The sequence below is a fragment of the Moschus berezovskii genome, chromosome 11, assembly GCF_049115385.1.
Source record: "Moschus berezovskii isolate FMDL1 chromosome 11, NW_MosBer_1.0, whole genome shotgun sequence".
In the NCBI taxonomy this organism is placed as follows: Eukaryota; Metazoa; Chordata; class Mammalia; order Artiodactyla; family Moschidae; genus Moschus; species Moschus berezovskii.
Window position 1 is genome coordinate 59,445,598 of NC_142470.1, and position 71,443 is coordinate 59,517,040.

At 45.2% G+C, this 71,443-nt stretch overlaps 2 protein-coding genes and 1 pseudogene across 3 annotated transcripts in view; all 3 read right to left on the minus strand.

Moving 5' to 3' along the window:
* Positions 1–17,165: 17,165 nt before the first annotated feature.
* On the minus strand, positions 17,166–36,769 carry CD8B (CD8 subunit beta). The gene is made up of 6 exons (XM_055399960.2): positions 36,495–36,769; positions 32,647–33,006; positions 27,018–27,107; positions 23,321–23,410; positions 21,309–21,345; positions 17,166–17,887 (listed from the first exon to the last, which is right to left on the minus strand). Exons 1-6 carry the CDS (start codon positions 36,697–36,699, stop codon positions 17,875–17,877), a joined length of 795 nt encoding a protein of 264 aa, XP_055255935.2. The 5' UTR covers positions 36,700–36,769; the 3' UTR covers positions 17,166–17,874.
* An 8,975-nt stretch (positions 36,770–45,744) lies between these two features.
* On the minus strand, positions 45,745–47,585 carry LOC129540036 (lysine-rich coiled-coil protein 1-like). The gene has a single exon (XM_055401202.2). It carries the CDS (start codon positions 47,583–47,585, stop codon positions 46,842–46,844), a length of 744 nt encoding a protein of 247 aa, XP_055257177.2. The 3' UTR covers positions 45,745–46,841.
* Positions 47,586–61,962: 14,377 nt separating this feature from the next.
* Positions 61,963–71,443, minus strand: part of LOC129539720 (TATA-box-binding protein pseudogene) — a 10,234-nt pseudogene continuing 753 nt past the window's right edge. The window contains exons 1-2 of the transcript XR_016038581.1: positions 70,304–71,443; positions 61,963–69,351 (exon numbers count right to left, since the gene is read on the minus strand). The exon at positions 70,304–71,443 is cut by the window's right edge and continues 753 nt beyond it. The product of XR_016038581.1 is annotated as a TATA-box-binding protein pseudogene (transcript). The remainder of the gene's footprint in view (positions 69,352–70,303) is intronic.

Sequence of the window (71,443 nt, forward strand, 5' to 3'; positions counted from 1 at the left end):
ATAAAAGAGATGGGTATACAGGTGGGACCCTGGGTGGCAGCAACTCCACCTGACTCCCTTTGCTCGCGCGTGGGTGGCAATGGCCTGCCTTGGGCATCTCCCCTTCCCCACCGAAGCACTCCTTGGGTCATTCCTTTTAACTCCCCTTGGAAAAAAGTCCAGGGTACAGGGACCTTTGCACATTTTAATCCTACCTCATCTGAAGTGCAGTCACAGGGTCCCTAACTGTCACAGCAAACCCCAGGCATGCAAAGACAGAGGCTTGTGGCTGGCTTGCGGTCGCTGTGATCAGCCATGATCACGCTGCAGTCAGAACGTGGTGAGTGCTCTGTCCTAGTGGATGATGCCCTGAGGCTCTGGGGGAGACCCTGACCTGGGAGCCTGGGCTGAGCCCACTCAGCCTCCTAATTACTGGCTGATGCCTATGGGCCAGACCCCTCTGGGAAGAAACCAGCGGAAAATATACAGGAGAAGAAAAGTACCATGATCGTTCTTGGTGCTACCTCTAAGCCTGAGTACTCAGTAGACCATAACTGAGGCGTGGGAGCTTTCCAGAAAGGACCACCTCCGTTGGGGTCAGCTCACCTCCTGCCCATCCACTGTCACCCTCTACTGCCCTTACTGTGTCAGGCCGAGTGACTCAGCATGTGTCTGTCAGCTACCCGCAAAGTCGCACCGAGAACAGCCACGACCCTTTCCTCAGGGGGAGGAGGCTGCTCGGTTATGAACAGGAGCACGTACCTGCATGGGTGGACGTTGCTGGCTGGAGCTCTTGGAGGAAACATCCAAGACAGCTCGCCCAAACTCTGATAACTCTGTAGACCCAGCAGGCTGAGGCACTCATGTTTTTAGGTAGTTTTTTAGGAAGTCTCATTTATCTTATACTGATGTGCCCTTGAAGCCCCGGGAGGAAATGTGGTCTTGTGGGGAGCGGCGGTGCTGGTAGCCTGTGTTGTCTTCTGAGCTCTGCCACTAGCTGTCGAAGAGTCCATCTGGGCCACAGCAGTGAAGAGGCGGTTACACCCGCCCCCTGCTTAGCCAGCTACACCATCCTGGTGGTGTGGCAGGGTGATGGAGATATCTCCTCCCAATCAACAAAACAAACAGCGACTCTAAAATGGTGATTTTCCAGTACACCAGCCCCGAGCATCCTGTATCATGCATCGAACGTGGATTGGCGATTCGTTTCACATATGATAATATACATGTTTCAATGCCATTCTCCCAAATCATCCCACCCTTGCCTTCTCCCACAGAGTCCAAAAGACTGTTCTATACATCCGTGTCTCTTTTGCCATCTTGTATACAGGGTTATCGTTATCATCTTTCTAAATTCCATAAATATGCGTTAGTATACTGTATTGGTGTTTTTCTTTCTGACTTACTTCACTCTGTATAATAGGCTCCAGTTTCATCCACCTCTTTAGAACTGATTCAAAACCAGAGGGATGGGATGGGGAGGGAGGTGGGAGGGGGGTTCAAGATGGGGAACACATGTACACCTGGGGCAGATTCATGTCAATGTGTGGCAAAACCAATACAATAATGTAAAGTAATTAGCCTCCAATTAAAATAAATGAATTAAAAAAAATAAAATTAACAGTACAACAGAAAATAATGGTGATTTTCTCGCAAACAATGGAATATTCAGAGAATCTGACATGTGTGGGCTTGTCAGTGAAGAGAAAACAAGGGCCATGGATCAAGTCATAGTGATACCATTGAAAGTGCTGGGCCAGGGGAACACCAACAGATGTGCTGGGAAAGCAAATGACCCAGGGGATGGCTGTTCACCTGGGTGCATCGCTTAAGCCCTACCACATAGAAAGAACCCCCACTCACCTTCTCAGCCTTCTCTGTATGGGTAGCTTACTGTGTCATTGCTGGGTGTGAAGTGTGGCAATTAAAAATACCCACTTCCTAAAATGGAGAGCAAGTTCACGATTATTCTTTGATATAATACAGCATCACTTGCATTGCTGTTGGCTTCCTTGTGTGGGCTAGAAAGCGATGGAGTGACAGGTAGCACACTGGGAATCAGCCATGGAGATGGTCACATGTGGATATAGCTGTGAATTTTGAGGGGTTCTTTAAGCATTCAGGGACTTCCTTTGAGAAAAAAGGAATTCCACCAGTTGCAGAAAGGGGGACCCCTTCCAGGGCCCAAAAGGAGGCTCTTGTCTAACACTTGGAAATGAATTGTCCAAGGAGACACATTTGCCAAGTCTCAGGCAAAGCAAGAGACTTCATTGGGAAGGGGCACCCCCGGGGGGAGAGCAACAGGGTAAGGGAACCAGGAGAACTGCTCTGCCACATGGCTCACAGTCTCGGGTTTTATGGTGATGGGATTGGTTTCCTGGTTGTCTCTGGCCAATCATTCTGACTCAGGGTCCTTCCTGGGGACGCTCATATCACTCAGCCAAGATGGATTCCAGTGAGAAGGATTCTGGGAGGTGGTAGGACATGTGGCATCTCCTTTTTACCTTTCTCAAATTCTTCCTGTTCGTGGTGGCTTGTTAATTCTGTGTTCCTTATCAGGATCTCCTGTCATAAAATAACTCACAAAAATGGTTACTATGGTGCCTGGCCAGGATGGGCAGTTTCAGTCAGTGTGTTTACCCAGCAGAATTAGTTAAATGTGAGTTGGGTTGCCCAGAGAATGTGAGATCTGCATCACAGAAGATATTTAAATGGGAGGTGGACGAACTCTTGGCAAGATTGTTGTAAAGGGTGTTCAAGTATTGGGTTTCTGAAAAGATCCGTTTGGGTTTTTCTGTAACACCTTATGGCCAACCCAATATTATTTTGGAAGCTGAATTCTATGGGCTTTCAGTTCCTTTCCCAACATAGAGAGCTATATCTGAAGGATCAGACTACCAGTTGCAAAGATTTTTGAATTTTAGTTGCAGTTTTCTGCTGCTTTAGCCACAAGCAAAGTAGGGAAGGAGCCCACAGCATACCTTCTATGTAGGGATCATGCATGAACTCTGGGACTTTGTGTGGTGAGAAGATTGGGTAAGTTTATGCAGGACCCAAGTTTAACCACTCTTGTACTAGTTTCTATAGGTTGGGGTCGGGGACAGGACATCATACCAGGTGTCACTGGGTGGTGGTATTTGGGTAAAGTCCTTTCTCTGCCATTTACTTTCCAGCCTGGGGACTGGATGGAGCTTGGGCTTAGCGTCCTGCTTATAAAATAGCAAGAATACGTCTGTGCGTAAGGGGTTAGTTGAGACAGTGCAGGTAAAACAGTATAGTACCAAGCACATGTATGTGTGTGTGTGTGTTTGCACACAGTTGTGTCAGACTCTTTGTGACCCCATGGACTGTAGTCCGCCAGGGTCCTCTGTCCATGGGATTTCCCAGGCAAGAATACGGAAATGGGTTGCCGTTTCCTCCTCCAGGGGATCTTCCCAACCCAGGGATTGAACCCACGTCTCCTGTGTCTTCTGCACTGGCAGTCACATTCTGAGCCACCTGGGAAGCCCCACCAAGCACATAAGTGCTTAGTAAGTGGAGATAGTGACTGGCTGCTGCTGCTGCTGCTGCTAAGTCACTTCAGTCGTGTCCGACTCTGTGTGACCAAATAGATGGAAGCCCACCAGGCTTCCCCGTCCCTGGATTCTCCAAGCAAGAACACTGGAGTGGGTTGCCATTTCCTTCTCCAATGTGTGAAAGTGAAAAGTGAAAGTGAAGTCGCTCAGTCGTGTCTGACCCTTAGAGACCCCACAGACTGCAGCCTACCAGGCTGCTCCATCCACGGGATTTTCTAGACAAGAGTACTGGAGTGACTTGCCATTGCCAGTTGAGGTCAAATCAAATATTAATAAACAATGCGTGAAGACATGGGTCATCTGGTAACTTTAAACTCTAAGTGAGATTGGAGGCAGGCAACCCTCCTCTGAAAACAAGTAGAAATGTATATACGAGTGTGGTCAGACCCACAGACAACTTTTAAAAATAGGTCCATAAAGTCCATAACCTTATTGATATGTTGGAAATTTTAAATTTCTTTTGATGATTTTTTTTCCTCTCAAAGGAGATTTTTGCAGCTGTGGGGGATGCTGTTTTTGAGCTCAGTTTAAAGGGTAAGATACCTTTCTGACAGCCGTGGACTCAGAGACATGAAATCTTCAGGGCGGCTGGAGATGGTGAGTCTGTGATGTTTGCAGCCAACATGTAAGTGTGAAATCTGTATGTTTTGAAAGAGTATATTTTAAATAGGTATAGCCTGAAAAAACATTATTTTCTTATTTTTCAAAGTCATGTATCTTTTAAGAGAAAATTTAGGATATAGCAAAGCAAAGAGAAGAGGAAAATTAAAATATTCATACAATTCTATGCCCAGAGATACAACCGGCAACCTCTGCTACGGCACTTTCAAGGTTCTATGTCTTAAAAATGGGACCATGCTCTGGTTGCTCTGATAATTCTTCACAGCTTTTTAAAAACTTTTTTTAAGCTGTAATTTTTGTCATTATACATTCTCCTCATATATTTTTAAAAAAATAAAATTGCTTACTGTTTTGTCTGGCTATAAATGTAATACACAGATGGGAGCAATTCACATGCATAAACAAGAAGGTAAAAACCACCTGTAATCTGCCCCCTCCCCCAACCTATAAGAATCCGACTGAGCGTTTTGGCACATAGTTTTTCTGACTCTCTTTTTAACGTGTCTTTTTTATACACAGATAATTCCCCTCTCCTCCAAGATTGGGTTCCTATAACATTTGATGTTCCATGAGCTTCTTTTTAAATTTGAAAATACATTGGGTACAGACATAGAAAACAAATTTTTGGTTACCAAGGGGAAAAGGGAAGAGAGGGATAGATGTGAAATTTGAGATTAATAGATACAGACTACTATATATAAAATAGATAAACAACAGGACCTACTGCAGAGCACAGGGAACTATATTCAGTATCTTGTAATAACCTATAATGGCAAAGAATCTGAAAAATAATATGTGTATACATATAACTGAATCACTTTGCTGTACATGTAAAACATTGTAAATCAACTATACTTCAATAAAAAATAAGCAAATATACTGTGAATATCTTTCCAGTTATTAAGCATTCTTGCACAGCATCATTTTAGGGGCTCTCTTTACGGTGTATGGATGTATTCTTTTATTCCACTGGTGGATATTTAGGTTTTTAGCATGTTTACAATATGCTCACAATAGCATGATGTGTATCTTTGCTGTTACTAATCCCTATGTATAGCCATAATCACCTTTTTGTGATATAACTCATAGAAGTGGAATTGTTGGGTCAAAAAACATAAACAGCTTATGTCTCCTGATACATGTTAACAAATTGCCCTTCACAGTGGTGGCACCAGTCTGCATTCTGAGCCGTGGAATACAACTGGGCTCATTTATCGGCATTCTCGTCTATCCAGAATATTATTTTCTGGTATGATCAGGTGAAATGCATTTTAAAAATGAATTCCTATTTTTTGTTTACTTATTTAAACAACTTCAGTCTATATTAGAAACAAGTTTGTCTTTAATTTTTGAAACATTCACGTATTGAAACCACCTGAAATTTCTTTTGGTGCAAGATGTAAAAGGCTAAAACTTCCTTTTTCCCTAATAGTTACCAATTGTCTCAACACAATTATAGAATATTATAGAATCCATTCTCTCCCTGTGTATGTGAAGGCCACTCGTAGCATGTAATCCATGTACTCTACTGGGGTCTGTTCTTTGAATAGTGTTTTAATAATTGGGATTAGTAATTGTAAATTGACCAGTATGTGTCTAGTAGCCATCACTTCCTTCAAGAGGGAGAGACTCTCACTTCTGAGAAAGAAAACTTTCTGATTCTAAAAAGATGATTGAGTCACATTCTTCTATCTCTGCAAATTTTTCCCTCTGTTGGAACATAAGGATGGGAAAAACAGACCACCACGGTGAGGAAGCAGGAATTCAGAACATGACCAACCAGTAACAAAGCTTCTGTGAAAGCTTAAGCTCCCCCAGTCCCCAGGGGTGGAGGGTCATCACAGAAAAAAAAACAACTAAAGATCAGCCTCAGGGATTCTGACACTTTGAGAAGTCAGCTAGATTTGGGGACCCTGATGAGAAATTAAAAACTAAGAGTTTTTTTAAAGTTTTTAAAGAGTTTTTAAGGGTTTTAAGGAGATCATGAAGGACAGGGAAACCTGGTGTGCTGCAGCCCTTGGGGTTGTAGAGGGTCGGACATCACTTAGTGACTGAACAACAAGAGTTCGGGGAGATGAGGGAAGTTTTATTCTCCAGCTTTTAGAAAAAATAAATAACTTTTTTAAAAGGATCAAAGAACCACCTCTCAGTAAGTCAACAACTTCATTGGACCAATATGCTCGAAATGCATCTTTTTGAATGCAGAAACTCTTGTTCAGCTTCTGCAGTAACAAATTCTAGTTCTGTGGAAAAAAGTACAGATGAGTGGAAATTGCGCTCTATCATCTCACCGTGCTTCTGAGCGACCTGAGTGTTCACACCATGAACCCACAGACGGAGCATCACAGCCCATGGGGGGAGGCGAACTGTAATTATAGATAAATTTAGAAGAGAAAATAAGTTTCCTGGAGTGACTGGAAAACTAAAGCTGGAAAGTAAGAGGTGATATCATTTGAGGATGAAGGACACAGAGACATCAAGTTTTACCCACACAGATAAGCCGGCTTAGAGACGCTGAAGGCCAGTTGGGCCTCTGTGATGTTGCCATGGCTCTGTCCCATTGCTGGTTCATCCTTTCTTATGGCTCTCTCCCTGCATATAGCTTTGTAAACTGCCCCAAATCCTTTCGGAAATTGAGCAGTGCCCGAATAAATAAAAATATTGATTTTTAGGTGCTTTCTGATGTATTGTGACATTGAATTTTAACAGTCAAGGTAATTAAAATAAAAGGAGGGTTGCTGCTACTGCTACTGCTAAGTCACTTCAGTCGGGTCTGACTCTGTGTGACCCCATAGACGGCAGCCCACCAGGCTCCCCCGTCCCTGGGATTCTCCAGGCAAGAACACTGGAGTGGGTTGCCATTTCCTTCTCCAATGTGTGAAAGTGAAAAGTGAAAGTGAAGTCACTCGGTCATGTCTGACTTGTAGCGACCCCATGGACTGCAGCCTACCAGGCTCCTCTGTCCATGGGATTTTCTAGGCAAGAGTACTGGAGTGGCTTGCCATTGCCTTCTCCGAAAAGGAGGGTTATTTTGTTTTAATCTTTCATTGTTGAAATGAAACTAGTTCCTCAGTGCTTTTTAGCACTTGCGCCTCATGTTGGTGGTCAGGCAGGTGTCCTTCTACAGTGGTATTTATTGATAGCTCCTCATGCAATCATAATGTTCAGCTATACGTCTGTAGAGGGTTTTCTACAGGTGATTATTTGCTTTATAGAAATAGGATCCTTTGGGGTTTTTTGGCCATGAGGCATCTGGGATGCTAGTTCCCTGACCAGGGATGGAACCCGTGCCCCCTGCATTGGAAGAGCAGAGTCCTAACCACAAGACCACCAGGGAAGTCCCAGCATCATATTTTAAATACACTCTGTTAAAAATAAATAAATAAATACACTCTGTTTTTGTTTTCTGAGGATCCCTGGTGGTCTTGCCAGATCATTCTTGTAAGTCATTCTTTTGATGACTATATGCTATTTTAGGGTGTGGATAGATCACGATTTATTTAGTGATTCCCCACTCATAAGCTTGGGGTTGTCTCCACTTTTTATTTTGCCCAAATAAAGGCCAGTAATCATCTTTATATATTTATTCTAAGCTAATGTGCTTTTACTTTATAGGAGTGCTGAGTTAGAGTATGTAATTTATATTAGACGTTACTAGATTGTTGTTGTTTTTGTTCAGTCACTAAACTGTGTCCTACTCTTTGCAGGCCCATGGACTGCAGCATGCCAGGCTTCTCTGTCCTTCACTATCTCCCAGAATTTGCTCAAATTCATATCCATTGTGTTGGTGATGCCATCCAACCAACTCATCCTCTGTTGCCCCCTTCTCCTCCTGCCCTCAGTCTTTCCCAGCATCAAGGTCTTTTCCAATAAGTTGGCTGTTTGCATCAGGTGGCCAAAGTACTGGAGCTTCAGCTTCAGCATCAGGCCTTCCAATGAGTATTCAGGGTTGATTTCCTTTGGGAAAGACTGGTTTGATCTCCTTGCAGTCCAAGGGACTCTCAAGTCTTCTCCAGCACCACAATTTAAAAGCATAAATTCTTTCACACTCAGCCTTCTTTATGATCCAACTCTCATGTCTGTACGTAACTACTAGGTGTTACTAGATACCGCTAAACTGTTTCCTTGAACTTTCCAGTGTCTCATGATACTATGGGCAACGCCTGTGAGGTTGTCTACATCCTCTCCAGCAGTGAGTGGCATCCTGCATTTACATTTTCACCCAGTGACTGTTTGCATGTAAATGACGGATTCCCATTTTCTGGAAAATGTAGTATTCTTAACCATGACAGAGTCACAACTCATTCTCTGAAGATGAAATTTTGCTGTAGAGGTGATGGCAGGAGATGGAGAACAGTTTGAATTAACCCTCCTCTCATAAACACACAGATACACGCAAAGGTCTTAGTTTAGTTTGGTTGGGTAGTAGAGGCAGGATAGGGAGGCACTGGGGAGATTTTGTGTTAACATCAGCAGAGTCTGACCAGGTTCAAGTATGAGGACAGCTGTCTATTGAAAGACCTTGTCTGTCAATAATCAGGAATATGTTCCGTGGTAAATACACTGACCCACTTTACTTGCCGCATACACACAGGAGCACATTCATCGGAAATTACATAGACAAAACCCCAATGGCATCATTCTCCTTTCCATGGGTTAGCTCCTTATGCGCTGGCTGACCTAATAGAGTCCTGGTACAGGAAGATGTGAACACCCGCTGGAGGAAAGACCAGCTCTTGTTTGAGCCCCAGTATGCTTTTCTTTTTGCTTTCTTCAACCCTCCACACCACTGAGTGGGCCACCAGAGATGGGGTTCTGAGTTTCTGAGTTTGAGTGGGGTCCAGAGAAGGTATTCCACAAAGGCCTGCTTCTCCTATGGGAGTCATTTTTCTTCCTATCCCCTAATCTCCCTGGGCCCCCCAGGCTTGGCTGAGGCCTGGAGTGTGGTGAGGGGGCAGGGACAGGAATCACAGCATCCCTTGTGCCCGGCCTGGCCCTCCCCTGACAGCAGATCTAGCCAAGCTGCCAGCTTTCTGCCCACAGGATGCTGAGGGGCTGCTGGGGGAGGGGATGTGCTGGGGAAGGGGGGCCTCTGCCACCTGCCACATTTCAAATCTTCCCCTTTTCACTTTGCCCCCACCCAACCGCAGAGACCTCCACAAATCTACTGTGAGCAGCTGCAAACCCTTCTGTCAGTGGAACACAACTCTTTTATTTTATTTTTTATGTTTATTTATTTACATATTTCGCTGACCCAGGTCTTTAGTTGCAGCACACAGAATCTTTTTTTAAATTAATTTATTATAATTAGAGGCTAATTACTTTACAATATTGTGATGGTTTCTGCCATACATTGATATGAATCAGCCATGGGTGTACATGTGTCCTCCCCATTCCAAACCCCCTTCCTACCTCCCTCCCCATTCCATCCCTCTGGCTTGTCCCAGTGCACCAACTTTGAGTGCCGTTTCATGCATCGAACTTGTGGTAATATACATGTTTCAATGCTATTTTCTCAAATCATCTCACCCTCACATTCTCCCACAGAGTCCAAAAGTCTGTTCTTTATACTTGTGTCTTTTTCTGTCTCACATATAGGGTCATCATTACCATCTTTCTAAACTCCATATATATGCTTTAATATACTGTATTGGTGTTTTTCTTTCTGATTTACTTCACTCTGTATAATAGGCTCCAGTTTCATTCACCTTATTAGAACTGACTCAAATGCTTTCTTTTTAATAGCTGAGTAATATTCCATTGTGTATATGTACTACAGCTTTCTTATCCATTTGTCTACCAATGGACTTCTAGGTTGCTTCCATGTCCTAGCTATTGTAAACAGTGTTGTGATGAACATTGGGGTACACATGTCTCTTTCAATTCTGGTTTCCCCGGTGTGTATGCCCAGCAGTTGGATTGCTGGGTCGTATGGCAGTTCTATTTCCAGCTTCTTAAGGAATCTCCACACTATTCTCCATAGTGGCTGTACCAGTTTGCATTCCCACCAACAGTGTAAGAGGGTTCCCTTTTCTCCTCACCCTCTCCAGATTTATTGTTTGTAGACTTTTTGATAGCAGCCATTCTGACCAGCATGAGTTGGTACCTCATTTTGATTTGCATTTCTCTGACAATGAGTGATGTTGAACATCTTTTCATGTGTTTATTAGCCATCTGTATGTCTTCTTTGGAGAAATGTCTGTTTAGTTCTTGGGCCCATTTTTTGATTGGGTTTTTTATTTTTCTGGTATTGAGCTTCATGAGCTGCTTGTATATTTTTGAGATTAATTCTTTGTCAGTTGCTTTGTTTGCTACTATTTTCTCCCATTCTGAGGCTGTCTTTTCACCTTGCTTATAGTTTCCTTCATTGTGCAAAAGCTTTTAAGTTCAATTAGGTCCCATTATTTATTTTTGCTTTTATTTCCATTACTCTGGGAGGTGGGTCATGGAGGATCTTGCTGTGATTTATGTCAGAGAGTGTTCTGCCTATGTTTTCCTCTAGGAGTTTTATAGTTTCTGGTCTTACATTTAGATCTTTAATCCATTTTGAGTTTATTTTTGTGTATGGTGCTAGAAAGTGTTCTAGCTTCATTCTCTTACAGGTGGTTGACCAGTTTTCCCAGCACCACTTTTTAAAGATTGTCTTTTCTCCATTGTATATTCTTGCCTCCTTTGTCAAAGATAAGGTGTCCATAGGTGCGTGGATTAATCTCTGGGCTTTCTATTTTGTTCCATTGATCTATATTTCTGTCTTTGTGCCAGTACCACACTGTCTTGATGACTGTAGCTTTGTAGTATAGCCTGAAGTCAGGCAGGTTGATTCCTCCAGTTCCATTCTTCTTTCTTAAGATTGCTTTGGTTATTCAAGGATTTTTGTGTTTCCATACAAATCATGAAACTATTTGTCCTAGTTCTCTGAAAAATATCATTGGTAGCTTGATAGGGATTGCATTGAATCTATAGATTGCTTTGGGTAGTATACTCATTTTCACTATATTGATTTTTCTGATCCATAAACATGGAATATTTCTACTGTTTGGGCACACAGAATCTTTAGTTGCAGCATGTGGGATCTAGTTTCCTGACCAGAAATAGAACCCAAGCCCCCTGCATTGGGAATGTGGAGCCTTAGCCACTGGACCACCAGAGAAGTCCTGGAATGAAGCTTTTTGTGAGGATGTGATTCATGCCATAGCCTTGTGTTCCCATCAGCTAGGTGTTTACTGGTGACTTGTTTACTGTCTGTCTAGGGCCAGCTGAGCATCTGTGCAGGTGGCAGATGCAGAAGGATCCCACAGTCCTCAGTCCCCTCACTCCAGGAAATGAAGGATTGGCTCCAGCCTAGAACCTCTTTTGTAGCAGACATGAGTCTGGAGGGCTGCTCGGAGTCCCCCTGGCCACGCTTCATCCCAGTGCAGGGCAGGTCAGCACACAGAGGTGCTGGAGTTAATATATTTGAAGCCGCAGCAAGCAGCCTAAGGAAGAGCATCATGAATTGCACAGAGACGACTGGGTGATTTCTTCACATAAATGAAGGGCAGGAAGGGAGATGGTCTGCAATCAATAATATATGAACCTTGAGATGGTCATGTGCAGTGAAGTAAGTCAGAAAGAGTAAAACAAGTATCATTTATTAACACATATGTATGGAATCTAGAAAAATGTTACAGATGGACCTATTTGCAAGGCAGAGATAGAGATACAGATGCAGAGAACAAATGTAAGGCTACCACAGGGGAAAGGGGTGAGATGAATTGGGAGATTGGAATTGACATGTATACACTATTGATGGGCTCAGTAGTAAAGAATACACCTGCCAAGCAGGAGATGCGGGTTGAATCCCTGGGTTGGAAAGATCCCCTGTAGAAGGAAATGGCAACCCACTCCTGTATTCTTGCCTGGGAAATCCCATGGACAGAGAAGTCTGGTGTTCTATAGTCCATGGGGTCGCAAATGAGTTGGACACGACTGAGCATCTAAACCACCACCACCACATTATTGATACTATGTACAAAATAGATAACCAAGCAGAATCTACTGTATAGCACAAGGAACTTTACTCAGTGCTCTGCAGTGACCTAAATGGGGGAGGAAATCAAAAAAAGAGGGGATACATGTGTATGTTTAGCTGATTCACTTCGCTGTGCAGCAGAAACTAACATGACACTGTAAAGCAAATATACTCCAATGAAAATCAATAAAAAATAATCATATATGAATTGAGATGTAGGTAGTTTCCATTCAAATTTAGAAACTGAAGCTAAACTCTAAGATGGGGTGGTGGTTTAGTTGCTAAGTAATGTACAACTCTGTGACTCCCTGGACTATAGCCTGCCAGGCTCCTCTGTCTATGGGATTCTCCAAGCAAGACTACTGGAATGAATTGCCATGCCCTCCTCCAGAGGCTCTACCCAACCCAGGAACTGAACCGGGGTCTCCTGCATTGCAGGTGGATTCTTTACCAAATGAGCCACCAGGGAAGTCCTAAGATGAGGACCTGTATGTAAAAAGCAGTCAGTTAATGGAAAAAAACAGGACTCCAGAGAGCCAATGAGACCTCGCAGGGAACTCAATGCCCTTTTCAGCACTTCTGCTTTTGGTTTGGTAAGAATCACACGTGTCACACTTATTTCTGGGAATCCCAAACTCATCAGTGTTGGGGCCTATGGTTTCCTTCTGTTGGGGTTGATGCACGGAGCTTTGAAGCAGGAGGACTCCAGGAACCAATGACTCACAGCCACCAAGGAGTGTTGGTGACGCATCTGAGGAGGTTTCCCAAGAAGTAACAGAGGAAATCTCTTTCATCCTCCACACCTGGAAAGGCCCCTGAACACAGGGCTCTTTCTCTCTTTCCCTTTGACTGGGGTGGTAGATTCAGATCAGCTCTTTAGCCCACACTGGGGGGCCGGGGATCACGTTCTGAAAACAAGTTGCTTACTTCCTACAGGTAGAGAGCAGCCGGCAGGGGTGGGGGTGGGGCTGAGTCAGGATGTAAGGGAAGGGGATGTGAGAGCCTCCTTCCTCCTTTGAATTTGGCCATCACTGGGGGAGGGGGCACACCCTTGCTTCCCACTGAGAGGAAGGGAGGGGAGGAAACCAGCATTGCCCCAGACCCTCCTATCTGTGGTCATTCAATGCCAACAGCAAGATCAAGAAGGAGATACCACTGGAGCCCCCATTTCAAAGGAAAGAACAGGTTCACAGAGGTCAAATAGCTTGCTCAAGGTTATAGAGCTGGTAGAGTAAGACCCTGTTATCCAGCCACCGCAGCGCGTACCACTGATTTCCATTGTAGAGATTTTTAAAAAAATCATGATTTAGGAACAAATCCCTCATTGATGGCTATTTAAACTGATTCCAGTTTTTTAATATTATAATCACCAGAGCCTCTTTTAACAGAAGCTGTTTCTTTTTTTCAAGCTTTTTCTTTCTTCCCAATTATAAAAGTAATAGGTGATTGTTGTTAAAAAAAAAAAAATTCACAGACCATAGAAATGTACGATGCAGAAATGGAAATTCCCCAGTGTAATTGCCATTAACCGTTTGGAGTCTATCTTTCCAGACCTTTTTCTATGCATATAGGAACAAATATGTCCAGAGGTCTTGATATATTATTAGAGAAAAAAATCAAGCAAAATGATTCTATGTTCTTTGTTTTACGTTATACACTATATTTTATATAAGATTCCAAGTTTTGGTTTAGAAAGTACATGCAGAAGGACTTCCCTGTGGTCCAGTGGCCCAGTGCAGGGGGCCATCCCTTGTCAGAGAACTAGATCCTACATGTCCCAACGATGAGTTCACATGCTGCAACTAATACTTAGCACAACCAAGTAAGTAAAAAGAAACAAATTTAGAAAAAAGATAAGACAGAATTTTTAATAAATAAAAAGTACATGGAATTTTTAATAAACTTTTTTAAAAAAAGTACGTTTTGGAAGAATAAGAAACTTTAAAATACCAATTTTACACATTTCTGCAATGTTCTGTACTTGGATTTTTAAAATCTCTCTTCATAGAAGTATAATGTACATTAGCTATATATGAAAGTTGAGGGCTTCCCAGGTGGCTCAGTGGCAAAGAATCCGCTTGCCAATGCAGGAGACACAGGTTCAATCCCTGAGTCAGGAAAATCCCCTGGGGAAGGAAATGGCAACCCATGCCAGTATCCTTGCCTGGGAAATTCCATGGATAGAGGAGCCTGGTGGGCTATAGTCCTTGGGATTGCAAAAGAGTCAGACACGACCTAGTGACTAAGCCACAATATGAAAGTTGACATCTCATGACTATACAGCTCTATGACTTTTCACAAACTGAATACCCCCTGGGATCAACTCCCACATCGAAAAACAAAACATGTGCACCCCAAACTTCTGCTCCCTTCTCATGATCATCCTTGCACCAAGGGTACCCATATCCTGACTTCTAACTTATATACATGTGCTGTTTTTTAAAATCTGTGCTTGAATTTTAACAGTGACCACATATTACATTTAAAAAGAGAATAATCTGGAACTTTCTAGGCAGTCTGGTGGTCAAGACTCTGTGCATCCATTGCAGGGGACTCAGGTTCGAGTCCTGATTGGGGAATTAAGATCCCACATGCCTCACAGTGAGGCCAAAATAAATAAATAAATAATAAAAAGAGAATAATCCATACAGATGTTAAAATAGATGCAGATGTAGCGGTCATCATTTGATGGCAGCGAATAGGCATCAGTTCTTTTCTTCACAGCTACATGGAGTCCCTTGCACAGCATTTGATCTAACTGCCTCTTTTTAAGGGAAATTTGGATTGATTCCAAGTTTTGGCTCACAGGCAACACTCCAAGGAACAACCTGATGCATATTTCCGTGCCATATCACTTTGGGGTGTGTTTCATTAAGATACACGCCGGGATGTGTTTCTTTAAGATACACACCAACAGGTGAAACTGCTAGTCAAAAGATAGCTAAATCAAGAAACATTTTTGGATATTTTGCTGTAACAGCCCTATAGAAAGCAATAAATGCCCTGTTACTTCTTCAAAACAAGAGTCAGGTGCTGAGTGCAAACCTCCTCACCGCAGTCCCCCTCACTGGCAGCCAAGTCTGCACACCTGGCTCCCAAGGCAGATGGAGCCCAGGCGGCACCGAAAACAGAGGGGTGCCCCTCCCCCACCCAGACCCCCAAACCTCACTCCATGAGAGCGTGCAAACAACTAAACGCTGCCACAAAGACAGCGGCTGGGAGATGCAGTTAAATTAGCAGAGCTCATAGAGGGATGAGGCCGTTGAGGCCTGCTCTTAACTTCCTCTGCGGACGGGGTGTGACCTTCAGGGAGAGCAGAGTGCACATCTGGGCCTTAGTCTCTTATTAAATAGGGCATCTCGGAGCTAAGTGAACCCTGGAAGACTCCAGTCCAGGCTTCCCTGATGGCTCAGATGGTAAAGAGTCCGCCTGCAATGCGGGAGACCCAGGTTCAATCCCTGGGTCGGGAAGATCCCCTGGAGGAGGAGATGGCAACCCACTCCAGAATTCTTGCCTGGAGAATTCCATAGACAGAGGAGCCTGGTGGGCTAGTCTGTGGGGTTGCAAAGAGTTGGAAATGACTGAGCGACTAACACTACACTACTAAATAGGGCATCTTGGAGCAAAGTGAACCCTGGAGGACTCTGGTCTAGATTAACCTGGCCCTTTCTGCTGAACCGTCAGCCTCAGAAGACAACCCGTTCTGTTGACGTCACAGCTGGTGGGCAGAAAATGTTTGCTTCTCTTCCGCACTTCCTTCATCTAAGCCCTTCTGACTCCCATCCACCACAACTAGACCTGCCCTGCCCTCCGACTCCACAGGGAGCCTTTCAGATGCCAGATGTTTCACACCAGCCCAAGTTACAGTCACATTCTGTGGCTGCCAGAGGCCTCTGCATGGAGCCTGGTTTGTCATTGCCCTTCTTAAATGACACCTCCCAGCCCAGGGCAGGCCAGGAAATGCAAGTGGGACTCTCTCCTCCTTTGACCTGGGTCGTGTGCTTCTGTTAACGTTGCCAAAGGTTGATTCTTCTTTGGCCTGATAGCTCTTAAGTTGCTCAAGTGTGGGCTGGGAAACTAAGATAAGATCCAGGAGCTCTTATGACTTCTCCATTCCGGCTCAGCATCTTCTCCTTGCATCTTTCTTCTCTGACTACTGAAGCTGAGAGACAGTAAAATATTAATGAACATGTGGCAGAGACCCTGAGGTCTCTCACCTTTCTCTCTCTCTCTTTTTATTTTTTGATGTGGGTCATTTTTAAAGTCTATTTGGTTTGTTACAATGCTGCTTCTGTTCTATGCTTTGGTTGTTTGGCCAGGAGGCATGCAGGATCCAAGCTCCCCAAACTGGGGAGACTGAACCCCTGTTTCCCACGTTGGAAGGTGTAGTCCCAACCGCTGAACCACCAGGGAAGTCCTTCTTACCTCTTTTTTGTACAAGTTCGCCTGCCTCATGGCCAGGCATCCCCAGGGTTCCATGCTCAGTAGAAACGAACAGGTGTTAGTGAAAGCAGTTTGGGGGTTGGGCTGGAGCGGGGGTTGGCCCTGGAGGCACCTGCTTCTTGGCTCTAGGTGCCCTGGGTGCTTCCATCCCCTCCAGGCTTTCTTTACGGCTACAAAGAGGACTACGGCATGTTTGGGGGCAAATGAGGGTGGTGCTAATGGTAAAGAACCCTCTTGCCAATGCAGGAGACATAAGAGATGTGGGTTCAATTCCGGCTTGGGAAGATCCCCCGGAGGAGGAAATGGCAACTCACTCCAGTATTCTTGTCTAAAGAATCCCATGGACAGAGGGGCATGGCAGGCTACGGTCCACAGGGTTGCAGAGTAGGACACAACTGCAGCAACTTAGCACACACACACGAGGAGCTTCATGAAGAATGAAGCCATAGTCATTTTAACCTCGTTAATTTCTTAACTGAGCACAACATCTTTGCCGCATAGACGAGCTTTTGTGCATTTACTTCACAGGAGACATCTGCATTTTTTACTCAAGATTTTATTGTTACAACCAAGATATTATCATAAAAGGAACAGCGAGCAAGAGAAGAAATATATAAACCATGGGAGGGCAGAAGTGAAAGCCGAAGAACTTCCTAGCGGGAGATCAAGGGGCCTCTGGTCTCCCAGACCGCAAATTCCCAGCCCCAAAGGAGGTCCTCAGAAACTGAAGTGACCCTGAGAGCCAGATCAGCCCCTTGGAAGTCTCATTTCCAACCTGGGTCTGCTCTCAGGGGCCACCCTGTGGAAAGGCTTAGCCCTGGGGAAGACCAAGGGGACCCATCCCATCACCATCCCATGAGAGATTCAGATCTCAGTGTCATTGCCCTCCCTGGGCAAAGAAATGTCAACACAAAGTTCCCAGCCCAACCCAGGCTGAGTTACAGGAGCCAGAAGTGGTGCACTGGGTGCCATTTTGTTCTCAGTCCTCCAGTGTGCCTTGCAAGTAGCAGGAAGTGTTGTGGAGTTCTGAAGCCTTCTCTTTAAGATAGCCAGTGACCATGTAACAAGTTGATCCCAAGCATGAGGCCCATAGAAAGAACTTGCAGTAGTTAAAAACAGGCAGATTCTGCGGTTTCAGTGACATTTCCACGGCTGAGTGTCTCCATTCTCTCTCATTTCTCTGGCTCTCGCTCATTACTGACCAATGTATTTTTGTAGCGGGACACCAGAAAACGTATTCTCTGATCACTTGTAAAACCTGAAAACAACAGGCAACTTGTGAAACCACTTATTTTCAGGCAAATAGCCACTCCAGTACTCTTGCCTAGAAAATCCCATGGATGGAGGAGCCTAGTAGGCTGCAGTCCGTGGGGTCGCTAAGGGTCGGACACGACTGAGCGACTTCACTTTCACTTTTCACTTTCACACATTGGAGAAGGAAATGGCAACCCACTCCAGTGTTCTTGCCTGGAGAATCCCAGGGATGGGGGAGCCTGGTGGGCTTCCGTCTATGGGGTCACACAGAGTCGGACACGACTGAAGTGACTTAGCAGCAGCAGCTATTGAATTTCCTCTAACAGAGATAAATAGCTCCTCAGGATGCAGGGCTCCAGTCCCAGTAAGTAGCCTAGGGCCAAGAGTTTTCTGTTAGAATGTTTTTAAGGCCCATCTTCATCATTAAGGAAAAATTAAAAATGCCTGGAGAAGGAAATGGCAACCCATTCCAGTATTCTTGCCTGGGAAATCCCACGGACAGAGGAGCCTGGCAGGCTACAGTCCATAGGGTAGCAAAGAGTTGGATGTGACTTACCAACTAACGCTAACACTTTTACGCTCAGGATGGGTTTTCTAGCTCCAGGTCACCTTTTGAGGAACTGCCTCATTTTGTACTGCTTTGTGTAAACATAAAGACTATTGTTTAAGACACATACACAAAATTAAAATGCTTATAAAATGCAGCCCTAAGAACTCTAGCTTTGAATAGTGTTACCTCTTGCGGTGCCTTCTAAGATAAGCGATTCACCCATGTGCATTAAGGGACCAGAGGAAGATGACCTGCTGACGGATGATTTTCTAAAGCCAGTTAGCAGGTGGGGAATGTCTGCCCCAAACTGCAACCTGAATTTGCAACAGCTGCTCTTTGAGGCCCAGGGACTATTTCATCCACACCTGGATCGTGAGAGTAAACCCAGAGGTGGTTTCCAAACCTCTTTTAGCCTCAGGAACCCTTTTGTTCAACGACATCTTACAGGTAAGTGTAACTATGGGCAACGGATGAGAGGAGAGCTATTTGGAATGAAGAGCGTGAAGGGGCTCGGGTCCCACCTAGGGCCACCCCCAGCCCCTTGCTCGCCTGACCTGATCCTCAGAACCCCTGCGTTTGCCACAGCATGAGGTCTGGCAACAGACTCCCCCTACACTGGCATCAAATCACCAGGGGAACAAGTTAAAACAAAGTAGTGGGAGCGAGGCAGAGTCATCACAGGCAGTACCCTGATGGGGAGACATTTTCCATAAAAGGTCACCCCAAGGAAGATATGAACGAAACACACCGGAGGTCTAGGGTGAGACAAAAACTCTTAAGTTACTGTCTCCTAAATGTGGGGGAGTTTCTAAATCCAGCACATGAAGTAAAAACTGCAGACCATCAAAATGATCACCGAAGGACTTCCCTGGTAGTCCAGTGGTTAAGAATCTGCCTGCTAACACAGGGGACACGGGTTCGATCCCTGGTCCTGGAAGATTCCAGCTGCGAGGCAACTGAGCCTGTGCGCCACAATTACTGAGCTCACACTCTAGAGCCCAGAAGCCCCAACTACTGAAGCCCACATGCCCAGAGCTTGTGCTCTGAAGCTAGAGAAGCCACCACAATGAGAAGCCTGCACACCGCAACCAGAGAAAATCTGCTCACAGCAATAAAGACACAGTACAGCAGCCCCCAAAAAAAAATCATCAAAAAAATATGAAATGTAGCAGGCATGTTTAAGCAACTGTATAATACAACAAGTATAAATATACACAAATACAATGTGTATGATAATCTAGAACATATAGTATAGTGAGCATATTTGAAAATTTATAATTTCAGAATATTTAAAAATACATTGCGGTCTTCCCTGGTGGCTCAGTGGTTAAGAATTTGCCTGCCAATGCAGGAGACACAGGTTCAATCCCTGATCCAGGAAGATCCCTCTTGCCTCAGGGCAACTAAGCCCAGAACACCACAACTACTCAGCCTATACTCTGGAGCCCAGGAGCTGCAACTGCTGAAGGCCGAGAACCCTAGAGCCTGTGCTCCACAAGAGAAGCTTCCGCAATGAGAAGCCCTTGCACCACAACTAGAGAGTAGCCCCTGCTCACTTAACCTGGAAAAAAGCCTGTGTCATAAAGAAGACCCAGCATCGCCAAAAATAAGCAAATAAATAAAAATAAACATTTAAAAAATACTTAGCATGTTGCATACTTGAAACTATTATAATATTGTATGCCATTTATAATCAACAAGAAAACATTTTGTGTCTTGGTTGCTGGGCTCATAAAATTGTCTTTTATAAGTAGCAAGAGCTGGTGCTTGGACTCCAAGAATACAGGAGCTGGGCACTTGGAAGGTGTTTCCCCAGAAAGTCCTTCCAATAGCCACGTGGTTGTTACTGCTGTCCCATTTTATAGATGAGGGATCAGAGGCTCAGAGAGGTGAAGTGACTTGCCTGCGGTCATAAGGATGGTGAGTAGCAGACAGAATTCAAACCAAGATCTGCTTGAATGGAGCCAGAGCTCTTGATCCTCAATCTAGGGGCAGAAACTTTCTTTTTTTTTTCAAGCACCTCTACATAGAGGGGAATGTAATTAATGAGATAGGTAGATGTGAAACTATCTCTGTTTTGAGGCAGAAAAATCGGTCCAAGAGCACTGCCCCTGGCCAAACAGTGGTCCAGAAGCCCTTCAGTATGGAAGCAGCAAGCAGCCTTGGCTTCTGCTGGAGCTTACACAGTTCAGTGGGCCTAAAGTGCAAGTTTGTTGCCCCTGTGTCTGTGTGACTCAGCCAGTGGGTTTTCTGACTCCTGGGACCCAGGTGGGGTCAAGTCCAACACACAACACTAGCCAGGAAGGAATTCCACTGCCCGTGGGGTCAACTGACTTGTCTTCAAGTTCCATTCTGCTCTCTACTGCCCCAAATGCTTTGAGCAGGTCTTGATCTGTAAAAATAACCCTCTTATGTCATGCAGGACCAAGTTTAATGAAATAACAGGTGGCAAAAGTTTGGGATATCCTACTGGTTCTAACCGAGCAGGAGTTGATTGTTTATTCAATAACCTATAGTGGAAAAGAATCTGAAAAATAAAATATATATAACTGCATCACTTCGCTGTACAACCGAAACTAAAGCAACAATGTAAATCAACCATACTGCAATTAGGAAAAAAAAAAGAGTTCACTGTTATCCTCAGAAAAGCTAAGAGCCAAGTCTTACCATACTTGACATAAACAACTAGCTGTATGCTGTTTGCTTAGTTTCTCTCTTTGTCTGAACTCTATCACCACATCTATTTATACAGTGTGTGAGTTTTTGAAGGTGGTGTCTGGCTGGGGCTCCTCAGATGCCTGTGAGCAGCCGCCAGGGATGAGGGCCACACCCAGGGCTGCAGGCTGGGCACTTTTTCAAGACCTCAACCACTTACTGTTTTAAGAGACGAAGCCGGGCTCTCCTCTGCAGGCCTGGAAGGAGAAAACAAAAGTGCTGGTTGATATGGGTTGTGAACTGCAGATACCAAGCCCCAGAGAGCAGAGTGATGAGAGGGACAGCCAACATCTAGAATCACTTCTTTTGGTTCCAGGCTCTGCTCCAAAAATTTCATGGGTTTTAACTCCTTTAATGCTATGAGCTGAATTTTATTATCTCATTTTTCATACGGGGAAACTGATCTAGAGAACGAGTGTGTAACTGAGTAACTTGCTTAAAATCCTGTAGCTAGTGAGTGAGTGTTTTCGTGCCCTTGAATGCACCACCTTGCTCTTCACGGCAGGTCACAAAGGAGAGGCTGTACAGACAGCTGGTCTTAAACCAGAGCTTGTGGACTCTGGGGGCGTGCACGAGTTCCCCTTGGGATGTAAGAAGGAAACATGAGCATGTGTATTTTCATGTTTATCTCATCCTTTTTATTTCTGAAGAACAGTTAATAATATACACAGTATTGAATTGGCCAAAAAGTTCATTTGGGATTTCTGTAAGATGGTACAGAGAAATCTGAACCAACATTTTGGCTAATGCAACATATTAAATAAACCCAGCTAACATAAATGTTAATAATGTATTAAATAAATATTTATAAGTATATATTAAATATATACATATATAATATATTAAAAATACAGTTAGTTGCAGTTAGTATTTATAATTAAAAGATTTTTTTTCACTGATGAGTTCATTGAGCAAAATGTTTGCAGACCCCTGAGCTCTAATGGTTCTAGAATGAAATAAATGGATCTTTTTTTGGGTGGCAATTATATGCAAAAGTGTGCACACCATGCATTTCCCTGTAGAGGGGGTCCATAATTGTGGTCATATGTTCAAAGGGGTCTGTGACTTATAAAAGAGCCACTGACCTAGTCCATGTTCCAGTGGGCCAAAACCTCTCATTTTATAGAAGCCCAGAGAGGGTGAGTGACTTGCTCAAGCCCAGAGTGGCACCGGTGAGCAGAAGAGTCAGGAGTAGAGTCTGGGGCTCTGGGCTCTTGGCCAGCTGTGCTGGCCTTCCCTGAAACTACCCTGAAAGTGAAAGTGTTAGTTTCTCAGTCACGTCTGACTCTTTGTGACCCCATGGACTGAAGCCCACCAGGTCCTTTGTCCATGGAATTCTCCAGACAAGAATACTGGAGTGGGTTGCCATTCCCTTCTCCAGGGGATCTTCCCAACCCAGGGATCAAACTTGGATCTCCTGCATTTCAGGCAGATTCTTTACCATCTGAGGCACCAGCTCCCCTGGGAGACCGTAGAAGGAGGTGATCCTATCCCTGAAGTGGCTGAGAACAGCAACCATCTCTGAGTTTCCCAACAGCCTCAAGGGGAGGATTTCTAGTTTTGGGGAGCAAAATGCAACCCCCAGTGTAATTTCCGTGCACTGTTTCCACCCCAACTGCTCCTGGGTGTCCTTGCTTACAGAGTACACGCCCTGGGGCAGGACTTTACAAAAACAACCCGGGGAGGTAGGTAATAAGGTTACCCTGGGTAGGGCCGCTGAGCCTCAGGGGGGCCAGGGCATCTGCCCAAGTCGCTAGATCAAGAGTTGAATTCAAATACAGGTTTGTCTGACTCCAGAAATGGGGTGGTCTCTGACTCCTGCAGCTTGGCCTCAGGCCAAGAATCACTTCTCAGAATTATCACGGGTTTGGAGTTGGAGGAGCAAACTTCCCACCAGGCTGCCACCTGCCTTGTTCCCCTAGAGAAGAAAGGACCCTCGGGGACACATCCAGCAGCAAAAGGAGTCACCATGCAGACCCAGGCTTGCCAGGTGGCTCAGTGACAAAGAATCTACCTGGAGAAGGAAATGGCAACCTACTCCGTACTCTTGCCTGGGAAATCCCATAGACAGAGGAGCCTGGCAGGCTACAGTCCTTGGGGTTGCAAGAGTAGAACACGACTAAGCGATTGAGCAAACACATGCACGTGGCAGCCCAAGAGGGCACAACTTACAATGCAGGTGGATGGCCACACCGAAGGACACCAGAAGAATCAGGACACTGGCCACCAGGAGGCCGATGATGAGTGGGGCACAGGACAGACCTGGAAAATACACACATATTGAATGAACATTTGAGATGTGCAGATAAACACAAAGAAGGAAAAATCCACAGGAAGCCCCACCCACCCCACTCAGAAAATACCACTTTTTTGCACGCTTCCTTCTAGTCTTTTCTTGGCTCTTTAAACATATTAAAATCATTTCATATATAAAACTTCAGGAAAATGAAAGTGAAGTCACTCAGTCGTGTCCGACTCTTTTCGACCCCATGGACTGTAGCCCACTAGGCTCCTCCATCCATGGAAATTTCCAGGCAAGAATAGTGGAGTGGGTTGCCATTTTCTTCTCCAGGGGATCTTCCCGACTCAGGGATCGAACCTGGGTCTCCCACGTTGCAGGCAGATGCTTTACCGTCTGAGCCACCAGGGAAGCCCAATCTTCAGGTCCCACATCCAAATTTAAACAGTTAATAAACTCAGTAGCTACTTTCACGCAAAATGAGATAGAAAATTTGCATGCCTGGTAATAGGGTTTTTATTATTTATTTTAAAAAATTTTAATTTTAGAAGAAACAGCTGAACATATTTTCACTGTAGCTCCACAGAAGTAACTACTATTGTTAATTTGCATATGCTACTGCTGCTGCTGCTAGGTCGCTTCAGTCGTGTCTGACTCTGTGCAACCCCATAGACGGCAGCCCACCAGGCTCCACTGTCCTTGGGATTCTCCAGGCAAGAACACTGGAGTGGGCTGCCATTTCCTTCTCCAGTGCATGGAAGTGAAAAGTGAAAGTGAAGGCGCTCAGTCGTGTCCAACCTTCACAACCCCATGGACTGCAGCCTACCAAGCTTCTCTATCCATGGGATTTTCCAGGCAAGAGTACTGGAGTGGGTTGCCATTGCCTTCTCCAATTTGCATATACACATATGTAATTTACATAGACACATCACAAATAGTTTTTTTTTTTTTTTAGTTTATTTTTAATTGGAGATAATTGTTTTACAGTGTTGTGCAGGCTTCTGCCATACATCAACATGAGTCAGTCATAGGTATACACAGGTCTCCTCCCTCCGGAACCTCCCTCCCACCCCTCTAGGTTATGACAGATCACCGGGCTGAGCTCCTTGTGCTATACAGCAATTTCCCATTACCTCACACTGGTCAGAATGGCCATCACCAAAAAGTCTACAATAAATGCTGGAGAGGGTGTGGAGAAAAGGGAACCCTCTTGCGCTGTTGGTGGGAATGTAAATTGATACAACCACTATGGAGAACAGTATGGAGATTCCTTAAAAAACTAAAAATAAAATCACTATGACACAGCAATCCCACTGCTGGACATATACCCTGAGAAAAGCATAATTGCAAAAGACACATGGACCCTAATGTTCATTGCAGCACATATAGTTTTAAAAATATAGAGGCTTATACAGTACAAATTGTTCTGCAACCAGGCTTTTTTTTTAAACATGCCAGCATATTCTTTTTTCTAACAGCATGTCATCTGAAGTATGGCTGGAGTATTTAGCCATTAATGTACGTTTTGTTTGTTTTTTGCATTTTACAAGTAAGGCTACAGAGAACATCCAGATATGTTTCTCCCTGTGCAGGAGCCTGCCCAAGGCAGACACTGAAAACAAGAACAACTAACCATAGACTATATCCATTTTCCATAATAACAGATACTGTAAAATGCCTTCCAAAAAGGCTTCACTGATTTCTATTCCTAATCACAAGTCATGTACCCTGCCTACCCCTGACATTATCAGAGATTTTAATTTTTGCAGAGCAGTGGGAGAAAAATAATATTTCATTTCAATTTTCTACTTGCCAATTTCAGCCTATTTTCATGTATTAACCATGCATGATTTTTCTTCTATGGGTTGCCTATTTGTCCTTCTGCCCATTTTGTAAATTATGTAAACAGCAGAGTTTATATCAAATATAAACTGATACCCCAAATCCTTCTCTGATACTCTTCCTTTCCCTATGACTGGTCCTTGTAAGTAGCTAAGCAGGCGGACTCAGAACCCATGGGTGAAAAAGGCAAGGCTGCAGACTGATGCCCAAGGTTGAAAAAGAAAGCGTTTTGGATGTCAGAGAAGGGGTAGAATGTTGACTGAAGATCCGTTATGTGTCAAGTACAGTACTAACTGCAAACCTACATCTTGTGAGGAAAGAAGGTATAACTATAATTTTTATCTCTCATTTTACAGTTCAGAAAAAACAAGATTCAAAGAAGTTCAATTACCTGCCCAAGGCCACCTGGATAGTAAAAAGCAGGGTCTGGATACAGACTCAAGTCGCCTGAATTCTACAGTCCCTGCCAGTCTCATTGTACAGCTTTAGGGCAGGAGAGGTGGTGGGGAGGGGTGGGGTGGGGAAGAGAGGAAGGAAATAGCATGGGCTGCTCTTGGGGAGGGAACCGCCATCGCCAACGCTGGATGGTGCTACGTGGAGAGGAAAGTTCGGTGAGAGGCCCTGGGAGGTCCTTTTCCCTTCTGAGATGTGAAGCTTCTATCTGCCTCCCTCTCATCTCCATGGGTTTCCTAACCTGGACGAACCTCAGAAATATGATGCGAAGTGAAAGAAACCAGGCATGAAAGACCATCTACCATATGATTCCATTTGTACGAAATGTTCAGGAGAGATGAATCTATAGTGACAGAATGTAGATTAGCAGTTGCCAGGGGCTGGGAGGGGGGACAGATTAGCTATAAATAGGCACAAGGGATCTGAGAGTTTGGTGATAGTTGCATTACTCGGTACATTTATTAAAAATCACTGAGTCGTGCACTTAAAATGGGTGAATTTTATGACATGCAGATTATACCGGGATAAAGTTTTAAGTAATGGAGGTGGGCATAAGCTGCAGGGATGTGGAAGGTAGAAAGACCCTTTTCTTCTGGGCAGAGAGGGGTCGGGGAGGCCTCCTGAGCTATGACCTGAACTAGAGACCTAGACACAGCTAAAGGTCCTCGGTGAAGTGTGATCACCTCCCCAAAATGTGACTCCAGGGAAAGCTACTGCTAATTCTTACCACAATTAGAGAGTAGCCTCTGCTCACCACAATTAGAGAAAAGCCTGTGCAGCTATGAAAATCCAGCACAGCCAAAAAACAAATAAAAACTTAACAACAACAGAAACAAAGAATAACGCTGCTGGGAACATTCGTGTGCAAGTGTTGGGCCGATAGATCCTTCATTGGGGCGCTGGTAGCTTAGTGGTAAAAAAAGTCCGCATGCCAACGCAGGAGATGCAAGTTCGATCCCTGGTTGGGGAAGATCCCCTGGAGAAGGAAACGGCAACCCATTCCAGTATTCTTGACTGGGAAAACCCATGGACAGAGGAGCCTGCTGGGCCCCAGTTCATGGGGTCGCAAAGAGTCAGACACGACTTAGTGACTGAGCACTGCGTCCTTCATTAAGTTTCGTCCTGTGACGATTTACAAGTGTGTCCCCCACTAGAATATGAGTGACTGGAAAACAGCACTGCTGTCGCACTCAGCTCTCCTTTAGACTCCAGCTCAGGGCTAGAGGAATAGGCTAGAGTCCACACTTGGGAAGAGTTTGTGGAAGGAAGGGAGGGAGAGAGGGAGGAAGAGGGTTGGCTGTGCTTCTGAGAATCCAGAGGAATGGGAGAACTCACCTTTCCGAGTCACTGGGTTTGGGAATCGGCACACTTTCTTTTTAGGGCTGGTCTTCCTGGTTGGCTGGGGAGAGGTAGGAAGTACATCAACTGCAAAAGCAAGCAAGACACATGTCTTAGCCAGGTAAAGAGCAGGTGGACTCAGAGACAAAACTTACAACTGCATGTCTGATACTCAGGTATTAAAGTCCTTCTCAGTGTTCCCTAGGCTGTCAAGGGCTTGAAGGTAACGGATCAATGGGAGTTTTGATCTAGTAACTCTCAGATGGATCTGAGGGCTCAGAGATGGAGGTCAACTTGGGGTCCTGGAGACAGGGGCTCTGGAGCCATCCAGATATGAAAAGCACCCCAACACCCCTGATCAACCACTGCATGGACTTCAAGGAGATCAAACCATTCTCCTAAAGGAAACCAACCCTGAATATTCATTGGAAGGACTGATGCTGAAGCTGAAGCTCCAACACTTTGGCCACCTGATTTGAAGGGCTGACTCACTGGAAAAGACCCTATGGCTGGGTCAAAGGAGAAGGAGGCAGTGAGAATGTGACGATTAGAGAGCATCATCATCCCAATGGACATGAATTTGAACAAACTCCAGGAGATAGAGGAGGACAGAGGAGCCTGGTGTGCTGTAGCCATGGGGTTGCAAAGAGTCAGACACGATTTAGCAACTGAACAACAGTAATGACTAGGGGCAAGTCCTATCGCTTCTCTGTGAGGGGACCCCCATATCTCCTTTCTAAGGTGGTGTGAGAATGAAACGGGACAGTGAGCCCAGCAAAGTAGTTAGTATGGATGGCTTCACCTTGCTGAAGATCTTGAGCTACATCTGGAGTCCCCTAGCCCTTGGCACGGCCAACCCCAGAGCCCTCCTCCCTATGCGAGTGGAAGAAGCTGGAAGAAAGGAGGTGGTGCCTTTTTCTGTGTGGACAATACCAAGCAGGTTGGGAGGTTGTGTAGGCTGAGATTTTCTTTCTCAACCTCAATGGTTAAGAATCTGTGCTTCCACAGCAGGGGGCACAGGTTCAATCCCTGGTCGGAGAACTGAGATCCCACATGCCTTGGCACTCAACCGAAAAAAAAAAAAAAAAAGCAAACATATGTTATTAGAGGGACCTTTAGACTAGTCTCAACCTTTAATTTCAAAGGTGAACACTAGTGATGTAAGGGGCTGACCCCTTCGAGGCCCCACAAAGGAAATGGCCCAGCTGGGGTCCGCAAGTTCCTCTCCTGACTCCAGGTGGGTAATGCCTCTCTTTCATTCTAATCCACTGTCATATGGCTGAAGTGGTGGGACAGAGCAGGGGGACAAGCCCACAGGGCAAAGGGAAACACCCGAGGCTCAGGCTCGACAATCCAACCCCCTGCCTCTGACAGCTGGGGAAAGACATTTCACTGATTTTCTGCAAAATGGTAGGAGAGGGAACTGTGTGACACGTGAACTTGGACTCTAGAGTCAAGGGCACTGGGAGGGGCAGCCAGTGTTTGATCCTCTGGGTCTGGCATCTTCCATATAAAATGTTGACCCTTTGGCCCCTCACCACCCTGAGACATGGGCGGTAGAGAAATTGTGCCCCCTGCTCTGCATGATCTGGGGGGTTTCAAGAAGACCCAGTGAACCAGAATTAACCCTTACCAAGCTCCTACCTCGTGCTAGTGGTTGTGCCAAGCACGTCAGCTTAAGCTTACTGAACCAACAACTCTGGGGGTGGGCACTAGTTTCTCCATCTTAACCCCAGAAAGCCTTGGCTCAGAGGGTTGAAATAAGTTCAAGTTGCTTATTTGAACTTGCTCAAGTTCAAGAGGCAATAAACAGCGGGGCCGGCATCTGAGCCAAAGAATGCCTTTACTAGGTTCTCACGCCACACAGTGCCTAAGGGGCGAATGTATTTTGACAAAAAGTTAAGCACGGAGACTTCCCTGGTGGTCCAGTGGTAAAGAATCCGCCCTGCAATGCAGGAGTGGTGGGTGTGATCCCTGGTCAGGAAACTAAGATCCCACATGCCATGAGCAGTTGAGCCCATGTGCTGCAAATACTGAACCCGGGCTATCTGGAGCCTGCCCCACAACCAGGGAGTCTGAGCACCGCATCAAAAGAGCCTGTGTGATGGAGCGAAGATTCCACATGCGGCAAATAAGACCTGATGCAGCCAAATGAATGATAAGTTTTTAAAATTTAAAATAAAAGTTAAAGAAATTTTTAAAAGTTAAGCACCTCAGGTCATCAAGGTATTGAAGGAAACGGTTGTAAAGGGGAAGAATGGCCTTAGTCTCATGTTCTGAAAGCCTGGGAGGAGCCCGGCCCTCAGCTTAGGTGTCTCAGCCTGGCCTTCCTTTAGCCCTTTGAGTCCTCACTGCTCCAGAAGTGTTCATCTCCCTCCTTCCTACAGGCTCTCATTGGGGCAGTGGTGAGCCTGCAGGGGGCAGATCTACAGACCCCAGTGGCCTGGGGCCGTTGGGAGGTTTGTGGGGGAACTTGTTCTATTCTTTTGTTTTAAAATTTTTGGCCACACCACGTGGCATGTGGGCTCTCAGTTCCCTGATCAGGGAGCATGGAGTCCTAACCACTGGACCACCTTGGATTTTAATGTCTTCTTGCCCAGAGTCAGGAGTCCTTTATTCTTGATTACCCACCCTCACCTTCCCAGGTGGCGCTAGTGGTAAAGAACTCACCTGCCAACACAGGAGACTTAAGATACGTGGGTTCGATCCCTGGGTCAGGAAGATTCCCAGGAGAAGGGCATGGCAACCTACTCCAGTATTCTTGCCTGAAGAATCCTCATGGAGAGGAGCCTGGTGGACTACAGTCCACAGGTCGCAAAGAGTCGAGCACGAATGAAGTGACTTAGCACGCACGCACCCAGTTCAAATCTCCCCGCTTCTCTCCTCTTTGAAAGGGGCAGGACTTTTGAGCCCATGGTGTCTTGAGGTGCCTGAAAAAAGCCTGGCTTCCCCCCAATACTTCCTCTACCATCCAAGTGCATGGTAAGTTGATTTAGTCATGTCCAACTCCATGTGACCCTAAGGACTGTAGCCCGCCAGGCTCCTCTGTCCATGGGGATTCTCCAGGCAAGAATACTGGAATGGATTGCTCTGCCCTCCTCCAAGGGATCTTCCCGACCCAGGGATCAAATCCACATCCCTTATGTCTCCAGCATTGGCAGGCAGGTTCTTTACCACTAGCATCCAAGAGTCCTCTTTAAACTGTCCTGATCTTCCAGCCAGAGGGTGAGCTCTTGCTCTGGAGTCCCCACCCCCGGGGAGATGATATGGTTGGGAGCACGTGCTTTGGGGAGAGATTGCCATTCCTGGGGAGCCAGGCAGAGTCAGGGGGTTGGGAAAATCAAAGCCAGGAGTGGGTAGGTAGTGGAGGAGGTGTGGGGAACTTCTGAAAGCCAGTTTTGCTTATTTCACCATCCACCTTTCTTAGCCCCTGAAATCTTTTGAGTGGAAAGTGTGAGGCTTATAGAGACAAAAACAATAAACCAAACTCAAACCCCAAACTCAGAAGAGCCTAATGTTCAATACAAGAATCAGTTAACACCCATCCCTCCAGGCATGCCTCAGCTTCTGGTGCGAGAGTTATCCCCATCCTCCCCACCTCCTGATTTAAGACCCAGAGCGGGAAGGGACAGTTGGGGAGTTTGGGATGGACATGTACACACTGCTGTATTTAAAACGGATAACCAAAAAGGACCTACTGCGCAGCACAGACAACTCTGCTCAATGTTATGTGGCAGCCTGGATGGGAGGGGAATTTGGGAGAGAATGTATACATGTCTATGTATGGCTGAATCCCTTTGCTCTTCACCTGAAACTATCACAACACTGTTCATTGGCTATACCCAATACAAAATAGAAAGTTAAAAAATAAAAGAAGATCGGAGGCTGGTGACATGTGAAGAGGGCATCACTCTGGCTTGTGTCTCCTTAATTATGCTGCTATGTCTGCACCTCCCATGCCGAGTGGTACAACTTGTGGGGACCCCCTGTCCCTCTCAGTGCTCCAGCCTAAGAAGAGCTCAGGTGAGAGGGAAGCAAGACAGTGGGAGGCCCACTGGGGGTTGGCCTTGACCATGAGTTAATGGGGAGGGGGCTGAAGCCAGATGTTGTCCTTTGAGAATTCCTTTACACCTTTGATAGTTTAATCCTCACTGTCCAACACGGCAGCCACCTGCCGCGTGTGCTACAGAACATGTTAATGCGGCCAGTCTGCCTCAGATGTGCTGTTCATGTAAAATACACATCGAGCACTTAGTATGAAAAGAAAATGTAGACTATATCAGTAATAAATTGCATACTGATTTCATGCTGAAATAATAATATTGTCCATAAACTGGGTTAAACAAAATGTATTATTTAAATTAATTTCACTTGTGTCTTTTGACTTTTTTTGAATGTGGCTACTTTCTAGAATTTTTTTTTCTTTTTCGGCCAAGGTTTGTGGGATCCTAGTTCCCTGACCCAGGATTGAATCAGGGTCCTAGGCAGTGAAAGCGGTGAGTCCTAATCACTGGACCATCAGGGAACTCCCTAGGAATTTTTAAATTACATCTGTAGCTCGAAATATATTTCTACTGCACTTGCTGACTTAACTTCTGAGGAACTGCAGTGTCTAAGGGCCAGAGGGAATCAGGGAGGTCCTTAGCAGTCCCATGATACAGATGGGAAAACTGAGGCCTGGGGGGAGGGGAATGACCTGCCCATGGGCACACGGTAAATTTGCAGCTGGGTCTGGGGTCTAGCCTCCTTACTCCCTGCAACTCTGAGCATGGGTTCAAGCCACGGGCCCCCATGCACAATGTGAATGCTCTTGTTGGGTATGTCCAGGCAGCATATTCTTTCCCTGTAGAAAGGATATTCTTTCCCTGTGGGCGCACTGGGAGGGGACTTCTACACTTGGTCTTGGCCAAAAGGCCGAGAAGCGATTGGGAAGGGACTTCTAGCAGGTGTTGGGACTCGGACCAATCTAGCCTCAGCCTCAGATGGGCCTAGAATGCTGCCCTGTTACGGGAAGAAGCAGCAATGCCCCAAAGCATCTCATTGCCAATGGGAATCAAACATCACCTGCCTCCCAGTGTGGCCGACAGCATGAAATGAAATAACTACATACAACCTTTGCACCAGCTTGGCTCTGGCTTACTGTTACTATTAACAGTAGTGTTTTAGAGAACCAGGCTTACGGTTGCCAGAGGAAAGGATGGGAGGGAGGGATAGCTAAGGGGAGTTTAGGACGGACAGGTACCCACTGCTATATTTCAAGTGGATGACCAGCAAGGACCTCCTGTACAACACTAGCAACTCTGCTCAGTGCTATGTGGCAGCCTGGATGGAGGGCAGTTCGGGGGAGAATGGATACATGCATATGTATAGTTGAGTCCCTTCACTGTTCACCTGAAACTATCACGATATTGTTTGTTAATCGGCTATACTCCAATACAAAATAAAAAGTTTCAAATACAACTTTCAGTCATGAAAAAAAAAAGACCAGTAGTGCTGTTGCTCCTGGAAGTCAACCCCTCCCTCCGAGCAGGGCTCGCTGAGAATGGGAGCCATCCCAGGACGTGGCACGCACTCAGCACCCAGTAGGTGCTCAGTGCTCATCTGTAGCACTGAGCCAGATCCTTACCCACACTCAGCTGAGTTCCCGTCCCAAAGATCAGGTTGGGTATCCCAATGATCATGCAGAAGTAGACACCACTGTCGGCAGGCTTCACACTTTGGAGCTTGAGCACATTCCGGGGAGAATTTCCAAGCACAGTCAGCTTCTCCTGCTCCACCTCCTTGCCATACACAGTCTTTCTGGCGGACTCCCAGTAGGCCAGGAACTCATACTGACTGTTAGCGCTCAGGGCCTGGCGCAGTCGCAGCCAGTAGATGCGTGCGTTAGTAGGTGTGGTTTTGGTTTCACAGGACAGTGTCACCGTCTGGTTGGTCTGAACCATCAAGGATGCAGGGGTCTGCAGGAGGGCCGAGCTGCTGTGCAGAGCTATGAGAAGCAGAAGGAGCAGAGACCATCAGCATCTTTTCTTGGCCGGGGCTGTGGGGTCCCAGAGTCAAACATGAGAGGAGAAGTGATGAGAGAGCCTGCCCAGCTGCAGGGCCCAGGGGCTGTGTGAAATACAGCTGGTAGTTCCAGGACTTAGAGCACCCTACCCCCCGGGGTGATCATCCATCAGGCAGGTGTTCATGATGCCAGCCTGACAAAGGCGACAGGGGAAAAAGTGCCACTTGTTGACTGCATGCTTCTATGCCTGGCTCTTGGCATAAATTACCTCCAACAAGCTTCAGACTTACTTTAGGATTTTTATCCCTACATGAGGAACTGAGGCCTGAAATGCCTTCTTCAAAGTCCTGCTTACAGCTAACAAGTGACCCAGGAGTCAAAGTCAATGATGTAGTCTGAAGTCAAAGCTGGTTGCCTTTCACCTTGTTCTGTGGCCACTCTGTGAAGACTTTCAAAAGGTTTCAGGTGGCTGAAGGAAACCCAGGTCAAGCTCAGAGAAGAGCTCAGAATTACTGGCAGAACACACGGCTGCTCTGGCCAACCTACAAGAGGACCGGTCACCGTTTCCAGACAGTCACAACAACCAGCAAGGGGAACTCACTGTCCCCCATAGACACAATCCCAGCCCATTACTCGTCAAGCCAGTAACTGACTGGTCTCTGTATCCCCACTCCTGAGTGGAGGGACAGACACCCCAGAAGAGGTGCTGGGAGTTCACTTTAGTCCCAAATGGGAAGCCCTGCAGGTAAGGCCTTGATCAGGAGGCCCAGAGCAGAGCTCACAGGCCTGGCCTTGAGCCCTGTCTGCGCCTCACACTGGTGGTGGCACCTCCGGCAAGCTGTGGACCCTGTCTCTTTCCTGGAAAAGGAGGGCGGTTTGATGCTGCTGCTTGCCTACCTCTCAGGCTTGCTGTTGCTGTTTAGTGTTGTTGAGTGTTTGACTTCTTCTGTGACCCCATGGACTGTAGTCTGCCAGGTTCCTCTGTCCATGGGCTTCTCCAGGCAGGAATACTGGACTGGCTTGCCACTTCCTTCTCCAGGGAATCTTCCAGACCCAGGGATCGAACCAGAGTCTCCTACACTGGCAGGCGGATTCTTTACCACTGAGCCACCTCTGAGACTCAGAATGTCCAAACAAGCACTGCAAACTGAACCTCACTGTACTTGGGTAAATCATCGTCTATGTGACACCTCTCAGCAGTTCTCACTGGAGGCAAACAAAATCTTAAGGAGAGAATTAGAAGGGGTCCTTCATGACCAAGTCCACCAAACAGAACCTGACTTGGTAAAGCTTTCATTTTAGCTGTGGGGCAGAGACGACTCTGCAGACCAGGACCTAGTTCCGGGAGCACTGAGGCCCAGAGAAGATACAGGCCTGAATGGGCAGAGGATGTTTGTGTGTGCATGCGTGTGTGTGTGTGTGTGTACCCAAGCCTTTCTGAACCCACATTCATTAGAAAAGACCCTGATGCTGGGAGAGATTGAGGACAGAAGGAGAAGAGGGCGACAGAGGATGAGATAGTTGGATGGCATCACCGATTCAATGGACATGAACTTGTGCAAACTCCGGGAGATGGTGTGGGACTGCAAGGCCTGGTGTGCTGCAGTCCATGGGGTCACAAAGAGCGGGACACGACTTGGCAACTGAACAACAAGCCCACATTCATAATCCTACTTGGGGCTCAGGCTCCTTGGCCTTGACCTTCTCTAACACTGAAGAAGCAAACTTCTGGACTCCCATCACAGATCACTCTGAGCTTTTACTCCCACTAAGAATGAAAAGATACCTGGGGCCCAAGTGGCTATTGAGTCTTCTCTCCTCTTCCTGAAAACCATGATGCCTTTTTGGCAAAGTAGAGATTCTTCATTGTTGGGGGTCATTGACCTCCCCCCATAGAGACTTCCCTGGCATCCAGGGATTAAGACTCCACCCTTCCACTGCAGGGGACACAACTTGAATCCCAGTTGGGGAACTAAGATCCTGGATGCTGTGTGGTGCAGCCAAAAGTAAATAATTTTTTTAAAAAAATTGATAATACTAATATTTATCAAACTGTGCTGAACATGGTTTAAGCATTATCTCATTTATTCCTCACCAAATTTTTCGGGAGGAAATAACACCTATTTTACACACAAGGAAACAGAGGCTCAGGGAGGTTAAGGACCTGCTTAAGGTCATACGGCCTCTATCTGGTAGATCAGATTTAAACCCAGGTCTGGGACCCCAGAACCTAAGCGTTGTGCCACTCTCTGAAATGAAGAAACCTGCAATCCTCTCTAGGATCCCGGTCACGGGCTCATGTGCATGTAGTGGGGCAGAGAATACACAGACTCCCCAGGCCCTTCTAAGAAAGCCCCAATGGGACCCCTCCAGAGACAGGTCAGAGGGGCTTTGGGGTCTTTGTGCAGATCCTTGCCTGCGTCCTGACTCAAAGACTTCCTGGCCCAGACACACCCTGGTTTCTCTCAGCCCACTTGCTTTTCAGCCCCTGGAGACAGAACCCCTGGCTGTGGTCGAATCCCACGTGTGCTCCGGTCCCAGGGCCAGGACTTGCCACAAGCATGGTCTCATTTGATTCATTTCATCGTCTCAGTCACCCGGTGATCCCACTCAGAGGTACCTGCTCTTTCTAAAATGATCCGCAGTAACTCGAGTCGCGTTGAATGGCCTAGACTAGTTTCTGCTAGAGATGCCATTGAGTTCACTAGGTCAGAGCCAGGCTGGCAGGCCGTGTCACCTTGGCAGGAGGACCAGTTTTGGAATTTTTGTATTAGAGAGCAAATCAACCACAAGTTATGGGCAGTTTGGGGTGGGGAGGGATTTCTTCTACAAGACAGACTGACTGGGCTGGCCAGAGGGATAGACTCCCTGCTTCGTTCTTGTTCCAACATTCCAACTCCATCGCTGCTTGTTCTGGAAGCCACACTGCCCAGGGAATATTCAGGAACCAAGTCACCCTGAGGGGGAACCCTGCCACACCTGTCTGAAAACTGGCAACAGCCTGGTATTTGGCGAACTGTCCTACACATACTTCCCTGGAAGTAATCAAAATGTGTCTATGGAATCCTGGGCCAAGAGATGGGCGCCAAAGCCAGAACTGGGGCCCTGGCATATGCCCTTCCTCTCTGGACCTCCCCATCTCTCTTTTCTTCTTTCCCATCTCCTTCAACACTCCCGGCTCCCTCTCACTTTCTCCCTCCTCTCTTCCTGGCTCTGTTTTCCTAGGTTCAGGCTTTGGGGGCAGAGGCTCAGTGCAGAGGCTCCGGGGACTCCCGGAGGTAATGGGCTTCCTGGGAGGTTTTCCATCCCCAGGAACCGAGGCTGCCTCCCGGGTGCCCCCGCAGATCCGGGGTCTGGGTACGGCATCCTGCGGGGACAGTTTTCCCCAAACTTCACGCCTCAGGCCCTTCCCGGGCCCAGCGCAGAGCCCTCGCATCCAGCCCCGCGCCCCCAGGGTCTCCCCGCCTTACCTGCCAGCTGCTGCGCGGCGAGGAGGAGCCACAGCCGCGCCTGCATCTCGGCGTGCCCGGGACACCCGGCCCCGCGGAGCTCGGCGGAGAAGGGCTGCTCCGGGCGCGGTGGGGGCGGAGGAGGGAGCGGGGCGCAGCGAGGGAGGGCCGTGGCCGGGGAGAGGGCGGGAGTCTGGTGTGAGGAAGGTGAGGTCTCCGCCCTCATCCTCCCCGCATTTCAAAGGTCTTGCCTGCGTTTCCAGCAGGGAGGCTACGCCGCCGCTGTCCCGCGCAAGTGACCGCGCGTGTGTGATCGCCTGTGATCGCCTTCTGCCCTGGGAGGTCAGAACAGGGTCCCGACTCCAAGCGACTCCAGATGAAGCAGCTGAGGCTCAGAGAAGTCAGAGTGCTCAGGAGGGTCCCTCGAGAGTGCTGATGAAGCATGACCCTAACTCCGGTCACTTCCTTCTATTTTGAGTCGTTACTTAACCGAGAGAGCCTTCCGGGTGCCCCGGGGCCAGCGGGGTCCGGAGTGACCAAGACCCAGGCCTGCCCTCAAGAGTACACACTTGAAAGGGTGAAGGAAAGCTAACTACCAGTGACACGGAGTCTGATGCTGAGAAAGGGGAGCTGGGGCCCCGGCTGGGCCAGGGGCACATCCAGACCTTGACCTTTAGAGTCCCGAAGAACTGAGAAAATTATTATGCCCTCTCTACCTTCCTCACACGTGTAATTCAGTGTTAAAATAACACTGAAATGGGGCGTTAGCAGCTGATCAACAAAGCTTCCCTGGTGGCCCAGGTTCAATCCCTTGGTCAGGAAGATCCCCTGGAGAAGAAAATGGCAACCCACTTCAGTATTCTTGCTAGGCAAATCCCATGGACAGAGGAGCCTGGTGGGCTATAGTCCACGGGATTGTAAGAATCAGACAACTTAGTGACTAAACCACCACCACTATACCTAGGATTATTATTGCAACATTATGTAGTAATTCTGTATTTAACTTTTTGAGGAGTTTCTACAGCTATTTTTATAGCAGCTATGCCATTTTACATTTCTACCAACAATGTATGAGGGTTCCAGTTTCCCCACATCCTCACAAACACCTGTTATTTTCTATTCTTTTTTTTAAAAATATATCCATTCTAGTGGCTGTGAGGTAGTATCTTAATGTGGTTTTGATTTGCATTTTCTTAATGACTAATGATGTTAGATATCTTTTCATATGCTTCTTGTCCATTTGTATTTCTTATTTGTATGTCTATTCAAATCCTTTGCCCATTTAAAATTTTAGGTTTTCTTTTTGTTGTTGAATTTTAAGAACTCTTTATATATTCTGGATTCTAGACTCTTCTTTGATATATGATTTGCAACTATTACCTCCCATACTGCTAGTTGTCTTTTCACTTAGTTAATAATGTCTTTTAATGCACACAAGTTTCAAATTTTGATGAAGTCCCATATTTCTATTTTTCTTTTGGTCTTGTATTTGGAATCAATTGTTGAATACAAGGCCATGAAGATTTACCCTGAAATTTTCTTCTAAGAGTTTTATACTTTAGCTCTTATAATTCTTATAATTTGTTATTGATCCACTTTGAGTTCACTTTTATATACAGTGTGAGATAGGGGTCTAACTTCATTTTTTTTGCAAGTGGATATCTAGTTGTTCTGGTGTTATTTGTTGAAAAGACTATTCTTCCCCCATTGAATAATCTTAGTATGCTAGTTGAAAATCAGTTGACCAAAGTTACGGGATTACTTCTAGACTCTCAGTTTTGTTGCATTGATGTATATGTCTGCCATCATGCCAGTAACACATCATTTTGATTACTGCAGTGTAATGGCCAATTTTATATCAACTTGACCAGACCACAGATGCCCAGACACCTGATTAAATGTTACTTCTGGGTGTGTCTGTGAAATTGTTTCTGGAAGAGAGTAGCATGTGAATTAGTGGGCTGAGTAAAGTAGAGGGTCCAACCTAGTGTGAGAGAGTAACATCCAATGTGTTGAAAGGCTGAGTAGAACAAAAAGGTGGCGGGAAGTTGGATTTGCCCTCTTTCTGCTTGTCTATCTGTGCTGAACATTGATCTTTTCTTGCCCTTAGCACTACTGGTTCTCAGGCCTTTGGACTAGAACTGAAATTTACACCATTGGCCTTCTGGCTCTCAGGCCTTTCTTTGAACAACAAAACCCAATACATGTAGTTGTATAGTAAGTTTTAAAATGGAGACATGTGAGCTGCCCAGCACTGTTCTTTTTAAATATTTGGGACCCCTTATATTTCCACATGAATTTAAGAATCAGCCTTTCCATTTCTGCCACACAAAAAAAAAAATGTTGAAATTTTAATGGGATTTGCCTTGAACTTGTAGATTGCTTTGGGTAGAATTGCCATTTAAACAATATTACGTTTTCCATTTCATGAACACAGAATGTTTTTTCATTTATTAAGGTTTTCTTTATTTTCCTTTAGCATTTTATTTTTTATTTCAGTGTACAAGTACTTCACTTTTTTTGGTTAAATTTATTCTTTGGTATTTTATTTTATTTTCTTAGATGCTATTTCAAGTTGAATTATTTTCTTAATTTCTTTTTTAGATTGCTAATTATTGGTGTATAGAAACAACTGATCTTTGTGTGTTGATCTTGTACCCTACAACTTTGCTTAATGTTTATTAGCTGAAATAGTTTTTTTGTGTGTGGATTCTTGGAGATTTTCTACATACAGGATCATGTCCTATGAGAACAGAGATAGTTTTCCTTTTCAGTTTGGTTGTCTTTTATTTATTTTTCTTATCTAATTGTGCTGGTAAAACCACCAGTATCATATTGAATAGCAATGGGTGAAAGCAGATAACCTTGTTTCATTTTTGATCTTAGGAGAAAGCTTTCAGACTTTCACCATTGAGTATAATGTTGGCTATGGTTTTGCCATGTACGTGTTGATGAAGTTCCCATCTATTGCTAGTTTTCTGAGTGTTCTTACCATGAAGGGGTATCGAATTTTGTCAAATGCTTTTTCTGTTTTCATTGAGATGATCATGTGGCTCTTTTCCCCTTTGTCCTATTAATATGGTCTACTACATAGATTAATTTTCTTATGTTGAACCCCTGCATTTCCAGGATAAATACCACTTGGTCATGATGTGTAAACTTTTTAATATGTAGTTGGGACGTCCCTGGTGGCTCAGACGGTAAAGCATCTGCCTACAATGCGGGAGACCCAGGCTTGATCCCTGGATCAGGAAGATCCCCCAGAGAAGGAAATGGCACCCCACTCCAGTACTCTTGCCTGGAGAATCTCATGGATGGAGGAGCCTGTTGGGCTACAGTCCATGGGGTCGCGAAGAGTCGGACACGACTGAGAGACTTCAGTTTCCTTTCCTTTGTTGTTTAGTCACTAAGTCATGTCCTAGTCTTTTGCAGCCCCATGGACTATAGCCCACCTGACTCCTCTGTCTGTGGAATTCTCCAGGCAAGAATACTGGAGTGGGTTGCCATTTCCTTCTCCAGGGGATTTTTCTGACCCAAGGATCAAACCTGTGTCTGCATTAGAAGGTGGGTTCTTTACTGCTGAGCCACCTGAGAAGCCTGGGTTTAGCTTGCTAAGATTTTGTCAAGAATATATGACAATATATATATATTTTGTCCCTATATTCATAAGGGACATTGGTCTCTAGTGGGAGCTTTGTGCCAGTTTGACCACTGAGCTGCTTTGGCTTGTGAATGCTTTTAGAACTGAAGCCATTCCTGTGCTGTAATCAATGCAGCAAAGGTATTAATGACTGTGAATCATCAAAGCTGAGCCACGTTTCCAGTTTTATTCTTCAGCCTCTGCAGGTTGTGCTGATCTAGAAAAGCTTTCTTCCCCTCATGCCTTCCATTCAACAAGCAAGTAGTTTTTTCAATCGTATGCTGGAAATGACATACGATTTCATCATGGGGGATGATGATGTAGACTCCTGAGTTTTCTAGTCAAGAACTTTCAACTTAAGAAGCTCGAGATGATGTGAAATACATCTGAAACAGTTCAGTGGTTATTTGCCTCCTGATGAAGCAAAACTAGTTTGTATCCTCCTAGAAAGCCCTCACCATTCAGCCTAAATCTTTTCCCAGGGACTTCCCTGGTGGTCCAGTGGCTAAGACTCCACACTCCCAATGCTGGGGACCTGGGTTCCATCCTTGGTCAAGGAACTAGATCCCACATACCAAAATTAAAATACGGTGCCACCAAATAACGGAGAAGGCAATGGCAAGCCACTCCAGTACGATTGCCTAGAAAATCCCATGGATGGAGGAGCCTGGTTGGCTGTAGTCTGGGGTCGCTAAGGGTCGGACACAACTGAGCGACTTCACTTTCACTTTTCACTTTCACACATTGGAGAAGGAAATGGCAACCCACTCCAGTGTTCTTGCCTGGAGAATCCCAGGGATGGGGGAGCCTGGTGGACTTCCGTCTATGGGGTCGCACAGAGTCGAACACGACTGAAGTGACTTAGCAGCAGCCACCAAATAAATAAAATATATTTTAAAAATAACACCTTTCTCAACCTCCAGACATAGCTTTAGATATAACTAATTATTCATAAATTCTTCCCAGATTGCCAGTTATTCCTTATTTGAACCTTAGTCTTATCTCATACCGCAACATGTCAGCCTGTAAACTCTACAAGGTGTGGTTTAGGCTGGTGTTTCCCAACCATTTGTTATTCACCTCTCACCTTTATTTTTCCAGATTATGTCTTCCAGGATTGCATTTTCTTTAAATTGACTTTTAAAAGAAAAGCTTAAGTTTTTTTATTTTTAAATTTTTCTTGGAATATAGTGGATTTACGTTGTGTTAGTTTCTGCTTTACTGAAAAGTCTATCAGTTATACATATACATGTGTGTGTGCTCACTCAGTCATGTCCGACTCTTTGTGACCCTATGGACTGTAGCCCACCAGGCTCCATTGTCCATGGGATTCTCCAGGCAAGAATACTGGAGTGGGTTGCCAATTCCTCCTCCAGGGGATCTTCCTGACCCAGGGATTGAACCCACATCTCTTGTGTCTCCTGCACTGGCAGATGGATTCTTTACTACCAGTGCCAACTGGGAAGCCCATACATATACATATATCTACTCTTTTTTAGATTCTTTTTCCATGTAGGTCAAAGTATTGGGAAGAGTTCCCTGTTCAGTACTGTAGTTTCTTATTAGTATCTATTTATACATAGTAGTGTGTATATGTCAATCCCAGTCTCCCAGTTTATCCCCCCCTGCTTTCCGCACTGATAACCATAACATTGTTTTCTACATCTGTGACTCTATTTCTTAAATTTATTAAAAAATAATTCTAATAACAAGTGCCATAAATGGAAGGTAACTGCTACATATACCATGCAAACAACAGCTGAAGTCAGCAGGGGAGGTTAACAGCCCTGGAGAGGGGTGTAAAGACACACCCGCACTGAATGGAGCCTTTCTCCTTGCTGAGCAAAAGGAGAGGACGAGAATTAAACGGTGAACCACCTTCTCCCTGTGTCACTTAATGGAGTTTGATGCTGTGTTTGTGCATCCCTTAAGGTAGCATTTGGAAGCAAGGGTGGGAAGAGCACTGGGTTGGGTCTCAGAGAAGCTAGGTTGGAATCAATACTAGGATCTTCCACCCCATGAGGTCTTGATTTCCTCCTCTGATAAGTGGAGGTTGGGATACCAGCCTTGGGGATTTACCTGGTGGCCCACTGGTTAAGAATCCGCCTTGAAAGCAGGAGACGTGTGTTTGACCCCTGGTCGGGGAATGAAGAACCCACATGCTGTGGAGCAATGCAGCTAAGCCTACACACCACAGCACAACATGAGAGACCATACGCTGCAAAGATCCTGAATGACACAACTAAGACATGATGCAGTTAAATAAACAACCAAATATTTTAAAAGACCTCAGATTGGACACTTTCAATATGTATATGTCAATTATAGCACAACAAAACTTTTAAAACATATTCAAAAAAAAAAAACACCAACCTTACATGTCTCACTGGGTTGTCTTCAGGGACGAAGGAAATCAGGGACTTGATTTTTAATTGTTTGTTCAATTGAACTCGGAGGCTAAGTCAGGCATTCTCAGAGGGAACAGAAACCTCTGGGAGGGGGCATGTTCTGTAGACATACGGGGCCTATGTTGATTGTCTCAGTGTTTCGGGTAGGGAGAAGGACCTACTGGCATTTGTATGTGTTGTGCATGCGTGCTCAGTCATGTCTCTTTGTGACCCTATGGACTGTGGTCTGACAGGCTCCTCTGTCCGTGGGATTCTCCAGGCAAGAATACTGGAGTGGATTGCCATTTCCTTCTCCAGGGGATCTTCCCGACCCAGGGATCGAACCCGTATCTCTTGAGTCTCCTGCATTGAGAGTTGGATTCTTTACCACTGTGCCACGTGGGAAGCCTACTGGTTTTAAGCAGTTGGGAACGAAGGATACCAGATGTTCTTCCCTGGTAGCTCAGTTGGTAAAGAATCCACCTGCTCAATGCAGGAGACCCCGGTTCCATTTTTGGGTTGGGAAGATCTGCTGGAGAAGGGATAGGCTACCCACTCCAGTATTCTGGCCTGGAGAATTCCATGGATATAGTCCATGGGGTTGCAAAGAGTCGGACAGGACTGAACGACTTTCACAAGTTTCCCTTGTAGCTCAGCTGGTAAAGAATCTGCCTGCAATGAGGGAGATCTGGGTTAGATCCCTGGATTGGGAATATCCCCTGGAGAAGGGAAAGGCTACCCACTCCAGTATTCTGGCCTGGAGAATTCCATGGATATAGTCCATGGGGTTGCAAAGAGTCGGACAGGACTGAACGACTTTCACTCACCAAACAAAAAATGGATGCTCCCACAGCCTGCAAGACTCTCAAAGGTTCATCCAGATCCACTTCCAGGTGGTCTACCTGCTCATCATGACCCCATCCCAGAAATGAGCTCTATTTTATACATCAGCAGAGGCTTCCTTCTCACTTTTCTTCTTTGTATTCCACTTGTATTTCATCCTCTGCTTTATCTTAAAGCCTAGAACAATGACAAGAATTCAATATTTGTTTCATTAAATGAATAGATAAATGCTTATTTTACTATTGGGTTGTTCATATTTTTTAATAAAATGGTAGAAGATATTTGTCTTTTAGGGTTGTATCACTCAGGGCCAAATCAAGAGACACACCGTACCACTAATTTGAATAGAGAAAACTAGATATAAAGAATTTTTAACCAATAAGAGGTGGTTAACAAGAAGGAGACCTGGGTTCGATCCCTGGGTTGAGAAGATCCCTTGGAGGAGGGTATGGCAACCACTCCAGTATCCTTGCCTGGAGAATCCCCATGGACAAAGGAGCCTGGTGGGTTACAGTCCATGGGGTCACAGAGTCGGACACGACTGAGTGACTAAGCACAACTAAAAGAGGTATACAAAAACTGAGGCAGGGACAGACAAGCTTCTTGTGTAAAGGGCCGCGTGGTAGATCGTTTAGGCTTTGTGGAGTAAGAGGCACAGTCAAGCATATTATGCAGCTGCTTATAAAACAACACAGAAAACAAATTTCCACCATCTTTGTAATAACTTGAGTACAAGCTTTGCTAATAAAGTTCTTTAATGAGAAGAATAGGATCCACTGCTTTGGGATAACATTCTGCTACTTTGGGATTCAAATGTGAAAACTGTCCTTAGACGGAGGGCTGTGCAAATACAAGAGAGGGCTGGATTTAACCTGCAGGCTGAAGTTTGCCCACCCTTGATCCCTGAGGGAGGAAGAAGGTAGGAGGGACTGAAAAACTGAAGAGCGGCTCCTGTGACCCCAGTTCAAACCTCTGCAGAAAGACCATAAACGCCCCAGGTTACACAGTCTTTCAGTAACAAAGAAATATGTCAGGGGGCATGGGCTGCCGCTAGATCACACACACAAAGTCCGGGAGCTGCTTCCATGAAAAACTGGCAAAGCTGGGAAAAGGAAGACAAGTCCCTCCAGTTCCCAGTTTATGGTGTCCCTCCAGCGCCTTCTACTGGCAGAGACTAATAAGACAGCTGGCAAAGGAGACTCGTTTATAGAGTCAGTTCTCAGAGCAAAGATGCCTGGAGCTAAGAGGCAGTCACTTGATAACGGCATCAGTTCAGTTCAGTCGCTCAGTCCTGTCCGACTCTCCGCGACCCCATGAATCACAGCACGCCAGGCCTCGGCATAAGAGGTAGTAATAGAGTATTGCACATATTTTTTCCCAATCTGTCTCTCACCTTTAAAAATATTTTTTTGTTGTTTCAAATGTAGGGACTTCCCTGGTGGTCCAGTGGCTGAGACTCCTCGCTCCTAATGCAGGGGGCCTGGGTTTGATCCTTAATTTGGAACTAGATCCCACCTGCCACAATTAAGAGTTCTTGGATGCAACTAAAGATCCCGCATGCCACAACAAAGATCAGAGATCCCAAGGGGTGCAACTAAGATCAGGTGCAGCCAAAGGTCGACTTAAAAAATGCACAATGTCAGAGTTGCAAGTCAGGTTTCATCTGGGGCAAAATGAGGATTGCAGCCCGGGAGACAGCATCTCTAATAGCTCTGAGAAACTGCTCCAAAGAGGCAGGAGGAAAAAGTGAGTATATATATGATTTTTGCTGAAAGGGGAACATATGCAATCGAGGACATATTTTTCCAGAATGTTTCTACTAGTCTCATGAAGCTTTTGCTAGTCAAGTAAAACAGTCATCACCATGAAGGATTTAAGTACTTTTCTAGATATGAGAGGATGCAAGAATTAGGCTTATAAATTTGGCTCCTGAAAATATCTAACTATCTGAAGACCTATCCTGCTAGTTTCCCCACCACCACGCCAGCACAGAGTGCCTCATTTCTGCTCTCCACCCTGAACTCCTTTCATAGTGTTAAAGGTCAGCAGCTGCAGCAAAACATGATTTACTCCTTATAGAGGTGGATGGCAAGTGCCCATGGCAAGTACCAATTTGTAGTTGACACAAATAAAAAAAAAAAAAGATTGATCTGTTAAAAACAACAACAACAAACCAGCAAGCCAAATGATAGTCTTTCATGCTCAAGGAAATGGAGTCAGAAGAAACTCTGGTAAGAGGATTCATTTTTACTTCCTTCTCTGGAAGAAAATGGTATTTGGATTTTTTTTTACTTCTAATAGACTAGGATTAGCGACTTCACTTTCATGCATTGGAGAAGGAAATGGCAACCCACTCTAGTGTTCTTGCCTGGAGAATCCCAGGGACAGAGGAGCCTGGTGGGCTTCCGTCTATGGGGTCTCACAGAGTCGGACACGACTGACGTGACTTAGCAGCAGCAGCAGCAGCAGCAGTTAGTTCTAGCACCCTGATCACTAAAGAATAAATATTTTGATTAGAAACTAAAAGTTGATATAAGGAGTAAATCCTTCAGCATTGATTTCTTAAAATCTATTCTTAATATAGTGTATCATTCTTTCAAAAGTTTATTCCAACCCATTTCTTCTTTTGTACTCTAAAACATCTTCATTATGTTGTTCGATGAGATAGATTCACAAGAAAACAGAGATGCCCGAGGTCAATCCAAATTTCAGCCAATCAAGTCTGCCATGTGGAGACTCCCGGATGTAGGCCTTGCTGACTCAGGTGCCTGGCTGGGTCTTCAGCTTTGAGAAAGGGACACAACAACATGGATGGTATCATCTTGCTGTCTTACATCTATATCTTGAAACCAACTGGGTTTTATATTTGATGTATTTGAACAGAGTCAGAGGTAGGGATCTAATTTTATATTCTTTGAAGTGTTGTTGCAGGAAAGGGACCCCTCTTAGGGCCTGAGGTTGGGCTGTTACATAACACTCAGAAATGAATTGTCTGAGCTGACAAAGCAAGAGATTTTATTGGGAAGGGGCACCTGGGTGGTGAGCAGGAAGGTCAGGAAACCCAGGAGGACTGCTCTGCCACATGGTTCACAGTCTCGGGTTTCTGTGGTGATGGGATGAGTTTCTGAATTGTCTCTGGCCAATCACTTCCTCAGGGTCCTTCCTGGCAGCATGTGGTTCACTCAGCCAAGATGGAATCCAGAGAGAAGGATCCTCTGGAGGGAGGATGGTAAAATATATGGACTGGAGTCTCCTCTGTCCTTCTGACCTTTCCCGAGTTCTTCCAGTTGGTGGTAGCTTGTTAGTTCCAGGTTTCTTACTGGGACCTCCTGTTATAAAATAGCTCACGTAAGTGACTACTATCCTGCCTGACCAGGGATGGCTGTTTCAGTTAGTGTCTCCCCTAACAGTATGGCCAATGAATTGCTTCAGTACCATATAATGCAGCCTTTCCAATGGATCCAAATCATTTCATATCCGGGGCCCAAATCCCCAGCATCAGTAACAACCGCCGAGGATAGCTTCATCCCACAAGTCCCACTCTTGGGCGCTGTGTTTGCCGGGATGCTTCTTCTCTCTACTGGACCTTCTCCTCTCCTTCCTGATGTCCCAATCGTGGGTGCTCTTCTTTCTGTGTTTGGACTTCTCTGTGCTGCCTGGCTCCACCTTGGCCTTCCTCCTGTTCTCTTTGTAGAAATCTCCATCCTCATGGTTCTTCCTCTTCCACCCTGCCTGCTCCTCGCCACCATGTCCTCCTCCTTCCTTTTCCCCGGATCTTCTCTTCCAGCCTCCGTCTTGAGCTCTACCTTGATGGATGCTGGTGAGGTACTCTGCGATGCAGCTAGCCTCATCTCTGTGTTGTGTGGCGTGGGGACCAGTGGCCATGCCTTGCACAGGAGGCCTTGGAAACCACCGGCTGTTGGAGAGATGGTCGCATTTTTTCTGACAGTGACTTACAGGCTCCAGTCCTTGTGTCAAGTGATGACTACTGGACAGTGGGGATGAGCGGCTTTCCACTGTTTTCGGCCTTCTGTAGGAACCACAGGACTCGTGGGGCTGCCTGAAGGGGAAGCCCTGCTCCAGAACTGGAGGTCTGGGTTCTGTGTGGTCACTTTCTCTGTATGCAGAGTCTTCTGTTCCCTTTCTAAAGCAAACCTCTGGCTTTAATCCTCTGGCTCTCTGCTTTCTGATGTAATCCTGAAGTTCATGTTGAAAAGAGTCACAGGTCTTAGAATTTTCCATTATACCGACTATGGATGAATCTCTGCCAAGGAAGATGAAGAAAAACTTTCTGTTAATTGTTTTGCTATAAATGTATGCTTTTTCATTGAAAAGATCAGGTTGTCAAATTTCTAGTGGAGATTATATTATTATAATCATGTACTATAAATACCATGTAGCTATTGGTTTTTGAAAATATATGTATATTGAAAATATTTATGTATTTTGTATATATATTTTGAAAATATTGATTTAAAAAATATATGTAGCTGTCAATACCATGTAGGTCTTGATTTCCACACAAACACCCCAATCAAAAAATGGGCAGAAGACCTTAATGGACATTTCTCCAAAGAAGACATCACACTTGTCAGAATGACCATCGTTTAAAAGTTTACGGATAACAAATGCTGGAGAGGGTGTGAAGAAAAAAAAGGAAATCCTCTGACACTGTTGGTGAGAGTGTAGTTGATGCAGCCACTAGGCAATGCAGTATGGAGGGTCCTCAGAAAACTAAAAGTAGAATTACCATATGATCCAGCAATCCCACTCCTGGTCATATACTGGACAAAACTGTCATTCAAAAAGATGCAGGTATCCCTATGTTCAGAGCAGCACTATTTGCAATAGTCAAGACATGGAAACAACTTAAATGTCCATCAGCAGATGAATAGAAAAAGAAGCTGTCTACATATATACAACGAAACACTGCTCATCCATTAGAAAGAACAAAATAATGCCATTTGCAGCAATATGGATGCAGCTAGAAATTATCATAGTAAGTGAAGTAAGTCATGAAAGAGAAAGAAAAATACCATATTATATCCCTTATATGTGGAATCTAAAATATGGCACAAATGAACCTAGGTAGAAAACAGAAATGGGCCTATAGACATAGAGATCAGACTTGTGGTTGCCAAGGGGAGGTGGCGAGGGAGAGGGATGGACTGGGAGTTTGGGGTTGGTAGATGCAAACTATTACATTTAGAATGATTAAACAACAAAATCCTACTGTACAGCATGAGGAACTATATCCAGTCTCCTGGGATAAGCCATAATGGAAACGAATATTAAAAAATGAAATGTATATATGTGTAAAACTGAGTTACTTTGCTGTATAGCAGAGACTGTCACAACATTGGAAATCACTTATACATCAATAAAAACATATGTGGTTTTGACATAGACTGAGAATTGTAAAATATAATGGACTAAGAAAATGTGTCCTAAAACACTGTGTAAATTTGAGGATCTGGGAGTATATCATTTAAAAAATTATTTATTTTTGGCTGTGCTGGGCCTTTGTTGCTGTGTGGGCTTTCTCTAGTTGCAGCGAGTGGGGGCTACTATTCATTGTGGTGCATGGGCTTCTCACTGCAGTGGCTCCTCTTGTGGAGCGAGGGCTCTTGGGTGCTCGAGCTTTAGTAATGGAGGCACTTGGGCTCAGTATTTGCAGCTCCCGGGCTCTAGAGCACAGGCTCAGTAGCTGTGGCACACAGGCTTAGTTGCTCTGAGGCACATGGGACCTTCCCAGACCAGGGACTGAACCCGTATCTCTTGCACTGACAAGTGGATTCTTTACCACTGAGCTACCAGGGAAGTCCTGGGAATGTATCATTAATGTCTAAAATTTATCAGTGGTTATCACTAGGTTCAGGGATTATAGATGATTTCAGTTTTTCTTACTTGTACTTTGTTTTTTTTTTGCCATAAATAATACTACTTGTATAAAAAAGAAAAGAAAAGAAAAGTCAAGTCATTTTAAGAAGGCAGAGAGAACATCAGGCAAATAAATTATTCATAAATTCTACAAAAACAGAACTGGCTAGTCCTTGTGTTATGTGCCAAGAAAGAAATAAGAGATCTTCAAACATTTTTTCTCTCTCTCACACACACATGTGTGTGTTTTAATCTCATAGGTGGGGTAAAAGAACAGAGAAAGATTCTACTTATTGTGATAAAGTCTAGACCTATTCTTCTTCTTCTTGTTTTTTTTTTTACAAATGAGAAACTGAGTTAGAGTTTAAATAACTTACTTAAGGTCACACAGCCAGAAAGTGGAAGGGCCAAAAATTGAACCAAGGCAGAGGGTCCAGAGCCTGCTCACTTAATGACTCCAATATTGGTACCAACCTTCTAGGTGTTATGAGGACTAGAAGAGTGATGGGTGCAGAGACACTGGTCAGCGCCCATCAGCTATTAATATTCTCATTAGGAAGCTGGAATGATGGCTAGTAGCATTTAATGTGTTACTGATGGTCTGTTCTGAGAACTTTGTCTCTCTCTATTTTATGTTAATGTTTTATCTTTCTAGTTAATTAAACCAAACACCTATTTGTGCTAAAAGTAAAAAAAAAAAAAAAAAGTCACAGCAGCAATATACACTGTAAAATCAAATAGTGGATTTCGGGCTTCCCAGGTGGCTCAGTGGTAAAGAATCGATCCCTGGTCTGGGAAGACCCCACATGCCTCAGGGCAACTAAGGGCAACTAAACCTGTGTGCCACAACTGCTAAACTGGAGCTCTAGAGCCTGTGCTCTGCAACAAGAGAAGTGACTGCAAGTGAGATGCCAATGCACTGCAACAAAAAGTAGCCCCCACTTCCTGCAAGTAGAGAAAGCCCGAGCACAGCAGTGAAGACTCCTGGCAGCCATAAATAAAGATAAATAAAATTCTGTTTTAAAAAATCCTGAGCTGATTTCTCTCTCGAGAGGTAACTACTGGACATATTACTGTTTTGGGGTGCCCATGGACTGAGGCTTGCCAGACTCCTCTGTCCATGAGATTTCCCAGGCAAGAATACTGGAGTGGGTTGCCATTTTCTTCTCTAGGGGATCTTCTCAAGCCAGGGATTGGAGCTGGGTCTCCCGCATTGCAGGCAGATTCTTTACTGTCTGAGCCACCAGGAATGCTCTATATCACTGTGTTCCTGAGGACTACAACTCTGATCAAACAGGCGGGAAGGCAGACTGTGCATTCTGGTTTGCAACTCAGCTTCCCTTCCCAAACAATGTATTCAGACTCATTTTCTACTTCAGTGCACAGAGTTTGCACCTTATCTTTATGGGAGCTTCTTGGTGTGACAGAACAGGCATGGACAATGATTCTTTAAAAGAGCAAACAGGGATTTCCCCGGTGGTCCAGTGGTTAAGAACCTGCCTTCCAATGCAGGTTTGATTCCTGGTGGTGGAACTACGGATCCCACATGTCAAGCAGCAACTAAGCCCACACCCTACAACTGGAGAGCCCTCCAGCAGCAACTAAAGAGAAGCGTGTGCACAGCAAGACTCAGCACGGCTGAAAAAAAAATCATATATATATAATTCACTTAAAAAAAATCAGATCCCTGAAAATTTAGGTGCTTCTAATTTTTAGCTATGGTCAAGAAAGCAGCAGTATTTTGCAGACACTGACTGAGCGACCTGGGTCTGTAGGATGCTGCCAAGTGGCGCTAGTGGCAAAGAAGCTGCCTGCCCATGGAGGAGGTGTAAGAGACTGCAGGTTCAATCCCTTTGCCAGGAAGATCCCCTGGAGAAGGGCATGGCAACCCACTCCAGTATTCTTGCTGGAAATCCCATGGACAGAGGAGCCTGGCAGTCTATGGTCCATAAGGTCGCACAGAGTCAGATATGATTGAGCAACTGAGCAGCAGCAGCAGCAGTACGGTGCTGGCCCAGAGGTGGGCTGCCAGGCTCAGGCCCTGTTCCTTGGGAAGGATCTGCTCCTGAAACATTCTTGGTCAGGAATAAAACTTCCTCCCCTAAATAGAACCTGAGGGGGGGTTTGAATTTGTAGGAAAGGGGTTCAGTTTTTTTGTGGGGGGTTCAAACTGATTCTGGATTCGGGTGAGGTGATTTCAGAGAGGCATCCAGTCATTTCCTCATTGTGGAAGGATGAAAGTGAAAGTGTTAGTCGCTCAGTCTTTTCCAACTCTGCAATACCAGGGACTGTAGCCCTCCAGGCTCCTCTGTTTATGGAATTCTCCAGGCAAGAATACTGGAGGGGGTTCCCATGATCTTCTCCAGGGTATCTTCCCAACCCAGAGATTGAACCGAGATCTCTCGCATTGTAGGAAATTGTAGAAACCCAAGTCACCTGCATTCTTTACTGCCTGAGCCACAAGGAGGGTGGAATGCAAAGTCCCTGAAAGGACTCACCCCCCGCCCCCCGACACACACACACACCCGGGCACAGGTGGGATCTGAGAGCCTTTAGGCAGGTTACAACTCTGGGCAGGTGTGGATCTGGGGTCAGGCTGCCACTTATTCATGTTGTTGACTTATGTCAATAGTGAAGGACAAGGAAGCCTGGCGGGCTGCAGTCTGTGGGGTCACAAAACAGTCAGACGACTTAGTGACTCAACAGTCACCACCACACCTCCTAAATATGCAACATAAACAGCCTTAACAAGCACTGGTAAGAGAGGGGAAGAGGAACTCAAAAGCCTCTTGATGAAAGTGAAAGAGGAGAGTGAAAAGGTTGGCTTGAAGCTTAACATTCAGAAAACAAAGATCACGGCATCTGGTCCCATCACTTCATGGGAAATAGATGGAAAAACAGTGAAGACAGTGTCAGACTTTATTGTTGGGGGCTCCAAAATCACTGCAGATGCTGATTGCAGCCATGAAATTAAAAGACGCTTACTCCTTGGAAGGAAAGTTATGACCAACCTAGATAGCATATTAAAAAGCAGAGACATTACTTTGCCAACCAAAGTCCGTCTAGTCAAGGCTATGGTTTTTCCCGTGGTCATGTATGGATGTGAGAGTTGGACTGTGAAGAAAGCTGATTGCCGAAGAATTGATGCTTTTGAACTGTGGTGCTAGAGAAGACTCTTGAGAGTCCCTTGGACTGCAAGGAGATCCAACCAGTCCATTCTGGAGGAGATCAATCCTGTGTGTTCATTGGAAGGACTGATGCTAAAGCTGAAACTGCAATACTTTGGCCACCTCATGCGACGAGTTGACTCACTGGAAAAGACTCTGATGCTGTGAAAGGTTGGGGGCGGGAGGAGAAGGGGATGACAGAGAATGAAATGGCTGGATGGCACTGCCGACTCTATGGACATGAGTTTGAGTGAACTCCGTGAGTTGGTGATGGACAGGCAGGCCTGGTGTGCTGTGATTCATGGGGTCGCGGAGAGTCAGACACGACTGAGCGACTGAACTGAACTGAACTGAAGAGAGGGGTGTGGTCCAGACCTGTCCACTGGGAGGTGGGTGGGAGGGGACAGGACTGGGGAAAGCAGGCCCTGCTTACATAGGGCTTGGATATAGTCATACACAGAAAATGTGTGCACTGTGAGATCTGCCAAGCCTGGCCTATTTTACCTATACATACCCCTGGAAGCTACCTAGAGTCCTTCCTGGCTACCACCTACCCAGTCTAACCCTGGTCTCTTCACCAGTGCCACATATCAGCCTCCATCCCTTTTCACCCACCCCTGAATCCTTCTCCAGGAAAAAGCAGCCGGAAAAATTTTTTTAAAGTCAATCTGATTGCAGCTGGCACTCGGTGCTCTGTATCTACGAATGTGAAATTGCGAATACCAGAGCCTGCCAGACTGTATTCATAGCCTGAGTCACATTCATTATACAAGAGACCTGAGCATGGGGGCAGGGGCATCCTGGGACCAATTCCCACAGATCAAAGGACAACTGGATGTCTCCTCCTCCAGCCGAGTCCCTCTGATTCTTACTGCTCTAAAATTGTCCTTTGTCCCATGGCTTGGCTGGTAAAGAACCTGCCTGCCAATGCAGGAGATGCGAGAGACACGGTAGGGTCCCTGGGTCAGGAAGATCCCCTGGAGAAGGAAGTGGCAACCCACTCCAGAATTCTTGCCTGGAAAACTCCACGGACACAGGAGCCTGGCAGGCTACAGTCCATGGGGTCACAAAGAGTCACTCAGGACTGACCGAGCGAGCATGCACACACACACACACAAAAGTCCCCAGGCCACCCACGTCTGACTTCTACTTACTCCTCAGTCTCAAGTACCAGCTGCAACTGCTGCCTGCCTTTCCCGTCCTGCACCCCACCCCCACAGCCTTTCTCGAATCCATGCTCCCTCTGGTCTCTCCCCCAGCCCCCATCAGCTTGTCCCTTTCTTCACGGTCTGCTAGGTTACCCCTTTCCAGCCTAAATCTCTACCTCATCTCTGGTCCTCTGGCTTTGTTTTTAGTTGGGATGCTCTGTATTAAGACAAACTTGGATACACCATAAAGTAGGAAGCAAAATTTGTTAAATAAGTAATAATACCACATCCAGTTAAAACCAAGCCCTGAAAGACATTTCCTTCTGCTCAGAGCACACATCATTCCCTCCCACGGCTCTCACCCTTGGAGTTGGAGATTCCAGTCCACTTTTCTCCCAGGGAACTTGTAGGGAGTTTGGGGAGCTCGAACAGCCTCCAGGCTCTCCACCTCCCTCCACTCCTGTCCTTCCTTCCATGGTTCAGATCAGAACCCTAGGAGACACTCGCTGCTCCCTGCCTCACCGGGCAGCACCATCACAAGTCCTACTTGCTCTGCAGGGCTGGGGACTTCCCTGGTGGTTCAGTGGTTAATGCTCCCCTGCTTCTAATGCTGGGAGCCTGGGCTCGCTCCCTGGTCAGGGAACTAAGATCACACATGCCTGAGGTGTCCCTTGAAGCCACACACACACAAAAAGCATCCAGGAAGGGAGCATTTCTTTGCACGGAAGCTGCTCCTGTAGGGGGCGGGACCACATTTCTGCTATATCACAGCTTTGTTGTTGTTGCCTTAAACAATAGTCTTTATGTTTACACAAAGCAGTGCAAAGTGAGGCAGTTCCTCAAAGCGTGACTTGGAGGTAGAAAATCCATCCTGAGTGTTAGTTGCTGAGTCATGCCTGACTCTGTGACCCTATGGACTGTAGCCCACCAGGCTCCTCTGTCCATGGGATTTTCCAGGCAAGAATACTAGAGTGGTTTACCATTTCCTTCTCCTCACTGTCCTTTCTTAATTGGCCTTCTAGCTTCTGCTTGATGAGTCTGTTTCCAAACCAGCAGCCAAATAATTATCTTTGTTTGTCCAAACATTTTATTTTTTAAATTATGAAAATATGATTGTTATATCCTTCTACTTCTCTGTATATTCATTATATTAATTTTTGAGAGTTTGATTTTGAAACTCCAACTAAAAACCTTATCTACTTAAAGAAACAATTGTAATATAATGGAACTATACGTAACCTTGTTCTGTATTTTCTGTCTCCTGCAAATGTGTTATCTTGCAGAATACTTGCAAAATAATTCTTTGAATGTATGTAATCCTGGTCAAACCATCACTCCTCTGCTCAAAATCCCTTGGGTATGCTTCTTTCCTAAAAAGGAAGCCCAAACCCCCAAAGGTGTCTATAAAGTCCAGCCACTATTGGTCGTCTCACTTATCTGAAGTTTCTGGTTTCTGTCTGATAACCCTCCCCTTGTTCCTCCTTTCTAGCCTTTGTTCTCCTTGCCAGAGGGGATGCTTGGGCACACTCTGGCTCAAGTTCTTGGACTATGGATCCCAGGGGAAGACTCTTTTTTTTTTCAACCTTAATTTGAATATCATCTTCTCCCAGTTTTGACTGTCCCTCCCCCCACCCCGGGACACCCTAGGTCTGTCCCCTGATTTATTTTTCTCCAGGGCATGTACCTAAGACAGCACCTCTGGATGTTGTTAAAATGCTGATTCTGATCCAGTTGAGCCTGGGGTGGGGCCTGAGATGCATTTCTGACTGCAGCCCCAGGTGATGCTGGATGCTGCATCTGACATACATTTTTAAACTGAAAAATTTGGTCTATTTTTCATCGTAACCACCCTCTTTTAGAAATCCCTCACCAAGGGAATTCCCTGGCCATCCAATAGTTAAGCTTAAGTGCTCCCACTGCAGGGGGTGCGGGTTGGATCCCTGGTTCTGGAACCAAGATCCCACATACAGTGCTGCTGCTGCTGCTAAATCACTTCAGTCGTGTCCGAATCTGTGTGACCCCATAGACGGCAGCCCACCAAGCTCCCCCATCCCTGGGATTCTCCAGGCAAGAACACTGGAGTGGGTTGCCATTTCCTTCTCCAATGTGTGAAAGTGAAAAGTGAAAGTGAAGTCGCTCAGTCATGTCTGACTCGTAGCGACCCCATGGACTGCAGCCCACCAGGTTGCTCCGTCCATGGGATTTTCTAGGCAAGAGTACTGGAGTGGCTTGCCATTGTGCAGAGTGGCCAAAATATTAAAAAAAAAAAAAAATTAAATTAAAAAGTGTTTCCCTGGTGGCACAGTGGATGAGAATCTGCTTGCCAATGCAGGGGACATGAGTTCCATCCCTGGTCCAGGAAGATATTGCATACCGTGGAGCAGCTAAGGCTGAAAGCCACAACCACTGAACCCATGTGCCCTAGAGTCTGTGCTCTGCAATGAGAGAAGTCCCTGGAACGAGAAGCCCATGAACTGCAAGAAGAGTAGCCCCTCCTCACTGCAACTAAAGAAAGCCTGGGCAAAGTAACGAAGACCCAGTGCAGCTAACAACAACAAAAATTTGAAAAGAAAAAGAAATATTTCACCAAGCAGAGATTCCTTATTCACTGCTGTCTCATATCAGATTGTGCTGACCTAAGTGCGTGCACGCTCAGTCGTGTCCGACTTTGAATTTTGTGATCCCATAGACTGTTGCCTGCCAGGCTCCCCTATCTATGGACTCTCCCAGGCAAGAATACTGGAGCAGGTTGCCATTTTCTCCTCCACGGGATCTTTCTGACCCAGTGACTGAAGCCAAGTCTTCTGTCTCTACTGCACTGGCAGGCAGATTCTTTACCACCACACCACCCGGGCCAAGGTTGATGCCTAATCACACACTTGCTGAATGAATACGAGAGTGAAGAAGGGCCTTGACCTCTCTCCACACTTGGTCCCCACAAGTCCAGGTGCCCTGGGAGGCCCAGATCCAAGGAGTCCTACCTGCCTCAGCCGTGCTTCCCGCCCAGCACCCTCCAGCTTGCCCCTCAAGCCACCACCTCTCCCGGCTAGCACGCCCACAGCCATCAAACAGGAGTGCAAAAAACAAAAAGCTCACCTTTTACCTGGGCTCACCACCATGCATGCACTAGTTTACTGAGAGAAACTTCCACAGATGGAACCCTTATTTCTCGAGCCTACAAGTCTTTGGGGTCATGTAAGTAGAAGACCTGTGGGCCCACAGAGAGCAGAGTTTTGCCTGCCTAGTACCTCAAAAGGAAAGAAGGAAGGGAGGGAGGCAGGAAGGGATCCCTAGCCAGAGATAGGTTTTACTCAGCTCCAGGAGAAGAATCTCAACTTCTTTGCAGCTCAAACTTCTCAGCTAGGTCCCCTGAAAGCAGGGAAGCTAGGAAGCAGGAAGCCACGCCTCTTTGGGGATTTCAGGTTTTAGAATCTCACCATATCACAGGTCCAGGCTATCAGAAGAAAGAAATCCAATCATAGCATTTATTTATTTATTTATTTTTTTAAGATCTTTAAACTTTATTATGCAAAATTCAACCACTATAAAATAAGAGAAAATAGATAACGAACCCCCATCATCAACTTCAGCAATTAGTTGACTCACAGCTAGTCTGTACCCCCACCCACTTTTTGCCTCCCTGTCCCTATACAAGATTATTTTGAAACAAATCCCAGATAGAATATCATTCTACCCAAGCATGTTTCAGCATCCCATCTAAAAATAAAGACTTTAAAGTCATAACTACAAGTACCATCACCTCATCAAAAAGTTAGCAATAATTCTTTAAAACTTCAAAAGTAGATATTGATATAAATACTAGTAGCAATGGTAAGGATGTCAGCTGTGCTTGGTTTTTTGTATTTTATATTCCTTAGCTGGGATGGCGGAGAAGGCAATGGCACCCCACTCCAGTACTCTTGCCTGGAAAATCCCATGGACGGAGGGGCCTGGTGGGCTGCAGTCCACGGGGTCTCGAAGAGTCGGAGACGACTGAGCGACTTCACTTTCACTTTTCACTTTTATGCATTGGAGAAGGAAATGGCAGCCCACTCCAGTGTTCTTGCCCGGAGAATCCCAGGGACAGGGAAGCCTGGTTGGCCGCCGTCCATGGGGTCACACATAGCATTTAATGTGATTTAGGAACACTTAGGGCTTCCCTTGTGGCTCAGCTGGTAAAGAATCTGCCTGCAATGAGGGAGACCTGGGTTTGATCCCTGGGTTGGGAGTATCCCCTGGAGAAGGGATAGGCTACGCACTCCAGTATTCTGGCCTGAAGAATTCCATGGACTGTATAGTCCCAGGGGTCGCAAAGAGTTGGACAGAACTGAACGACTTTCACTTTTTCTTTCTGTCAGGAACACTTTAGCTCATCACCTTGGGACACAGTCTCAAATCTAAAGCTTATTATTCTATCCTGTTTGAAGAGTTTAGTTTGAAATATTTTAAAAATAAAGCAAGCCATTCTCAAATCATAAAATGTAGCACACAAGCAAAAATGTGCACTGATAAAAACCTACAACATGATGATTTATTACAAAGGAAAAGCTTATCAAACTACAGTTTCGGCTGGTAAATAACACACTGCCATGCCCTGGCTCCTTTTTTTCTTAATCTTAACTCCCCAACTGTGTGATTTTTATGGTCATCTCAGCCTTGCTTTTCATAGTTTATCACTCAAGTATAAATCTCAAGTTATGATAGTTTTACCTTTTTCTTGGTTATAACTTTATATAAGTGGAATCATATCACATACAGTTTTTTTGTTCTGAATTTCACCATAGTGCACTCATTTTCATGGTGGTACGGTATTCCCTTCTATGAAAAAAATATACATATATACATACACAACCACAGTTCATTTATCCATTCATGGGCATCATGAGGGTTTCTGGTCCAGGGCCATTTTTAAACAACACTGTCATGTATATTTTTACATACATCTCTAGGTATACTTCAGCCTGCATTCCTATAGGCTGTATACCCAGTAATGTCTACAATTACACTCTGCATGGTGTGGCACATTTAGTTTTATCAGACACAGTCCCACAATGTGGAACACTATTTTTTATCAGACACTGTTTTTCAAGAGGTTAAATCCTCCCAGAATCATTTGAGTGCTTCACATTCTTTCTAATACTTGGAATTGTCTGGCTTTAAATTCTGTATTTAATTGCAACAATTAGAATCAACAGTATTTCCATGTTCACAGTGATACTGAGTACCTTTCCTAATATCTATTGATCACTTGGATTTTCTTGAGTTCTCAAGTGAGTTCTTCACTGGGTCTGTGTGTGTGAGATCTCCTACTCTGTGCCTTGCATCTTCGTTCTCTTGGCAGTATCTTTTAATGGACAGAAGTTCTTAATTTTAATGTTGTTAAAGTTAATAATTAAACAGCATTTTTTGGTGTCATACTTTAGGTGTAATTTCCTAACCTTAGACCAGAGTTTCTCTACCTCAGCACTATTGACATTTCAGTTTAGGTAGCTTTTTGATGTAGAGGTTGTCCTGTGCATTATACAACCTTGGACAGCATCCCTGTTCTTTACCAGCTAGATGACAATAGCAACATCTACCCCAAGTTTCTTAAATTTATTATTTTTTTGCTATCTTAATTGCAGCTCATGGGTCTTCATCGGGTGTTCATTGTGACATGCAGGATCTTTAAGCTTGGCCTCGAGTGCACTGGTGTTTCCCTGGTGGCTCAGTGGTAAAGAACCTGCATGCCTGCCAGCCAATGCAGGAGATGCAAGAGATACAAAATGTGTTGGGAAGATCCCCTGGAGTAGGAAATGGCAACCCACTCCAGCACTCTTGCCTGGAAAATTCCCATGGATAGAGGAGCCTGGCAGGTTACAGAGCATGGAGTCTCAAAGAGTTGGACACAACTGAACAATTGAGCACACACACCAAATCAAATCCCAGAGACAGAGTTTTGGTAAAGTTAAAAAAAGATAGCTTTACTGCTTTGAAAGGCAAAGGGAGATACATCAGGCTTATGCTTTGAAAAATTATATGTCAGAGAACTTGAAGGTTTTTATAACAGCAGGTCAAAGCTGGGGTCTCTGACAAGAATAGAGTGTGAGCAGGGCTTGTACTCCCTTAATCTCATTTCAGGTGGGTGGTTTCCTAATCTTGATCTGTTTCTCTGGTTCCTTTAATCTTGCCTCAGGTGTTTTTTTGGCTGTTCCTCCCTTGATTACAGGTTTCCCTGATCAGTTCAGTCACTCAGTTGTGTCCTCTTTGTGACCCCATGGACTGCAGCATACCAGGCCTCCCTGTCCATCACCAACTCCCAGAGTTTACTCAAACTCATATCCATCGAGTCAGTGATGCCATCCAACCATCTCATCCTCTGTCGCGCCCTTCTCCTCCCGCCTTCAATCTTTCCCAGCATCAGGGTCTTTTCAGATGAGTCAGTTCTTTGCATCAGGTGGCCAGAGTATTGGAGTTTCAGCTTCAGCATCAGTCCTTCCAATGAATATTCAGGACTGATCTCCTTTAGGATGGACTGGTTGGATCTCCTTGCAAGGGACTCTCAAGAGTCTTCGCCAACACACAGTTCAAAAGCATCAATTCTTCGGCGATCAGCTTTCCTCACAGTCCAACTCTCACATCCATACATGACCACTGGAAAAACTATAGCCTTGACTAGACGGACCTTTGTTGGCAAAGTAATATCTCTGTTTCTTAATATGCTGTCTAGGTTGGACATAACTTTTCTCCCAAGGAGTGTCTTTTAATTTCAAGGCTGCAGTCACCATCTGCAGTGATTTTGGAGCCCCCCCAAAAGAAAGTCTGCAACTGTTTTCACTGTTTCCCCATCTATTTGCCATGAAGTGATGGGACCAGATGCCATAATCTTAGTTTTCTGAATGTTGAGCTTTAAGCCAACTTTTTCACCCTCCTCTTTCACTTTCATCAAGTGGTTCTTTAGTTCTTCTTCACTTTCTGCCATAAGGGTGGTGTCATCTGCATATCTGAGGTTATTGATATTTGTCCTGGCCATCTTGATTCCAGCTTGTGCTTCATCCAGCCCAGAATTTCTCATGATGTATTCTGCATATAAGTTAAATAAGCAGGGTGACAATATACAGCCTTAACGAACTCCTTTTCCTATTTGGAACCAGTCTGTTGTTCCATGTCCAGTTCTAACTGTTGCTTCCTGACCTGCATACAGGTTTCTCAAGAGGCAGGTCAGGTGGTCTGGGATTCCCCTCTCTTTCAGAATGTTCCACAGTTTATTGTGATCCACACAGTCAAAGGCTTTGGCATAGTCAATAAAGCAGAAATAGATGTTTTTCTGGAACTCTCTTGCTTTTTTGATGATCCAGCGGATGTTGGCAATTTGATCTCTGGTTCCTCTGCCTTTTCTAAATCCAGCTTGAACATCTGGAAGTTCACAGTTCACCTACTGTTGAAGCCTGGCTTGGAGAATTTTGAGCATGACACTACTAGCATGTGAGATGAGTACAATTGTGCGGTAGTTTGAGCATTCTTTGGCATTGCCTTTCTTTGGGATTGGAATGAAAACTGACCTTTTCCAGTCCTGTGGCTACTGCTGAGTTTTCCAAATTTTCTGGCATATTAAGTGTAGCACTTTCACAGCATCATCTTTTAGGATTTGAAATAGCTCAACTGGAATTCCATCACCTCCACTAGCTTTGTTCGTAGTGATGTTTCCTAAGGCCCACTTGACTTCACATTCCAGGATGTCTGGCTCTAGGTGAGTGATCACACCACTGTGATTATCTGGGTCCTGAAGATCTTTTTTGTATAGTTCTTCTGTATATTCTTACCACCTCTTCTTAATATCTTCTGCTTCTGTTAGGTCCCTACCATTTCTGTCCTTTATTGAGCACTTCTTTGCATGAAATGTTCCCTGCTGCTAAGTCACTTCAGTCGTGTCCAACTCTGCGTGACCCCATAGACGGAAGCCCACCAGGCTCCCCCGTCCCTGGGATTCTCCAGGCAAGAACACTGGAGTGGGTTGCCATTTCCTTCTCCAATGTGTGAAAGTGAAAAGGGAAAGTGAAGTCGCTCAGCCACATCAGACTCGTAGTGACCCCATGGACTGCAAGCCACCGGGCTCCCCCGTCCATGGGATTTTCTAGGCAAGAGTACTGGAGTGGCTTGCCATTGCCTTCTCCGCGCCTTGGTATCTCTAATTTTCTTGAAGAGATCTCTAGTCTTTTCCATTCTGTTCTTTTCCTCTATTTCCTTGCATTGATCGCTGAGGAAGGCTTTCTTATCTCTCCTTGCTATTCTTTGGAACTCTGCATTCAAATGGGAATATCTTTCCTTTTCTCCTTTGCTTTTCACTTCTCTTCTTTCCACAGCTATTTGTAAGGCCTCCTCAGACAGCCATTTTGCTTTTTTGCATTTCTTTTTCTTGGGGATGGTCTTGCTCCCTGTCTCCCGTCTAGTGTCATGAACCTCCGTCCAGAGTTCATCAGGCACTCTATCTATCAGATCTAGTCCCTTAAATCTATTTCTCACTTCCACTGTATAATCTAAGGGATTTGATTTAGGTCATACTTGAATGGTCTAGTGATTTTCCCTGCTTTCTTCAATTTAAGTCTGAATTTGGTAATAAGGAGATCATGATCTGAGCCACAGTCAGCTCCTGGTCTTGTTTTTGCTGACTGTATATAGCTTCTCCATCTTTGGCTGCAAAGAATATAATCAATCTGATTTCGGTGTTGACCATCTGGTGATGTCCATGTGTAGAGTCTTCTCTTGTGTTGTTGGAAGAGGGTGTTTGCTATGACCAGTGCCTTCTCTTGGTAAAACTCTATTAGCCTTCTGTACTCCAAGGCCAAATTTTCCTGTTATTCCAGGTGTTTCTTGACTTCCTACTTTTGCATTTCAGTCCCCTATAATGAAAAGGACATCTTTTTGGGGTGTTAGTTCTAGAAGGTCTTCATAGAACCATTCAACTTCAGCTGTTCAACTTCAAGTTGAAGTTTCCCTGATAGCTCAGTTGATAAAGAATCTGCCTGTAACACAGGAGACCCTGGGTCAGTTCCTGAGTCTGGAAGATCTGCTGGAGAAGGGATAGTATACCCACTCCAGTATTCTTGGGCTTCCCTGTGGCTCAGTTGGTAAAGAATCCACCAGCAATGTGGGAGACCTAGGTTTGATCCCTGGGTTGGGAGTATCCTCAGGAGAAGGGAAAGGCTACCCACTCTAGTATTCTGGCCTAGAGAATTCCATGGACTGTGTAATCCATGGGGTCGGAAATAGTCAGACTTTCACTTTCACTTTCTTTCCCTTGATTCTGTTCAGATCATTCACTCAGTCGTGTCCTCTTTGCGACCCCATGGACTGCAGCACACCAGGCCTCCCTGTCCATCACCAACTCCTGGAACTTGCTCAAACTCATGTCCATCAAGTTGGTAATGCCATCCAACCATTTCATCCTTTGTCGCCCCCTTCTCCTCATGCCTTCAATCTTTCCCAGCATCAGAGTCTTTTCCAGTGAGTCAGTTCTTTGCATCTGTTGGACAAAGTATTGGAGTTTCAGCTTCAACATCAGTCGTTCATGTGAACTCCGGGATTTGGTGGTGGACAGGGAGGCCTGGCGTGCTGTGATTTGTGGGGTCGCAAAGAGTCGGACACGACTGAGCGACTGAACTGAACTGAATGAATATTCGGGACTGATTTCCTTTAGGATTGACTGGTTGGATCTCCTTGCAGTCCAAGAGACTCTCAAGAGTCTTCTTGAACACCACAGTTCAAAAGCATCAATTCTTCGGTGCTCAGCTTTCTTTATAGTCCAGTTCTCACATCCATACATGACTACTGGAAAAACCACAGCTTTGAGCAGATAGACTTTTGTCGGCAAGGTAATGTCTCTACTTTTTAATATGCTGTCTAGGTTGGTCATAGCTTTTCTTCCAAGGAGCAAGTGTCTTAATCTACTGTTCAAATCCAGCTTTTGGAACTCTAGGAAGGCCATGGAGGCTGGAGACTTGCCTACAAGAAATGGGGGATAGAAAGGCTCTCCAAACCTGGGAACTCTGCATGTTACAGAGTCTAAGCCTGCTCATTGCATGACAGGTCAGTTAACTGAGAGTCAAGGTGTTTAGGAAAATAATACAACTTTATTCAGAAAGCCAGCTGACCTGAGAGGATAGCAGACTAATGTCTCAAATTAGCCATTTTATCCATGTCTGGGTGCCAGTTTCACAGGTGGGCTGGGTCAGATTCTAACAAAGGGACTTTAACAGTCAGATAGAGGGGCAGGATTCCCTGACGTAGGCCATTATGTATGATTATAATAACAAAAGCAGCAAAAACAAAGGTTAAAGTCAAAGAAACAGATCCAGCCTGGAGTCAGAATTGGCTCTTCCCTGCTACAATTCCCCATTGTCAATGTCCATTCCACAGTCTTGTGGGAAAAGGGAATGATGACTGTTCTGCTTTATCAGATGGATCCATCCAAGAGTGTCTGCTATCGGTGTTCCAATTGTTGATATTTGTCTTCTGTTCCTATTTGGAATGTGTCTACTTTACACCTGTAGACTTAGAAATATTGGACATATAACCCAGGAGGCAGCATCTCAAGTTAAGGAATTATGTGCTTTTCTATGTATGGGAAGATGCAAGACTCAGGGCTCATTAAAATTATTTCCTTGATATGTACCTCAGCTATCTGGGGCCTGTAATCCTGTATTTTCATATCCTGAATTTCCTCAGGGTTCACCATAGGTAGTGGCTGCAATCTGATGACTGCCTGGTGGCAGGTTTTCTCCTTCCTCCGTTTTCTCAGGGCTCATCTGCTCACATTGGAGGGCTGAAATTGCTAATGATTGGCAAAGCAGGAAGTATTCCATTTCTCATATTCTCCCCTCCTGGTTGGAAATTTGATCAATATTTGGGAGACAGTTCATGATCAAATTTTGTCTCACGGTGCTGGGAGACTCATCCCAGATTGGGTGAAATCTCTTGATATGCCACTCCAGGTGCTAAATTTTGGATTAAACCACAGCAATAATGAGAGATTCTCTGGATCTTGTGCCTACTCATGATCCAGCAGACATTTTCCCTTGTTGCTTCTTCCTATACCTAGAATCAAACTCTTACATTTATTTTATGTTATATTTTTAGTCATATAAGCTTTGTTGGGGGCCTGGTTACACACTGGGTATTACATGAGACAGCAGTCTTCTAAATTAGACAAGAGATAAGTAATGCAGCCAGTACCACTGACAAAGACAAAGTGCAGCAGGGAGGCACAGAGCACAAACAGTCTGAAAACAAAGAACAAATTAAAGCAATGATTAGTATAACTAGTGGAGAAGGCAATGGCACCCCACTCCAGTACTCTTGCCTGGAAAATCCCATGGACGGAGGAGCCTGGTGGGCTGCAGTCCATGGGGTTGCTAAGAGTCAGACAAGACTGAGCGACTTCACTTTCACTTTTCATGCATTGGAGAAGGAAATGGCAACCCACTTCAGTGTTCTTGACTGTAGAATCCTGGGGATGGGGGAGCCTGGTGGGCTGCCGTCTATGGGGTCGCACAGAGTCGGACACGACCGAAGCGACTTAGCAGCAGTAGCAGCAGTATAACTAGTTGTAATCCAGCTGCAATAGTCAAGCAACCAAAGGAGTCATGACTGATTTAATGAGCTATCCATATTTTCATTGTCCAGGCTGTACACAACTTATGCATGGCTTAATCTTTGAGACAAGCATATGTTACTCGTAGGATCAACCAAATAGAGAGAAAAAGATAAATGTTTCAATTCTTCTTACAAAGGTATAATTTACCAAATTATTGTAAGTCATAATTAGTTTAAGGGGGAGATTTTCCTTACTCTTGGAAAACACAGATTTAAACCAGTAATTTTTTAGATAGAAGCCATAAAATTTATAACCATATTTACCAGTTCACTCAGTTCTATGTAACTAACTTCCCTGGACCACCAGGAAGTCCCTACCCACCAACCCTCCTCCCCGCCCCCAGTTTTAACAACCAAAAAAATTCTCCAGACATTGTCAAATATTTGCTGGGGAGCAACACTGGCCTGGACTGAAAACCATTGCCATAGATCATAAAGATATATTCTCACGGGAAGTCTTGTAAAAAGCTTCATGGATACATGATTCAATTGGAATTGATTTTTGTCCAAGCTGTGAGGCAGGCATTCTATGTCATTAGTTCTCCCTTGCAGATATTATATTTTTTCAACACCATTTATTGAAAAATCTATTTTCCTCACTATTCTGTAGTGCTGCTTTTGTTACATTAAAAAACAAAATTCAACTGAGTAAACTGGAAGATCTAATTGGCTTTATTTGATAGTCTGGCAGTTATCCCTTCTAACAAATAGAAAAGAACTCTGAGGACCTGAACAAAATGGAAGGCTTTCATAAACAGAAGGAAGATGGGAAGAAATGAAGATCGGATTATTTTAGGCACTTCCCTTAGAGAAAGGCAGGGGGCTTTAGGCAGATTATATCACAGGAGTTGATTGGGTAATTCTAGATTGATTGGTTTAAAATTCTACTCCTGGGAGGGGCCTAAACTAATCACAATGGGGCTTAGCCCAAGGGACTCCATTTTGGGCTTTTGGGCTTTTTTTTTTTGGTTTGTTTCTTAACACTTCTATAAACAGCATTTATTCTACAGAGTACTCTGAAGAAAGAAAGATATGTGCAGCCATTTGCGTTCATTAATATGAATATAAACGTTCCTTTTTGTCCTGAAATACTGAAAAGGCGAATGTGTCTGGTAGAAAAATAATCCTTAAGAGTTACCAATTAGAAAACAACACCTTTCAAAACAGATTTTTATTTTCCTGGTAGAAAAAAAACAAAACAAAACTCTGGATTATGGGGAAGAAATTAAACAAAATAAAGTCTAATCAGTTGTTGAGGTGGCTTTAACACAAAGTTTTGTCCCTTAAACCAACTTGTCAAAAGCAGCAAGTGGACTTCTCTGGTAGTCCAGTGACTGAGAATCTGCCAAGGCACGGGAGTTGATCTGTGATTCAGGAAGATTCCACATAAGTCTCAGGGCAACTAAGCTTGTGAGTCAAAACTACAGAGCCTGAGTGACCTAAGAGCCAATGCTCTGAAACAAGAGAAGCCACGGTAAGCAGAAGCCCACACACCACAACTCGAGAAAACCTGTGCACAGCAACAAAGACTCAGCACAGCCAAAAATCAATCAATAAAATAAAAGAATTCTTAAAAACTTTTTGGAAAAAGCATGAAATGTTTAAAATCTAAATATAAATAAACAGACATTACTACTCGATTAGTAATACAGTTTCAACATCTTACAGTAACACTTTTGGTGTTCTTCCTGCAGAAATAATACCCCTTCTTGGCACCTTTATGGGGTACACGTGCAGGAGAGCTTCAATCGGAACTGTGATTTACAACCTCACGTCCAACCTCTCACTACATGGGACCGTCCACAACACAACAAATACACCATAACCAATTGGTTTAAAAAAAAAAAAAGTGGGTGGAGGAGGCAGGAGCCATGACAGCCATTACGATGTCTTCCTGAAACCCTTTAGAATAGAGTAGATGTTATTAAAGGCTTCAGACATTTCTCTTCTGATTTTAGCACCTGTTAACACAACTTTTCCAGAAACAAAAATAAGGAGAACAATTCTCGGTTTGATCATTCTGTAGACTAAACCAGGAAATAACTCTGGTTCATAACTAGCGAACTGTTGGTGGCTAAGCACAAGGGCTTCTAACCTTATGGGGAACTTCACATCACAGCTCCCCACCATGTTCTGAATCTTGAAGTCCAAGAACTTAGTTGGAAAACCCAACTTCTGTATGATTCTGGCATATTTTCTTGCTGCTAGTCTGGACTGTTCTTCACTCTTGCCTCCTGTGCACACCATCTTCCCAGAACTGAATAACAGTGCAGTGGTCCGGGGCTCCCTTATTCTCATGATTACAGCAGCAAACCTCTTGGGATTATATTCAGCATTTCGAGCAAGAAGGGCAATGCTCTTTAGGTCAAGTTTACAACCAAGATTCACTGTGCATACAATATTGTGCAGCTGTGGCACCAACTCAGCCATCTCTGAGGCTGGTATGGCAGGAGTCATGGGGGTCATGGGGGACGGATACAGGGGAGTGGTACCCAGCAAGGGGGCCGTTGTAAGAGGCTGTGAGTTGAAGAGCTGTGGTGTCGGGTCTGAGGCCTCCTGGGTTGCCTGCTGGGACTTCGGCGAAAGCTGACCTGTTGCCACCACCGCCTGCTGCTGCTCCTCCTCCAAAGTAGACAGATCGTCGGTGCTCTGAATCGGCTGCGGAGTCAGTCCTGTGCCATAATGCATCATTGGACTGAAGACAGGGATTCCAGGACTCATGGCACCTTGAGAGGCCAGATACTGGTCAAACGGAGAGAGGCTATCATTCCGATCCATGATGTTCACTTTCTTCTTGGTGAACCAAAACCGTCAGACTGGAAATTGCCTAGGAAAGCGTTCAGTCTTTTCCTGGAGCTAGTCTAGCACACTCTTCTCAGAGACTGACTTTTGTTACCGAAAGCTCAGCTCCTCTGTACATCCGTGACGAATCAAATCCCGGAGACAAGAGTTTTGAGTGGAGTAGAAAAGAATAGCTATACCACTTTGCAAGGCAAAGGGAGATGCACCAGGCTTCTGCCTTGAGAACCTGGAACTTGAGGGTTTTTATACTGGTGGGGTCTGACAAGGTTAGTGTGTGGGTGGGGCTTGCACTCCCTTAATCTCATCTCAGGTGGGCAGTCTGCTACTTTTGATGAGTTTATCTGGTCCCTTTAATCTTGCCTTTTTTGGGTTCTTGGCTGCTCATTCTACTAGCAACTGTTCACATCTGCCGTTTGGAACTCAGGGAAGGTCATAACGACGGATATGGATACACTATGTTCCTCAATGCAGTCTAACAAGCATACAAGTGGACTTCCTTCCATTTCTTAACCTCAAGTTCAGTTCAGTTCAGTCACTCAGTCGTGTCTGACTCTTTGCGACCCCATGAACTGCAGCATGCCAGGCCCCCCTGTCCATCACCAACTCCCGGAGTCCACCCAAACCCATGTACATAGAGTCGGTGATGCCATACAACCATCTTATCCTCTGTTGTCCCCTTCTCCTACTGCCCTCAATCTTTCCCAGCATCAGGGTCTTTTCAAATGAGTCAGCTCTTTGCATCAGGTGGCCAAAGTATTGGAGTTTCAGCTTCAGCATCAGTCCTTCCAATGAATATTCAGGACTGATCTCCTTTAGGATGGACTAGTTGGGTCTCCTTGCAGTCCAAAGGACTCTCAAGAGTCTTCTCCAGCACCACAGTTCAAAAGCATCAATTCTTTGGCGATCAGCTTTCTTCACAGTCCAACTCTCACATCCATACATGACCACTGGAAAAAAACGTAGCCTTGACTAGACGGACCTTGGTTGGCAAAGTAATATCTCTGCTTTTTAATATGCTGTCTAGGTTGGTCATAACTTTCCTTCCAAGGAGTAAGCGTCTTTTAATTTCACGGCTTCAATCACCATCTGCAGTGATTTTGGAGCCCAGAAAAATAAAGTCAGCCACTGTTTCCACTATTTCCCCATCTATTTGCCATGAAGTGATGGGACCGGATGCCATGATCTTAGTTTTCTGAATGTTGAGCTTTAAGCCAACTTTTTCACTCTCCTCTTTCACTTTCATCAAGAGGCTCTTTAGTTCTTCTTCACTTTCTGCCATAAGGGTGGTGTCATCTGCATATCTGAGGTTATTGATATTTCTCCAGGCAATCTTGATTCCAGCTTGTGCTTCCTCCATCCCAGCGTTCCTCATGATGTACTCTGCATATAAGTTAAATAAGCAGGGTGACAATATACAACCTTGACGTACTCCTTTTCCTATTTGGAACCAGTCTGTTGTTCCATGTGCAGTTCTAACTGTTGCTTCCTGATCTGCATACAGGTTTCTCAAGAGGCAGGTCAGGTGGTCTAGTATAGCCCACCTGTCTCTTAACCTCAAAACTCCACTTAATGTTACATTATACAAAGCAGTGTGGTGTGTGTGTTACTTGCTCAGTTGTGTCTGACTGTTTGCGACCCCATGAACTATAGCATACCAGACTCCTCATCACTCATCAGAAGGCAGTGTGCCTGCCTGGGATGTAGCTGACATGAATTAGTGATAGAGGAGGAGGTGGCCTTGCAGCACCCTGCATCTGGCAGGAAGACAGCAACGCAATGAAAACAAGGCTGCAGGGCTGTGCCCAGCTGAGGGGTGCCGTTCGGGCTCACTTCCTGCTCCCACCTAGCCAGCAACCTTGGGCGGGAAGTGAAATGGAGTGAAATATGGTGGGGAGACCTGGGAGGGCAAGATAAGCAGGCCTGGGGAGGAGCTCACAGGTGCTGGGTTCAGGCCACTCCAGATGAGAGATGAGGTCCCTTTGTGGCAGAGCCTGCGGCTGAGCTCCATTCTCCCAAATGGAGGGAAATCTTTGCGATCACCCATTTCAACGCCCTCCTTTTCTGCCTAGAAACCACTCATTACCCGCTTTGCTATCAGACCAGGACAATAACCTCATTTTTCAGGTGAGGCCTGTGCCCACCATCACCTGCATTTCTCTCATATGCCCTGAGGCTGGGACTCCCAGCTTCCCTTTAAGATCTATGGTAAATGCAGTTCCTCACCCTTGGCTCCTCCAGGAAGGCAGCACCTATGTGCCTCATGCCCCTACCCCCACCCAGTAGACTTCTCCTGGATTCCAGCTCCCTAAAAGGGGGGTGGGGTGTTTCAAACCTCAGTCCTGGGAGGAGAGACGACTGGGCTCCAGAGTAACCCTGGACAAATCCACTTCTCACAGCCTCAGCTTTCTTCAGTTTCTTCCAAGTAAAATGGTGGGAGTACTGCAGCTCCCTTTGTTGTAGTTGTGGGTGTGAGGTATACAAGGATGTTCAATATTTGCCAAGACCTGCAGACCATTTGGAGTCCCTTGTTATTAGGGACTCTGTTCTCCAGGCGATCTGTGGTATATTGATTTGATTTGGACATCCACTCTGCCTTTGAGGGTTGTCCTTTCCTTTGGCCTGTTTCTTGTCTGCAGAGGGCCATACATTATACTTCCAGAGGAGCCAGCTAAGTCGCTGAGTGCCCCTGCATCCATTGCTGGGGTTCTGGGTGAGGGGTCAATTGAGGCATGAGGGTCTTCGTTGCCTATCCAAGGATGGAGCCCACATCTCCTGCTTTGGAAGGAAGATTCTTAACCGCTGGACCACCAGGGAAGTCCCCTGCTTCATATTTGGATCATTCTTTGCTCATCTTGTATCACCTTCTTGCAAGGTGTAAATTTACTTTTGTTGGAATATATTCATTGTTCTCCTTCCTACCCTGTTCTTTCTATGGTGCCTATACTTTCGTATTCCTTTTAATGATTTGGTTTTCTTTTATTATTTTTTCCCCCTATCTATCAAGGTCATTATTTAGTAACCATGTCTGGCTCTAATCTGATGCTCAATGAATATTTTTGACTAAAAATTAGAATTACTTTTCATTACTGCATTATATTTTATTTTTCTTGGAATTGACTACTGTCTTTTTCAGTTGCATAATTGGACATTTTATTCCAGAGTTCTTTTTCTGTTTTGTGCCCTTTTTGGTTTTTCTTTTTTTAAAAACACTAATTTGATTGTGCAGGGTCTTAACTGTGGCCTGTGGGATTCCTCTTGTTACAGTGAAGGGCTCAAGATATGGTTATTTCTCTGCCATTCGGAGTGGAGCTTGGTTCAGAAAAGTTTTTCTGTTGTTTCTTACAGGCCAGTGGGGCTTGCCTGGCCAGGTGGTATTCTCACCTCAGATGTTGTATTTTGCTGTTGCAGAATTTTCTGAGTTCTTCATCCGGCACCTTCCCCTGCTCCCTACTCTTGGAACCTTTTCTTTCCC

What these genes read in the sequence shown, in the direction of transcription:
- CD8B (XM_055399960.2), bottom strand. Translation starts at nt 36,699, where the DNA reads ATGAGGGCGGAGACCTCACCTTCCTCACACCAGACTCCCGCCCTCTCC. An exon ending in GGGAACTCAGCTGAGTGTGG is followed by an intron (nt 27,108 to 32,646) that starts GTAAGGATCTGG and finishes TTGCTTTTGCAG; the next exon opens with TTGATGTACTTCCTACCTCT. An exon ending in TGTGGCCATCCACCTGCATT is followed by an intron (nt 21,346 to 23,320) that starts GTAAGTTGTGCC and finishes TTCTCCTTCCAG; the next exon opens with GCCTGCAGAGGAGAGCCCGG.
- LOC129540036 (XM_055401202.2), bottom strand. Translation starts at nt 47,585, where the DNA reads ATGGAAAATTCTAAGACCTGTGACTCTTTTCAACATGAACTTCAGGAT.